The sequence below is a fragment of the Pyrus communis genome, chromosome 6 (genome assembly GCF_041283825.1).
Source record: "Pyrus communis isolate YQ-2024b chromosome 6, ASM4128382v1, whole genome shotgun sequence".
Lineage (NCBI taxonomy): Eukaryota > Viridiplantae > Streptophyta > Magnoliopsida > Rosales > Rosaceae > Pyrus > Pyrus communis.
This window is the reverse complement of record NC_142570.1, coordinates 7,344,482-7,400,701: the sequence shown is the minus strand read 5'-3', so window position 1 is coordinate 7,400,701 and position 56,220 is coordinate 7,344,482. Positions and strand designations below refer to the sequence as shown.

Sequence of the window (56,220 nt, the reverse complement as noted above, 5' to 3'; positions counted from 1 at the left end):
CTCAACAAAATGGCGTCGCCGAACGCAAACATCGCCATATTGCAGACATGATTCGCACCCTTCTTCATACTGCTCATTTACCACCTTCCTATTGGACTGAAGCGGCTCTCACCGCGGTTCATCTCATTAATCTTCTTCCTACACCCCTCCTAAATTGGGAATCCCCATATGCCAAACTCTTCCATCGATCTCCCTCTTATTCTCATCTCCGTGTCTTCGGTTGTTCATGTTTTCCTAACCTCAGTCCTTATACATCCCACAAACTTTCTCCTCGCTCTTTAGAATGTGTCTTCATCGGTTACAGTCCGAGTCATAAAGGTTATAGGTGTCTCCACCTTTCCACCGGTCGTGTCTATATCTCCCGTCATGTAATTTTTCAAGAAGATTATTTTCCTTTTACTAAATTGCAGATCACTCATAACTCTCCCACCGTTTTGTTGGACATTCAACCTATCGCACCTCCGCAGCCCCCGCTGCCAAGCCCTCATATACCATTGTCTCCTCCTCCTCCGCAGATTACTTCTCCCTCCAGTGATCTGCCGAGCTTACCCCCCACCTCGCGGGCCCCAGCTGCTATCTCTATTGCAGCTCCACAGCCTTCACCGACAACACATCTTCCACCGCAAGCATCATGTGATGATGCCACAACTGCACCGACTGCACCGTCTGCACAGACAGCACCGCCTGCACCGACTGCACCGCCACCGACTGCACAGCCCATTGTCTCATCGCATGCAACTCATGCAGATCCCATGGTGCCTTCCAATGCTAGTCCTATGGACCACAAACCACCTGTCACAACTGCTCCACCTATGCATCCCATGGTCACACGTCTCCGACTTGGCATCACCAAGCCCAAGCATTCCACCGATGGCACCGTCCGCTATCCCCTGCCCAAAGCCCTTCTCACAACACTCTCTAATCTTGAGCCCACCTGTTTTTCTCAAGCCTCCAAGAGTCATGCTTGGCGCTCTGCAATGTCCGAAGAGATCAATGCTCTCCTTAAAAATAATACATGGTCTCTCGTTCCTCCTTTACCTCATCATAACACGGTTGGTTCTAAGTGGGTGTTCCGGATAAAACGAAAGCCTGATGGATCTATTGAGCATTATAAAGCTCGTTTAGTCGCCAAGGGTTTTCATCAACAGCCCGGAGTTGATTATGGGGAGACCTTTAGGCCTGTCGTAAAACCTACCACCATTCGAACGGTTCTCAGTGTTGCCATTTCTCGTGGTTGGTCACTACGCCAACTCGATGTCAAAAACGCATTCCTTCACGGGCACCTCCAAGAAGATGTTTACATGACTCAACCTCCCGGTTTCGTTGACCCTAATCGTCCCCATTATGTATGCAAGTTATACAGATCTCTCTACGGTCTCAAACAAACGCCCCGAGCATGGTTCCATCACATTAGCTCCTTCCTTCTCACTGCCGGTTTCACACAAAGTGTTGCTGATCCATCCCTCTTCATTTATCGGTTTGGTCCTCACACCGTATTTTTGCTCTTATATGTTGATGACATTGTTCTCACTGGTAGTGATACTGTTTTGCTACAAAGTTTTATTGATGCATTGGGCAGTGGTTTCGACATCAAAGATCTTGGTCCACTTCAATATTTTTTGGGATTGCAGGTTCTTACTCATGGTGATTCCCTACACATCAGTCAATTAAAATATGCTCATGATTTGTTACAAAAGCACAATCTTGAACATTGCAAGCCCGTCAATACACCCATCACTACAAAGGTTGTTTTGTCCAATACTGATGGTCCTCTCCTCTCTTCTCCCACGGAGTTTCGCGAACTCGTTGGCTGCCTTCAATATCTTACCTTGACACGTCCCAACATTACTTATGCGGTGAATACAGTTTCTCAGTTTATGAGTGCCCCTCGTGCTCCTCATCTTGTTGCCGCCAAGCGTATTCTTCGATACGTCAAAGGGACCCTCGATCATGGTCTTATCTTTACACCTCAATTACGAACTGCCGGCCTTTGTGCTTATTCCGATGCCGACTGGGCGGGGTGCCCTGATACACGCCGCTCAACAAGTGGTTACTTAATTTACTTGGGTTCGAATCTTGTCTCATGGTGCTCAAAGAAACAGCCCACTATTGCTAGATCCAGTGCCGAGTCCGAATACAGGTCCCTCTCTCACTCTTGTGCAGAAACAACTTGGTTATCCTATCTTCTCTATGAGCTAGGTGTCTCTATACAGTTTCCTGTTCACCTTTACTGCGACAATCTGAGCGCCACCTACATGGCTGCCAACCCTGTCTTCCATGCTCGCACTCGTCACATTGAACTTGACTACCACTTCGTCCGTGAAAAAGTTACTGTTGGGAGTCATCGTGTATTTTTTGTGCCATCCGTCGATCAGCCAGCTGATGTTCTTACTAAAGCACTGCACAAGTCGCGTCACACCTTTCTTTGCTCCAAACTTGTCCAACCGAGGCCGTCCAGTTTGCGGGGGGGTGTTAGCAAGATTCCATCATCTCCACATATCTCTCCTCAATCCTCTTGATTGAGTTATATTTAGAATGATTGTATAGGGTTGACTTGGTGATTTCAATTGTAATTAATTATTGTATCAAATAGGTTCTATATATCTTGTAATTCAGTGAATGAATAAACAAGGGAAATCATTTTCTACAGGTACCTTAGTGGTCTATCACACGAGCCCCACTATCTGAAACCCTGTCGGTGACGTGCTGCCAGTCGCACCTGATGCAAAAAAATTTGAGACGTGGTTGATGTCATGCTGATGTCAATCTGACGTCACATCCATCCATGCTTTCGGGCCTTGTATTATCGCCTAACTAGTTGCTTGAGCTTTCCTTATTCCAATTGCCCGAGGTAGGCTGGAAGGGTTTTGGGAGAGGGGGTGATTGGATTTAAATTGAAGCCTATCCACAGGGCTATTGCCCACAGAAGAAGTGCTCTTAGACTCAAATCCACCCACCAAAAACTATTATTATAAGGGAACTTTAACGAAAAGCTCCCGGTACTATTCACTTTAACAAAAAACGTAAAAACTCAAAGTTTTCAAACCCTTTTCATTAGTTTTCCTTTATTATAAACCTCTGTGGTCGTCTAGAACTTCATAAAATAGGGACAAGCCAAAGAGTTCTCAACCTACTTGTCTGCATTGAATCTACAAATAACCCCCTCATTGTGATAACATATGCAATCTTGATATATAAACGTAAATGTCACTTGGTCAGGACAATGTGTTCGTTCTCTTGCATTGAATTTAAATCCGTATGTCTACAAGTTAGAATAGTTTAGAGTATCGGTTATGATCTGGGATTCTCTTATAATTTGACAAAATATAGGAACTAATAAATAGGAATGGGTATAATCACATAAAATCTCTTTCAAAAAACGAAAAAGAGAAAAGGGCATGTGTGCCCATAATATTCTGTCACGAAAACAATGCAAAACTCAACCAGAAATGATCTATTCGGGTAAATTGTGTGAACCAAAATCCAGTCCCATTAAAAGTCTGAGTCATGCATTTTCCATAGTTTTCCTGAGCTTTTTAAATCCCATTTCTTTTCTTTGCACCAACAAAACTAAACTGGATAATTTCATGGTGGTTCTAAGCCTTCAACCTGTCCAATTTACAACGCCTAAACACTTATCATCATGTAAACCGAGTGTCTGTGGTTGTTCCGTCCGAAATCGGATTTCGGAGCCATCAGGAGAGCCAGCTCCAATGGGGCAAAAAACAATGTACAATGATGGGTTTTTCGAGAGGGGATTCATGACTCTTTTTGCTCGAAAAATGATGAAGTCTGCAGCTCCGGTGAATGCCAAAACTGAGACAAAGGAGAAGCCGTGGTGGGATATGACTACGAGAGCTTTGTGGATGTTTCACCAAAATGATGAAGTCTGCAGCTCCGGTGAATGCCAAAACTGATACAAAGGAGAAGCCGTGGTGGGATATGACTACGAGAGATTTGTGGATGTGGATGTTTCCAAGAGAGTGATGCAGGGAAGGTCTCGTAGTCAGCAGCAGAAAGTGGTTCGAGAAGTGCTCTTGTCTATGCTGCCTCCGGGTGCGCCAGCGCACGTGGATTAATGCAAAGTTTTCAGTCCTCTAATGTTGGCTTATATCTTATTAATTTGAATATTTAGTGATTAATGTACTGTTGGATGATCATATCCATTCATTAATTTGATCATTTACCTTCAAAAACTTGATAGTTGGGTATAAATTTGTAGTGTAATGGTTGCATGGCTACATGATGTTACAAATTCACTCATATTATAACACGTGTATCTATTTATTAACATTATACTCTAAGTCCATAACATATCAACCATGTTGTTCAGTCATAGTATATAGACGTGCCGAGCTCCATGTGAAGGGAATCGGGTTTGGTTTGTTTAGTTCAATTTGTTGTCTACATTATTGAACAAGCATATATGATTAACCACTTTAGGCAGTGTGATTAAGTGCTCAAAGTTCATGTGTGAATGCAGTTTAATCTAATCACAATTGTTATAAGATCGTTTTCAGTAGGTAATCAACTATTAACCTATTGTTCTTGCGGTTTAAGAAACTATTTCCACCAACAAAGTGGGCAGCTGAGTACAATGCTGCATTGACAGTGCCTTTCTTCCACTGGTTGGTTGGGCCTTCTGAGGTAATTATACTGTTTAAGCCAGACTCTATGTGCATAGCATGAGTGTAGTTTTGTCACAAAACTAGAAGTTGCACAATTATTCTATCATTTGACAGATTAATTTGGTTTTGGTCAATGTCAAATTTAAATCTTTGATTTGCTGTTTCTTTTTGGAGTTGTTTCTGATATACTAATCTATAGGCAACTACTAGGTTGAAGAACTTGAGATAAATGGGGTGAAGCAAAGCAGTAGAGTTCATATAAAGAAATGCAGGTGGAATTGTTTTATATTTCATTATGTATAAATTGAATTAAATTCATCTAGGTTAACATTTACACATACCAATTTCAAACCTAGGCATATCCAAGTTGGCTAGAGCAGTGTATTATCACTTTGCATCCGAATCTCCCCTCTGTAGTTAGATTAGATTGGAATCTCGATTGAAACACACACATAAAAACCGGTTTTTTATCATTTTGGAGAACTGCAACTATACAGATTAAAGTGATGGGGTGAAGCAAAAACTAATTTTCTAACTTTGACATTCTTGCTCATCAAGATACCTGGAGAACAATGGGTGTGTAGGAATGTGTGTGAATATGTGCAAGTTTCCTGCACAAGATTTCTTCACCAATGAATTTGAACTTTCCTTAACCATGATTCCAAATATGTCTGATTTTTTGGTTTTATTGTGCCCAAAAACTGGGATTTAAGGCTGAAATTTTTGTATAATTTGATGAAATACATTCCAAGTGGATAGCAGTGTCTGAATTGGCTACAGATTTTGAAGATAGGAGTTGTGAAATGGTGTATGGCGAAGTTCCACCGCCGTTTGAAGAGGATCCAGTCTCTAAAAAGCCATGTTTACTGATACATGTAAGTTTGTACAACTTCTATATTTATTTGATCAATGGAGATATATAATCCTGATTTCCACCATGCGTTTATCTGCAGGTTCCATTGCAAATCCCAGCTCCAGTGTTTGTCCGAAACTACAAAATTGAAAGATACATGCTCTTACTTTATTCATTACCATACTGAAGTAGTTCGACAACACGCTTCAAGCCATATGTCACGGCCATCTTTATACAGTTTAACAGCAGTTCATATCCTTTGCGCACGTTGAACATGGCGACGCATGGAAGTTACAATTTGTTTATTCCGATGAAAACTGTCTCATTACAGAAGGGAATGTTTGTAAATTTGAGAGGATGAAATATCACTCGTTATATAATCCCCTAGGTCACATCTCATTTTGAAGAATGTTGTGAACCAACAATATATCTAATAAACCCAACATGCACATTTGATTTTCCGTTTCGTTTTTAACGGCGTATTGAGGAGAAATTATCTTCGATCCTCCATGAGGTTTTATCAAGTAGCAATTTGCATCGACATAGTAGTTTTTTTTACTATTCGGTAGTCTATTCTAAACTATTAGGAGGGGGACTGGAAATTAGGTTCAAGGGGGCGGGTTCACTACCTTAGTCAATGGATGTAACATTTGCATGAGAAATGTATAGTTAATTTTGCAGAATTAATTGCAGGAACTATGTAAGTAGTTGATGGTGCCGAAATTTAGCCTGCCTTTCGGGCTTTACATGAAAAAGGGGATGATTTTTCAGCTCTTGCAATTGGGAAAATCTGCTCAAGTTACTTTCACACCTTTGAAAATGTTGTGGAAAGATTTCCAAGAATACAAGCAAACATCAAGAACCCCTTAATTTGTGCTAATTCCTTATATTGACAAACCGAAACTCCAATCACCCAAACAATGCTAAATTATAAAATAAAATAAAAAATGTGCTTCACTTGATTGGGGTTTTAATCCCACTATTAAATTCTTCACCGATTTGTTTCTTCAAACACTCAATTCACGTTATTTCATTCTTTTTTCAATCCCAAAAGTATTATTCTAATCTTTGACTAGAGGTGTGAGACTTTAAGTCAATATTTCGTACTGCGAGTTGAATAAATTTCATGCAAAATATGTCATTGTGACGATATTTAAAATCAACCATACATCATTGTACATATTAAAAACTTAAATATATAAAATATGATTAGCTAAATATACTGTTACGGCCGTTGCATGTAAATTTTCTCATATAGTAAGTCCCAATCACATGATATGCGATTATACGTGAAACGTATGGGTTGGACCACCCTTTTAACTAATAAAACCGCTCATGCAAAATTCAAACCGTGACTTTCAAACTTTTTCTGAAGCTTTGGCGGCCCATGTGATTTGCTTTGTCCATCTCCGCAAGTATCCGTGACTTTTTTTGCCACAACAGACAAATCAAATTTCCACAACGTCCCAACACGACACGCGCCTTAAATTATGGCATCAAAGTCCATAAGCAAATTATATAACTAAAAATGTTACTTTTATCACATATTTGTATTATTATTTGTATCGCTCTATAATAGAAATGGACTCACATTTATTAAAACTCTTATTTATTGGTGGGTTCTATCTCTATTAGAGAGATGATCATACAAATATTTTGTAGTATAACATTACTCTGTGAGTCCATATCTATTATAGAGTGATACAAATATTTTGTAAGTATAACATTACTCATCTGTAAATTTTGATTTTTCTCGTCTTTTTTTTTCTTCTAAGACTTTTGGCATGTAGTGAAGTTCTGAAAGTGATGACTCATCCTCGTGAACAAAGATTTTTTGTTATCCTCACTTGTAATGAAAAAAAAAAAAGGGATAAGCAAATTGCAAAAGAATAGTGATTTTCACACTTTTTTTTTTTTTTTTTTTGCCTATGGTGTTTGATTTTTCTTTGATTCAGTCAAATCGAAGACTAAAAAAACACATAGTAGCGCAAGAATTAAACAGAGAAGTGCGGAAATTATTACCAATAAAAAGGTTGAAGAATGGAACCTTCTGTTTATTGAGAAGTGCTAAGGAGATTTTCTCAAAGTGTGACTCTCTATAGACTATCTGTCACCTCATGTTTTTGTCACAATCTTTTATAATTTTGACACAAATATTGACATTAAATTATAAGGTGTCAAAGAGTTTATGCAAAGTCTCACTTTTGGAAGAGTCTTCTTAACATTTCTCTTGTTTTTTAACCATGTGAGAATTATGAACTCTACTGCGTCCTTTTTATCTCACTTTTGTGACTTCTAAGTTTCAAAACATCGAATTCTAGAGGATAAAAGTTTGTAACTTTGCACCAACAGTATGTTTGTCCTCACTCCTCACAGAAAAATGTCCCATTTTTGGCGCAGTTGATCCCGTGACCAACCGAACAACCAACTTCCCTCTTCTCCCAACCTTCCCTTTTTGCCTATAAATTTGAGTCTCCACCTCAACACATTTGAAACCCACCACCCTATCTTTTACTAGGCCTCTGCTGATATTGCTGCAGTCACTAGCAATCATATAATGGCTTCTGCTGTCACATTTTCTTTAGGGGCAAAAATTCTATGCTTAACTCTTTGTCTGCTGAGCTTATGCTGCTCTGCTTTCACTCCTCTAGACTACTCAAATGCTCTCGAAAAGTCGATTCTCTTCTTCGAGGGTCAGAGGTCCGGGAAACTGCCCGACAACCAGCGGCTCAGTTGGAGGGGGAATTCCGGCTTGTCCGATGGCTCTTCCTACCATGTACTAATTAAATCGTGTTCTTTTGTCTAAACTTTATGTTTAGTACATTTACAATATAATGTAACATTTTGGAGGTGAACTGTGTTTCAGGTGGACTTAGTAGGAGGCTACTATGATGCTGGAGACAATGTCAAGTTTGGCCTGCCAATGGCCTTCACCACTACATTGCTGGCATGGAGTGTGATTGAATTTGGTGACTCTATGCATAGCCAGATTGACAATGCGAAAGCCGCCGTACGTTGGAGCACTGATTATCTTCTAAAAGCAGCCACTGCAACCCCCGGAACGTTATATGTCCAAGTAAGATAAACAAGCAAATATGCACAAATAAAAACGAGTTATAAACTTTTAATAAAAAATAGAACTGGGATACTAAATAGACGATAAAATGGCACTAAATCATGGTACTGAAGGCTAAAAGAATTGACTCATTGTTAACGACGTTGGTTTGGAGCTGAAGAGAGGTCCTAAATATAGTCACATGTTTTGGTGGTTGCAGGTGGCAGATCCCAACATGGACCACCGGTGCTGGGAGAGGCCAGAAGACATGGATACGCCACGCAATGTGTACAAGGTGTCAACCCAAAATCCAGGATCAGATGTTGCAGCTGAGACTGCTGCTGCATTGGCTGCCGCTTCCATAGTATTCAAAGACTCCGACTCTTCTTACTCTGCAAAATTGCTTCACACAGCAATGAAAGTAAACATCTATAACAAAAATTTTACTTCATTTTAACAATTTTTCCGCTATTACCATGTGTTAACAAGAACGTTAATTTTAAATTTTGATCGCCATGCAGGTGTTTGATTTTGCAGACAAGTACAGAGGTTCTTACAGTGACTCACTTGGTTCAGTGGTCTGCCCTTTTTACTGCTCATACTCAGGATACCATGTAAGCCAAATGCATATAATTTTGCTTCTAATTGCTTTCTTTTACGAAAAATATGCACAAATGGAACAGTCACAATCTTTTAATAAAAAGATAGAACTGGAGGGACTTCGAACATACAATATTTTATATAGTCTCTCACTTTTATTTTTTATTTAAAATTTGTAACCAGTTATATCTGTGTATATTACGTGCATTTTAATCCCGTTAAAGTTCCTCTCATGACCCCAATTGTGCTGTTAAATAGGATGAGCTTCTGTGGGGTGCATCATGGATCCATAGAGCCTCTCAGAACAGTTCATATCTTGCCTACATCAAGTCCAATGGCCACACATTGGGTGCAGAAGACGATGACTATTCCTTCAGTTGGGATGACAAGAGACCTGGAACTAAAGTTCTCCTTTCCAAGGTTTTATTCTTATTGAAACTCCTACTTTTTCGGTTTGTACTCTAAAATGAATATTTTTTAATTTCTCTACAGTCAAAAGTGAAGTACAAAAGAGCAAACGAGACGTGTGAAAATCACTAACTAGAAACTCTTAGAGGTGATATAACTTATAACAATTGAATTTTGTGTAGAGCTTTCTAGAGAAAAATGATGAGGAATTCCAGTTATACAAATTACATTCAGACAACTACATATGCTCTCTAATTCCAGGGACATCTACTTTTCAGGGCCAAAATACCCCTGGTAAGCCCTCATTTCTTTATAGAAATATGATCATTAGTCTGGCTATGGAATGTGCGTCCTCTTTCATAAAAAACTTCTAACAGTATCGCTATCTTTTACGTGTTGATATTGTGCTTATATCCAAAACGACGTCGTTTTCAGGAGGATTGATCTACAAGGCAAGTGAGAGCAATCTCCAATATGTCACATCAGCATCTTTACTCCTCCTAACATATGCAAAGTATCTACGTTTAAATGGAGGAGTGGCAACATGTGGATCATCAAAAGTCACAGCAGAAACCCTAATCTCAGAGGCAAAGAAGCAGGTGGACTACATTCTCGGTGACAATCCAGCAAAGATGTCATACATGGTAGGGTTTGGGGACAAGTTCCCGCAGCATGTGCACCACAGGGGTTCTTCTCTCCCATCAGTCCATCAACATCCCAATCGCCTTGGCTGCAACGATGGATTTCAGTACCTGAATTCTGGTTCACCTAATCCAAATGTTCTTGTTGGAGCTGTTGTTGGTGGACCTGACAGTAAGGATAATTTTGCCGACGATCGGAACAATTATCAGCAGTCTGAGCCGGCTACTTACATCAATGCACCATTTGTTGGGGCTCTTGCTTTCCTCTCAGCTCAAAAGGGTTAGAAGAAGTGGATTTGGAGAGAAGAATGTTGTTACCACAAAAAGGAAGAGTTGTATGAATAATATGGAAACTTTAGTATTTCTCTAGTTGTTTAGAGGACCATGCACTAGCAATCACACTCTAAAGAGTGTGCCCTTAGCATGTCCATGAGCTGTGTCACATAGTATAAAGTGTAGGTTGGAAATGTTGGGAAATTGTTCTTGGTGGCAAATGATGGGAACTTTATTTTATCTAAAGCCATATATCTAGAAAATGACTAGTTCACGAAGGACCTAGGAAGTTCTCGTGTTGCATTCCTTAAAAAATAGACTTGGCCGTTGTCAAGTTTGATAGTATACTCTTTGTGCAAAGTAGTTTAAATTTCTAGTGGTATTCCTCTTCACTTGTAAGTGAAAGGTCTTAGGTTTAATTCTTACCAAAGGCGAATATGAACCACATTATTACTATCTCATTGTGAGGCTTAGCACACTTCTCCACTTATCACGACACGAAATGAGTACCAAATACTGTGACTTTAAAATTTTGGATGCAGACTTCCATGTCACGTGATAAAATGACTGACACATTATTAAATCAAAACATAACAAGGTGTTATAAATTTAATTATAATAAAAAAAATTTGTGACACTATGTTTTAACTGACAATGCATGTTGTTTATCTTACCATACCACCGCAGCAAAAAATCTAAACCAATCGTAATTGAAATAAAATCTCAACAATCACAAATATGGTAAACCAAACAATAATACATCCCCAACTCAAAGTTAATCTCCAACTTAAAACAAATAAATCAGACCAACCATGGCAACAAAGTAAATTGCAATTAAACAAAAAAACCCCAACAAAAAAAGAAAGAAAAAAAGAAAAATAGAATCTCATCCAAAAAACAAAAAAGGAAAAAGAAAAAGAAAAGGAAAAAGAAGCAACCTTCATATTTTATAGCGCGAGTCGGGTAGTCGGTAGTTACAACGAAACACCCCCAGAACCTCCTATCTTCTTCTCCACACGAAGATTAAATCTCAGCACTTCACACTGAGAGTTGCAATCCCAGATCCGACCCTAAACGATGTCGTCCACCCCTCGCCAATTCCCCCTCCTCCTTTCTCTCCTCGCTTTCTTCTCTTTCTGCTCCGCCGAGATCCGATTCTCCTCGATCCGATCCGACTGGCGCCAAATCATCCCCTTCGACGAGTTCGGGTTCACCCACAAGGGCCGCCTGGAGCTCAACGTCTCCAAAATCGCCCTCGCGGATCTTCCCAGCGGGGATCCGGACCTCTCCAAAGTCGGGTTCTTTCTCTGCACCCGCGACTCCTGGATCCACGTCTTCCAGCAGCTCGAGGAGGGCGAAATCCGCTGCGCCCTCGATTCCACCCTCGTCAAGCCCGTCTGCACCTTCAAATCCCTCAACGGCGGCGATCAATTCTCCACCGTCTTCTCCGAGACCGACGCCGATCAGTACACCCTCCTCTTCGCCAACTGCCTCCAGCCGCTCAAGGTCTCCATGGACGTCAAATCGGCGGCGTACAACCTCGAGGGGAAGAACAACGACCGCCGCGATTACCTCTCGGCCGGTAAAACGATTCTCCCTAGGGTTTACTTCCTGTTATCTTTAGTCTACGCATCTCTGGCCGGACTTTGGGTTTTCGTTCTGTACAAAAAACGACTCACCGTTTTTAGAATCCATTTCTTTATGCTCGCTGTTGTAATTCTCAAGGCGTTTAACTTGCTGTGTGAGGCGGAGGACAAGTCATATATTAAGCGCACCGGTAGTGCTCACGGCTGGGATGTGTTGTTCTATATCTTTAGCTTCTTAAAGGGTGTCACTTTATTTACTTTGATTGTTTTGATCGGAACCGGGTGGTCGTTTTTGAAACCCTTTTTGCAAGACAAGGAGAAGAAGGTTTTGATGATTGTGATTCCGCTTCAGGTGATAGCCAACATTGCCCAGGTTGTGATTGATGAGACCGGGCCCTTCGGGCAGGATTGGGTTACTTGGAAGCAGGTTTTTCTGCTTGTCGATGTTATTTGCTGCTGCGCTGTGTTGTTCCCGATTGTGTGGTCTATTAAAAACTTGAGAGAGGCGGCTAGGACCGATGGGAAGGCTGCGGTGAATTTGATGAAGTTGACTCTGTTCAGGCAGTACTACATTGTAGTTATATGCTACATTTACTTCACAAGAGTTGTGGTTTATGCATTGGAGACCATCACATCATACCGGTACCTTTGGACCAGTGTGGTTGCCGCAGAGTTGGCCACGCTTGCTTTCTATGTGTTTACAGGGTACAAGTTCAAGCCGGAGGCACACAATCCGTACTTTGTGATCGATGATGAGGAGGAAGAGGCTGCAGCTGAGCAGCTGAAGCTTGAGGATGAGTTTGAATTGTGATTTTATTGTAGAGAAGACTCCATGATCCAATTGGGAAGGCCGAGGTAGAGTATCGTTCATTACAGTGGAATATAGTTTGTGTTTCATGTTGTTTACCGTCTGTTTTTCCTTATAATTGAAGTTAGTAGTTAGTAGGATAATGTCACACCCTCGTCATTTTTTCTGTGAATCGAAGAATATGTGTAACTACCAAAAGATAATGTCTGGCATGAATTTTTGCATAAAGGGTGCGTGATTCCCTCATATTGTTTATCGAATTCTACTTTTAAGGTGCCCTTTGATTCTGCATAAATTTGGTTCGTGGTGGAGTTACTTCTGCAGAGTGTGGTAGCTTTCTTGTGGTAGAGAAGGGATATGGAAAACAGAAGAAACATGATCAATCTAACTCTTAAGCTTAATGCAAGAGAGTAGAGATAGCAAACTGCAAGTAGCGAGATACAAGTGGTGATTAATTCTAAACTGTGATTTCTTTAAGCGGATTAGAAATACGTAAAACAATCTCTAGCACGTCGCTAAACTTACACAAAGTGATCAAGACGAAAGAAGGCATCCCCTGACTGTCTTTATACAAAGCATGATGAGATTAGGTTATAGTTAGTGAGTAACTTAGCTACGACACTTAAATTTCTGTTTTACAAGTTCATGTATGATACACAAATGTTCTGCTAGTGAACTGCAAAATTGATACGAGTTAGTAGTGAAAAACGTAATTTGCGTTGTGGCCAGTGTTTAAAATGTACTGGTAGCAATGAAAATATCGATGTGCAAATTTGTGGAAATATCGATGGATATATTGAATGTAGATATTGATATCGATTGTTTTCAATGGAAATGATGGAAATTTAAATTGGAATTTTAGGGATTGTCAAACATTGGTTTGGATGAAATATAAGAGGTTCTTTGATATTTAACAGAAATATCAACGATATCTATATATTTTAGCTTAAATTTAAAAGTTTGTCCGATTTGAGGTGATGTTTAAACTTCATCCCCATTTCTGTACCTTTTTCTGTTTCATATCGAAAGAAATTTAACCACGGGTTGTGTCTACGCTACATTGCTAGTAGTGTGATTCTCACCCTTTTCCGAAACCCTATTTTTTTCTCAGTAAGGTTGGGATGACATATTTGCATCAGTCTACTTAGAATTTGAGAAGAAACCTTTTTTTTTTTTTTTTTTTTTTTTTTTTTTTTTGAACAAACGATATTATCTACGTTAAGGGAGAGGAGTCGGCTTTAGTTTCACAATAGGCTAGCAATAATGGGGTTCAAATTTGCCTTTGGCAAGAATTGAACTTGAGACTTCTTACTTACAAGTAAAGAGGAATACTACTAGATCGTAATACTAAATGGCTTTTAAAAACCTGTTAGATGGCATGTTTCATCTAGTTTATTACAAAGCGATATTATTACTCTAAACTTGATCAGTTGAAGTTGAAAGGTTTAAATCCGAAACGCAATAGAATTGAAAAGAAAAGCTCTATCCACCAGACAATCCATCGGCAACTCGTGAACTCGTTCATGTTCGCCCGCGGTGCCTAGTTTGACTTGGATTTACAAAAAAAAAAATGATAATAATAATCAATTCGTAATTGCATTTCCTTGTCGTGCAGTCAATTCGGAGAAGTTGCCGCTTTGTATTATACGCAAAAGTAGACATGTCCAATGCACCGTAGCAGCACACTTATCTTGACCATTTCATCAAGTGCCAATTTAGTTTTATCTTTTCGGAAATTCCAAGTATTTAGATGGAATTAAGGACAAAGACCAAATCAAATGAACAAGAAAGAATCTTGTTGGTTTGGTCATCAATTTTTGATAGGTGAATCGACCTGCTTAGCAGTTAGCAGGTCAATTTTTATGAGTCGGTTGGTGATCGTTTTCGTATTGTGGGTTCAGTCGGATCTAGTGATTGGGCCTCCAGCTCTGTAGGAATTAGTATGCTCCTCAAGCCCAATAAGGGTTAGGGAGAAGCCCAATTTCCCCCTCCCGATTGATTGGTTGTCCAAACATACGTCTTGTTTCGTTACGATGAAAGGGAATCGAGCCTCGATCTAATTTAATCGCAACTCATTTTCCATGTTTCATCACCACCTGGGCTAGCTAATCCCACTGACTTCCCAAATGGAATGCTTGCACAATTAGGGCTTCCATATCTAAATATTTGCACTTCAAAAACATCATCGTCCACCCGTCTATTATTGTTCTACGAATGAGAAATTAGAATAATAAAAGTGCATCATGACTATTTTGGACTAAAATAGAGCATGTGGGTTTCTCCTTAGATTTCATTGCTTTAAGGAAAACAAATAGAACATGGGTATTTTTCTAACCGCCTATAAATAATTGAGAGATGGTTCTCTAAATCCTAACTTTTTCTAGGATATTTTCTAAGTGCATGTGCTCTATGTCTATTCATTGCCATTTCATGGTCATGATATTTAATGGAAGTCTTAGTAGGCAAAGAAACACCTGAAAAATATGCTTTCAACTCTCCATTATCCTTTTCAAATTTGGGTTAAGATGGAAAAATTTACGTATCATGATTTAGTAATTCAGTTACATGAAGAGAGATATGTCCAATTGTAACATACAACAAATAAAACATATGTTGGAGTTGATTGTAGAGTAAATCATGACAAGTAAAACAACAAAATTCAACCCGTGCATATTTGGGCTCCGACCTCTGATTTGGACCGCATACGTTGCTCCAACCTTTATTGTCTTGGTGTCCTTGTTAATATCTCTTGCATATGGGTAAAGTTGAAGTGGGGTTCTAAGGGGGACCGATATAACCAAGTTTCGAAGGTGCATTGTACAATTTTTTATGGGTGGTACTATCTACACATTTAATTTAATTTGTAAGTGTCAAATCGAATGAAGTGAATATAATTAATGGACATAAATTAACAGAGAATGTATGGAAGATAAAAAAAAGTGTCGCTAGCATCACTTTTTTTATGAGTAGTCTATCTTGTCATCTAAGTGTTACGTCGGGAGTAATCAAATAATATAGTTAGTTTTTTATGAACCAGTGGAGGGGGCCATGGATCGAGAAAACAAACAACACAAAGGAGACCAACCATGTGGAGCTTGTAGAATGAATAGAGATGAGATTTTCCATTAACTTTCTCTACTCGTCGAATATACAACTCTGTTTTTTATTAATTTTACTATTATTATGGGGAGGTAAGGGGGAGAGTTCGAAAGTATTACAATAATTTAAGAATTATGAGAGTTTCGAACCTAAAATGTATGGAAAAAAATCCAAACACCCTATTTACTAAGATATTAGATCAAATACATATCGAATATACAACTCTATTAAGAATTTGAGTGATGAGATGAGTGTTCGTGTCATGACCATCGATTCGTCCTGTGGAATTCCCAACTAAGTAACTTTGTGTATGATTGAAACAGAGACTCAGTTAATTTGGTGATGCCAAATTGCTATGAGACTTCATTCAATTGTGTTGACCATTTGGACAGCCTATGGCTGGCATGTTGGTGGCCTCATTAATTACATTCCACCACTAATTTAAGTCACTCTAAGTCCAAAAGAGAGGTGATCCATCAATAAGGAGAGAGAGACCAATTCAAGGACAAATTTTATCCCGTGCGGTTATGATATTATCACGTAATAACTATTTATGTCGTAATATACGAGTCTGTTTACTTGTTTTTGGATGAATCTAGGGTATTCCCTAAGCGAGGACTAATCCCTCGAGCCGGGTCGGACCTCATTCGGAGGGCAAGCTCTCCCAATGATGGTTGTTCCATTCACAAGGTTCGAACTCAAGACCTTGCTTAAGAGGAACAAGCTCCTTACCACTTAAACCACCAAGCATTAGTCGAATCTGTTTATTTTCATTACATCATAAATTTATGAAATATCAATTATATCGTTCACTTGTATTATCATATATAAACTAGCAACACTATGTGGCAGTACGGACATGGTAGTTAAATTTTTTTTTCCAATTTAAGGTCACCTCAAGCATGGTATTGATGAGTGGGAGGTGCATGTGATCTGGTATAATTTTTTTCTTTGATACAACACAATCCATCCAGATCTCCAAAGCAACTTCCCTCCAAAGATCAAATGGGCCTACCCCAATTGCTTTCCTGGCTGAGATAGTCCCCATTAGAAGAAAAATAAAGAGAAAGGTAAAAAGAAAGAAGCAGCAAAGAAAGGGATTTGAGAAGGAAAAAGACTACACACAAAAGAAGAAGATATGGAGAAGATGTTCATGATGATGAGCACCAATAGTACTCCTCCTCCTAGCCCAGGAAATACCAGAAATATTGAAATCACCACTTCCGCTTTCCCTACCTGGAAACTGTACGAAAACCCTTTTTATAATTCTCAAAAACCCCATCAAAATCCTCCCCTACAACCACAAAACCAGCAGCGGCAATGCCAAGACTTTAGCAACAAGCAACCGCAACAAGAAGTTCATCATTGCCTGCACCTCCCCATCTCCGCCCGCAAGCTCGCCGCTTCCTTCTGGGATCTCACCTTCTTCAAGCCGGTAATGGAGTCCGAGATGGATTACACGCGAGCCCAGATCATCGAAATGAAAGCCGAGCTCGAGTACCAGCGTAAGGCGCGCAAGAAGTTGGAGAGCTCGAACAAGAGGTTGGCCAAGGAGTTGGGGGAGGAGAGGAGGGCGAGAGAAGCGATCGAGAGGGTTTGCGAGGAGCTTGCTAGAGAGATTTCTTTCGGGAAGTCGGAGATCACGAAGATGAGGAAAGAGATCGAGGAGGAGAGGAAAATGCTTCGAATGGCGGAGGTGCTGAGGGAGGAGAGAGTTCAGATGAAGCTCGCCGAGGCGAGACTTCTGTTCGAAGAGAAGGTGTTAGAGTTGGAGGGGTGTAAAAAAATGCTGTGTGCCGCCGAGAACTCACATTTCAAGATCAAACATAAAAATGAGGTTGTTAACGTTGCTAGTTTGGATAGTTCCAGTGAAATGTCTGGGGCTTTTTGTGGTGATCGGAACAATGATTCTGTTTCCAGTTTTTCTACTGCAACTTCAAGGGAAGTGCTTTTGGGTGAAAAAGCAGCTTTCAGTGAAAACAGCGGTGGATTTTCATCCATGGCGGTTCAGAAAAGAGCCTCACCAGAACCAGAAAATCCTCACATAAAGAGAGGGATCAAGGGGTTTGTTGAATTCCCAAGAGTTGTCAGAGCAATTGGATCAAAAAGTAGGCATTGGGGCACAAAGCTTGAGTGCCAAAAAGCTCAGCTCAGAATTCTTATGAAGCAAAAGAGCCCCATTAGATCCAATAGTTTCATTATTAGTTGAAAGATCGTAATGTGAATTGGAAAATCCGTCAAAATGATCATTTTTCAAATTTTAATTGTTTGAATGATCAATTTTTTGCTCTCTATGTCGTTGATCAATTCAGCAATTAAAATTTGATTTCTAATTATTTTACGTCATTTTTCATGTTAGTTTATTTTTTTATTTTTTTTTTTTTATGTGGATTGTTGAAAGAGTGGTATGATTTTTATGGTTATTGCACATTTTTGTGTATGATGAAATTAATCAGAAAAAGTCTTGCTTTGGATCTGATCAAGGCTTTAAATTAAAAAATTTGACTTTATTCTAAATCTGTGATGCTTTTGACTTGTCAGAATACATGCACATGCTTCATTTTTCAGTCCACTCAAGTGAGTGTATTTTTTAGTTTTGAATACACCTACACATGCACATGCTTCTTCTTCTTCTTCTTTCACTTGAGATTCTGGAGTTTTAGTACATAAATAATTAGATGGTTTGTAAAACAGATTATGTGGAAATGTTTTAGTTCTCTATTTGGAGGTGGATTTAGGAGATGATCAATTAGGAGACTGGAAAATGCCGGAGGGTTGCATGAACAGTTGGTTTCCTTTCCCAAAAAGGACCGCACATGCCTTTATCTACAAGGAAAGGACCACACATGGTATATGACATGCCCAAAAATTTCAGATCATATCTACTTGGTCCATAGTGAGGTTGGACCATGATATAGAAATGTCAACAACCCACATTTGCTATAAAAACCCGACAATAGTTAGTAACATTAGTTGCATAAAATAAGGATATATAAAAGACTTAATAGTGATAATCAGGTGAGTAAAGACATATTAGTGGCTAATGAGATGGGTAAAAAAGATATCAATGATTAATGAGAGTATTCGGCATGGCTAGGCCTTTTTATTTTTAAATAGAGAAAGATTAGGTGAGATTAATTCTTCGGCAATGGTCACGTGTGATGCGAGGCACCTACCCTCCCTTGAAGGGGTGAGGACCATTACACCCGGAAACCCACCGCCCATCCTTCCTCTACCTTGTATACAACTAGTATCAGTGATTATTGTCAATTTTACATATAGAAGTAACAACTAGATATATTAATGTTCATGCTTATAGTGCAGCACATGAGGGTTGATCTGTGTTAGATTATCATTTTGGGAAGGGAAGATTCTTTGATGTTTAGAGAAGATTACCATCCAATTAAACAACTTTGTGGGAAACAGAAAAGGTATAACATATATGATTTAAAACCATTCACTTTGCCACTTGAGAAGAATGCAATCATTAACCGATTTGTGATGGTATTACACCCTGGAAGCTCTGCACAAAATTGTTTCTATTTAGAGGGTCCATAACTGTTAGGAAGACTAAACCAGGTTAATACTAAGATAGAGAAATGCTAAGGAGATTTTTTTTAAAGTGCAACTCTTTATAGACTTTATGTCACCTCAAAGTTTAACATCAATTTTTGTGTCAGCATTTAAAATTTTCATCTAGTACATGTATGATTAAGATGAACCGCTAAAGAATGCTACATACCTTCTCCTTTGTAATTTTCCATTTTACCTTCCTTTTTTTTTTCTTTTTTTTTTAATCAAACAATAACATTTGTTAGATTAGATGTTAGGATAGGAAGCCAACGGGATTCGAACCTACAACGTGATGTAAGAGTGATACTTCTCTCTACTACTGTAGTAGAAGGCCACTTGCTGTTTTACCTTCTCATTTCTAATCTGCAAAGCTGTTCATTTTTTTGGGATTATCCTTAAAGGATCATTGCTATGTAATCAAAACACTAAGCTCGTCTGTTTAATAGATAACAGGTAAAAAGATAAACTATTTTCTATCCGGTTTAAGTTTCACAAAGATGGTTTTTTTGAGATAAGACGGTTTCTATCAGTAAACGACGTAGTATAATGAGAACGCCAAAAAGAAGATATAATAGAAGGTAACTATCATTCCCGAATTAGCAAACAATTTATAAAGCATTAAACAAATGAAAAGATTTTTAGTCTAATTGTAAGACGGACGTAAGATATTATCACACATGTTAATTATTATTTTTATGTAAATTTATTATCAACATTATATCATAAATTTATGAGATATCAATTATATCGTTTAACACGGGAATTAGTAATAATATCTAAACAAGACAGACGAGTATTTTTCGATCACATTGTACAACAAAGCAATTCACCGTCTAAAATCATGAGATAAAAAATTTAGGATCTCTAGGTCTTAAAGCAAGAAATACAAAAACAAGTACTGGTTCTACACTGCATGAATCTTATCCTTTGAAATTATCAGAAATGGTACTGCGTACGACTCCTTGTCCATATTACTCTCTTCTCATCTCTTCAGTCTTCAAGGTTGTACCGTGGACATGAAAATGTACTTTGAAATCAGCTTCAAGATTTTTACCCTACCATGATATTTGACAAGGCTGCCAAAGTAATTGTAATCTTTAATTCAGCTCTTCATGTTACACCAAGGAACTCTATATATGTACCCATATAATATTTCTCTTGGCCACAATGTTTCACTCTGATTCTCCCTTACTTGGCAAAAAATTTCTATATATATTAGGAGAAATTTTTAGGTAGGGTCAACTGTGTTAAGTCACCAATCCGCTCAAGACACATAATGGCAAATCCTTGCATTCAAGCTCCCCAAAATGGGCTTGTGTAAGATATGATTTCTTCTTATCTGTCTTTAGCGGATAAGTGACGTAGCATGAGTAGATGTATTCAAGAATCTCTTCTAAATTTGGTCCCATTTGGTCGAACCACTTGGATAGCATTGGATTGTGATTTGATCATTCGATAAGACTAATTGGAATCTAACTAGACTTATCATGTGTCTTTGACACTCAAGTCTCAGTTAGGGAACAAATTGGCCATTTTTTCGAACATTAGTCCAATATACGAGTTCTGTCCACAATCTTTGTGACACAAGTGGCCTACTCAAGAATCTCTTCTAAATTAGATCACATTGGAGGTCCTTGAATAATAATGAATCGAGCTTTAAGTATTGGATATGACTAATTGAAATCCGACTATACTCATTATGTATCGTCAACACTCAATTCTTAAGTAGAGACAATTGGACCTCATTTTCTCAAACCTTAATCCGAAATCCAAGTCCAGTCCACAATCCTTACTCGTGCAACTAAACATCGACCATGACACTAGTAAACTCACTAATCACAAATCCGAGAGACAAAGACATGAATGATTTGGGCTCCACCCAGATATATAAACAACATATCAGACATAACCAAACTAACCAAAACTTATTAATTATTCACACCATCACATTAAACTTTTATGCATCATTTTTGGGTAGAGAGAACGAAAGGTTTCAAATCAATGTGTTGCATAAGTTATAAAACATTCCCTAAACCAATTTGCTATATTAAATGTCTCAACATTTGTGGGGTCTAAATTAATAGGGCGAGTGAGATGGGCGAACGTCAATTAACCATGGCGAAGTTGGTTACTGCATCAACATCTCACCAGCCTTTTTCCTTTCAAAACTTCCAATAATTCTTGAAGCAAAAGATTTTTCAGTGTGTTTAGAATACGGCACGAAACACTACATGCACATGACTTGATGCTTCCCAATGCTTGACATTTGTTAACGGCGGGATGTGATGCCGTCAAGCTTACGTCAGAGTCTCAACGTGTCAGTTGTACAAAATGACAGACAACCAATGAGAGCCTTGCTTCTGCACTGAAAATATTTTGACTCATTTCTCTGGAAGTAGTCAATGCTTACGGTCTGCTATCGAACAAATTGAAATAAATAAAAAGAAAAATGCTAGGAGAATTTTCAATGAATTTTCTATCAACCCGCATCTTTACATTAATTTTTGTGATAATATTATAAAATATTATGCAAAAAAATATAAAATGTCATAGAGTTCATGAGATATTTCATTTTTTAAGAGAGTCTCGTTAATATTTCTCAAATTAAAATTTTTAATCTAATTGAGAGTTTTACAGAAAGGTAATTTTAGGCATACTAAATTTGTAGATAAAATTTGCAAACTAGATGATGTGCAACTAATAGGAATGAGCACATTTATCAATACTAAAGTAATAATCCAATCATCAACTTCCATGTCATTTAGTTTATAAAATTTTATTTACAAGTTTATTCTTCCTAACATTATAAAAAAATACAATTGTCTTCCAATTTAGCTCTTTCAAAATATCAACATTCATATATTTTTTTGAACTACAAAATTCCAATAATTTTTAGTGAAGTCGAACAATATCCAAGGAATTGTAGCACAATTTCGTCAGACGCTGTCATCATAGTTGGTGGAACAACAGCGGAGGTGGATGGGGTGTAGTCAAACTTAGATTTGAGAGGATTTTAAAAGACTTTAAAATCCTATTGTAGTCAATTAAAAGATTTTAAAGGATTTTAGAATCCATTCAAATCTAGGTGTGGTCAATTAAAGGATTTTAGAATCCTTTAAAATCTAGGTGAAGTCAATTAAAAGATTTTAAAGGATTTTAAAATCCATCCAAATCTAAGCGTATTCAAAAAATTAAGATTTTGGAAGATTTCAATAAGTTGTGGATTTTGTGGGATTTGAGAGCCAAAAGTATATATAACCAATGCTAAAAAGAATCCAACCTCACCCCTTAGGATTTCAAATCCTTCCACCACAATCCACCACAGTCCATTCAAATTCTTAAAACTCCATATGAATTTTATAGGAATCTTTAATCCTCTTAAATCATATCAAATATATCACTTTTAAAATCCTTTAAAATCCTTTAAAATCTTAGTTTGACTACACTCCTTGACACACCCCGACCGAGATCAGGGCATGCTGGCCGTCACATGGAAGTAACGTAACCATGTGCACAGTGCGGAGCTAATAAAATAATAATAAAAGTACGAATAAATAAAAACCAGCTATACACAACGTAAGAACATACATGTGCAAGCGTAAGTGTGAAAACAAAGTTCAAAGCACGAAGACCTAATGCAGTCCGGGAGAAACAACACTACATAAACACACCCAAAGGTGGTCCTACACTGGTGATACTCTGTCAGATATGCCGGAAAAATCCTCTGGGGAGCCACCAAAAGTGCTAGCCAACTAGAACCTGGAGGGGCGCAAAACAGAAAGCGTGAGTGGGCAAAAACAAAGCTTTTCAAAAACCATTTTTATAAACAAAGTTCTAACCCCTCGCCGTAAAACCTGTATACTTCCCAGAAAATATAATATACATATATATAAATCATGCTCAGAAATATACCATGTCAAATGCTTCTAAATAGAATGCAAGTGCTCAGGAAATGTCAAAACTATGTAATGTAATCTGTCAGCCGGAGTCACTTAACGTGACCTGTACGGCTGAATATAGAACTCAAATCTCCATCTCACTAACTATACCTGCACACGAGTCGGAACCACTTAAAGTGGTATGTACGACAGGACTAGGTGTATAATAAGTACGCTCAAGTGCTACGATCACGTAAGGCTGGGCGAATAATCGCGGGTCACCTACGAGTCGGAACCACCTAAAGTGGTATGTACGACAGGACTGTGCACCTAACTTGTATCCAAGATGAGCGTGTGGTGTGGGAGGTGAACATCACGTGAAGGACTGTGCCCAACTCTGGGCGGGAGCACTAACACCGGGGGTGCAGGTTATGAGCTCTCTATGCATCTCAAATCACTACTGAACATGAATATAACCATAACTTACCTGGCACTTACCTGTGTGTCCGCAGCACCAACATACAAATATATATATGCTACTAATAATGCATAAACAAACGGCAACATAATGCATGGCATATAAACGTATAAACGTTTCAATTCATTTTCTGGGAAAAACATAAGTATATAGGTATATACGGAAAACCAAAAGCCCACTCACTGGTAAGTAGAAGGGCCTTGCCTCGAGTGACCACGCTCGTCCTCGGGATTGGTCTCACCTATATGCGAAACAACTATAAAAACGTTAATTTTAAAGCACATAACCAACCTTACGAAATAACTTCTCATACAAAGCTCAAATGGGGTGTATGAATACACCAACGTGATCTACTCAACCTCAGGAACATCCCCATATTTTTAGAAAAATTTTCCGCTGCCGCACGCGCCCCCACGCGCCGACCAAGGCACGGCCACGTGTGCCGCCCACGCGCAGGCACGTGCCTGGCACACTGACGGCGTCAGTTAACGCGGTCAGGAATATTCCGTTAAATCTAACTGATGCCGTTAACGCCGTTAGGAATATTCCGTCCAAACTGACCGAATATTCCGTCATCTTCTCCGGCCAAACTCCGGCGCCGGAAAACCGGAAAACCGGGAAAACTTTAAAACCTTGTATCTCACTCGTTTTTCAACCAAATTTCACAAAATTGGTACCAAAATGAAGCTTACAACAAGAGGAACAAATCCATACCACTTTCAAGCACTAAAACCCACGGAATCTCACCGGGAAAACACTACCAACTCCGGCCAACCTTGTAACTCACGATCCCGACGTCCAAAACCTTCAAACGAACCACCTCGAGCCTTCTAAGGACCTCACCAAGCTTCCTACAAGCTTGAAATTCCCAAAAACACAAGAATTAACGTGTGCATGAACAGTGACCAAATCGGGGTATCCCGAGTTCAACGTGAAAACAAAGGTATCCTTACCTGAAATGGGTATGGTTGATCTCCTAAGGACCTCACAAGCACGAATATATAATTTGTTTCCTCGATCTGTGAAGGTTTCAAGGGTTTTGGTTGTCGTCCGTACAAAAAGAATAGAAATGGGAGAGAGAGAGAGCTCGGGATAGGGCAGAGAGAAAGGGTGAGTGAGTGTGGTGTGTGTGTGGTCCAAAACCACCCAAGCAACACCCAAAACAACCACACAACAAAACAACCATGTTAGGGGCAAAATCGTCATTTCACCCCTACGATACGAAAAAATCCGGGACAGGCTGTCACACTCCTAGATTTACCGAATGTATGTAATCTTATCTTAATAGCCGCTTGTTGCAATTTAAATTCGTGTGCATGTAGTCTAATAACTTGCTGGACAAAATATTGGATTTCTACCTATGTGTTCTGCATTCGAAATTCTCTGCTCTTCTAAATTAATGTAAAATTTTCGAGTTTTCTCTCGTTCTCTTAATAATAATAATTTTTCCATATATAATTTTTTTTTTAAACAAGCACCTATACTGAATTATTCTAAATTACAAGGAGAAAGATGTGAAACATTCTTTTTAATATAAATCTCCTACCACACATTAATAGCATATTAATGCACCTCCTTATGGAGTTTCAGTATCACATAAGGCAGTAACATACTTTTAATATTAAAGTAAAGTCGGCCCAAAGAATGCATCCGGTGAAGTTCTTATTTGGTTTGGAGGTTTCAAACCTTTGTTCGCTTTTCACTAAACTATTCATTTCGAATTAAAAATATATTTATACTAAGAGTCAGGATGTAGGTTAAGCTACACGTGTCATATATAATAAATTGATATCGAACTCGTCATCAATAAAATTGAATATAAAACCTCATACTTACAAATAAACGAAAAAGAAACAACTATTTAAAATAAATGAAAACCAATGAAAAAGGTTTGAAAACTTTGAGTTTTAATCAAAATGACAAAAAAGTTTTGTAAGTGAATAGTATCAAAAGTGAGTTTTTAGAGTAAAAATGTTATTTTCGTTAAAAGTTTCTTAAAATAATTAATGTTGAGAGAACACACTATTGTAGCTAATTATTTTTTTTTCAAGTGGTGCCCTCTATTTATGGGAGTAGGATTCTCTTTTTCTTGTTTTCCCTCTCCTCCTATTTGAATGGTCACGGTTAAATTACGTCAACATCTTATATTAATTTTTTATAGAATGAAAAAAACAAAATAGAGAATGTGAGAAGAGGGGATGGGAAGAGAAAAAAAGAATCCTTTTCCTTTTTATGGCCAAATATTGGGACCTATAAGGCTATAATCCCCTACTTTTAGAAACTTAACACTGTTAGATTAGGCGTGAAGTAAACGTTATGTGCCACGGTGAGAGAGAGAGAGAGAGAGAGATGTTATTCTGGGTTTGTTGCCAGCTGCTTGTACTAGTTTTGTCCTTATTCATAAGAGGAAGTAATGTTGGAAACTTGGGTAGCAAAGCCCAACACATGGCTAAAAATGGCGGCACCGCCACACCCTAGCAAAACCCCACCCCCACCACCCCCCCCCCCCACCCCCAACAACACCACCACACTCGCACCCACAGAAGAGAGAGAGAGAGAGAGAGGTAAAGCTAGCGTGGGTTGTAATTAAGGCCATTTTCCTTTTTGGAGTTTTGTGGGGTTGAACATTGAAGGGGAAGGCGGTGAGAAAAACTCAGAAAAGGTGCCCTTTTTTATTTCAATTTTTTGAGTTTTTTTTAATACCAAATCATGGGAAAAAGAAATGGGTTTGCTGAGAAGGGAGCAGCAGCAGAAACAGAGTGGCTGGGTTTGATGATGCAAAACACCCAGCAAACCCAACAAACCCAGCAATCATTTCCTCGGAAGAAGACGATGACGGTGATGCATCATCATCCTCATCATCATGATCCTCTGCTTGCCAGTGCAGGAAGAGAAGCTTGTGGGGTTTGGGATAACAGTCCTGGTGCTGGTGGTGGACCTTTGTTTTGCAACACAAGCAATCCAGTCCCGAGTTGTCCGACTGATTTATACAATCCTGTCGGTTCTGATTTTGTCCTCCCAAAGTCTCTGCAGCACCATCTGCCTGGCTCTGATCACACCTTGGCTTTCAGTTCCTCAGGTAAAGTTCCCACCTTTATTTCTTAAAAAAAATAACAAAGATTCCATACTTGATGAACAGTTTAGTTATTTTCTGGTCCTTTTTCTGTTGGGTTTTTTTAATTTTAAATTTTTTATATGAAATTTTTGAATTTGAATAGGTGGAATGGTGAATGTGAGACTCCCTTTTACAGCAGCTCAAAGGGAAGAGCTTGAGAGACAGACAATGATTTACAAGTACATGATGGACTCTTCCCCTGTCCCTCCCCAATTACTTTTACCAACTTCCAAGAACACATCAAATGTCCCTCGTTTGTTCCCAAATTGTAAATCTTTCTCCTTGTTTTTTTCATCTTTTGGAATTTGTCTACAATACACTGGAGTATTACATATTTCGGCACTTAGAGCCCTTACATTCAACCCGTAGATTGGATCCAACGGCTCTAAGTGCCCGTGAATTCCGATGTATTTGTAGGCAGACTCCATCGTTAGGTCTATTTTAACAACGTTTGTGTTCCTTTGTCTTCAAAATACAAAAAAAACCATTCCTTTGTTTTACTTTGTTACTGGGTTTTTTGTTTAGTGGTGAAGGGTTCACTGGAGTTGGGGATTTCTGGGAGCTCGGATCCGGAGCCATGGAGGTGCAAAAGAACAGATGGAAAAAAATGGAGGTGTTCCAGAGATGTAGCTCCGGATCTGAAGTACTGTGAGAGACACGCTCACAAGACCAGGAACCGTTCAAGAAAGCCTGTGGAATCCCAAACCCTAAACCCCAACTTCCTCACCAACAACAACAACATGAGAAGTCCTACGGCTAATTTTTTCAGACAAAGCAACATCACCAACCGGCAAAGTCCATATTCTGGCAACATGGTTCCTAGTGCTGCCGCTGCTGCTGGATCACATGTCCAACCCAGGTGGGTTTGGTTTTGGGTTAGGTTAGGTTTGGATTCAATTTTTTAATGCTATGAAACTTAGGACCAAAACTCATTAATTCGGTTGTATTTTATTGCTTTGTTCTTATCCGTTCCCTATTAATGTGCACAGGATGTCACTGTAGCATAGCAGTATTTCAAGCAATTAGTCACTACAATGTGTTTTAACATTTTCACTTGGCATTGCTTAATTGGCTTGTAATACCGTCATTGTACCATCCCGTGACAGAAAGTTGTTTCTAGAGAAACATACCTACAACAAGATGCCGCTGCAGCGGTATTTGAATTCTATCAATCACTGCGATGTGTTTTAACTTTTCTACTTGGCATCACATAAATGAATTGTGATACTACTACAGTGGCATCTCGTTGCAGAGAAGTTCTTCTCATGTGATGTGGTTCTTGCTTGGATGTTTCCTTTGTTTTGTGTAATAAATGAGGTTTTTGTCCTTGACCATGGAAGGTCCTTGGCTTGGTTCATGAATGGGGAAGCCCCAGCTGTGGGTGGCTCAAACCAAGAGTGGGGGCAAATGATGCAATTCAAGCTGGGCCTAAAGAGCAGCAGTCACAACTACACAAAGCCTACTAACACAGATGTGGATGTTCCAAGGCAACAAACTGAAAGCTCACTGAATTTGCACACAGATTACAGCGGTGAAATCCAAGGCCTGCAAATTCAACAGACAAGGCATTTCATTGATGCATGGTCAACATCAACATCAGCAGAAAGAGAAGAAGATAGAGTTTTTGTTTCTCCAAACCAGAAGCTGCCCTTTTCATCTCTCACTCTATCAATGTCTGGAGGGGAAGGAAGCAATGAAGAGAGGGAAAATACCCAAATGGGGCTTGGAGTTTTGGGGGAAGAGAGGGAAAGTGTTGGGGGTTTGAAGTCCCAGTGGATGAACCCTATGTCATGGATGATGGGGTCACCACCTGGTGGACCATTGGCTGAAGCTTTGTGCCTTGGCATTGCTGGTGGTTCTAATGGCTGCAACAGTGGCTCCACCATCTGTAAGAGCTCTAGTGGAGATGCTAGGCAAGAATTTGATTTGACTAACTGAGGAGGGTAGTGATGGTTTGTTTTCACCTAAATGTTTGAAGTTCTAACGTTTGTGTCTGACTCTTGAGGTTGATCATGAATGGGAAAATAGTTACTGTTTTAGTTGATTTTGTTGCCTGCATACTATGCCATTATGTTCTAGATTTTAGAACATCCTAAAATGAAAATTTTGAACTCTTAAACTAAACTACTCACTAGTGTACGAATCAATAACAGTACAGAGATAAGAACGAGATCGTACCCACGAAGATTGAGTTTCACTCAACGTCGCGGCAATTTGTCCAACTTGCTTATCTCATACCTTGTTCAGACGTGAAAGAGATAATGGCAAGACTCACAATGCAGATTGCAGACGTTCTAAACCTCGTATTCTACCAAACTTATATTCAGCCTTGAGAAACATTTGGTGCTGAAGAATTTCAGAGGCTAAACAACCTTACTCAGAATCAGCATCGACAAATGATGACGATGGTCCGCTAACAATTACAACTATCAGCTTCTTCCTCACCCTACTCTCAATTGAACTCAACTTGCAAATTCTCAGAATCTACCAAAACTTGTGACACTTAAAAACTAGGAAGAAAAAGAGATGGGTGAGAGGCCAGCATCTCTGCCTACGTGCATCCGTATGATGTGTGGGGCTGGGCCAGCATCACAACATGATTGAATACTCCTTTTCTAGTTCAAACATTATTTGAGTTGTAAATTCCAAATATATTTTGTAATAGTCTACTTTAGAAAAAAAAAATGATATAATAAGCAACTTTAATTTATAAGGAGTATATGAGCTTGGATGCATGAACGGGCAAACTACTTTAACCAACCAGTCGAACCAATTTTGCTTGTAATAATATTTCACTTTAGGCTTGTACCATGATGTATCATTTTGAGTTTCCCAAAAAATTAACCTTATGGGACGTCTCAAAATCACCATTTTCATCCTTTTTTATTCATTAAATTCCCTTGCAACCTCCTATTGTAATTAGCCCACAAAATGAATCAAAAATTCAGTTAGGATTTCAAATCTCCTACATTTTCTCCTTTTTGAACCCAAATTCCAAAATCCATTTGAGTATTCTTCACTTTGTTCATTGGTCTCTTTGGTAATCTTTGTTCCTTGGTTTCTATCCCGTTGAAGAGTAAGGGATTGCATCCTACATCGATTGTCAAAGCAATGATACCGATGTGGGATAAAGGAAATTTTCTATGGTGCTTCAAAGTACTCCATACTTCGGATTTTTCATGTTATAATTTTTGAAAATTTCGGAAGTCAAGATTTAATAGTTAAAACAATCTGAAATATCCTATACTCCGAAGTATCATAAATTTTTCTGATAAAAACCTCCTCTCATTGCTAGAACATTACAGAACAGAGAAAAAAGCATCTCATCCAACCAAACCAATAATAAAATTTCCATTCCAGTTCCAAACCAGACAACAAATTAAAAACTAGGTTCACTTTCATAATCACTTGCCTCACTTTAACCACCACAGATCAGTGGTTGAACATGGAGAAATCTCTCCCCCTAGGGTATCGGCGTACGACGACAAGTTCTCCCTCCCATAGTAGTCATTATTTTGTACACTCTTGAAGCTAGGACTTCTCAAGTTCTGGCTAAAGCTACTACAATCAATGCCAACACAATCATGCTGTTGTGGCTCAGCCGAGACAGGGTACAAAAGGCGCTTCTTGGCTGAACCGCTGCCTCTTTCTCTCTCGGGTGTAGAAGGCCTTGTTTTTGGTGTGCTAAGCGATCGAGCCTTGGCCTTTGCAGATTCAGTAGAAGCCATGTAATTTGGTGTTCCAGAACGGCACATTGCACCCCTGAAGCTGCAATAAGCATTGGTGCCTGATAAGCTTGGTGTGTGTGCAGCTGATGAACAATAGTATTTTTCCTCTTTCGGGCATCTTGGACTCGCCGTCCTCACTTTCAGAGCTTTTGGTTTTGAAGGAGAGGGTGTTGCAGGCGAGAGATGATTCATGTACTGTGATTTGTGCAGGGGTGAAGCTGAAGCAATGGCGTAGGAGGCCGGCTGCTTTTGATGTTGCGAAAATGACGATGAAATTGGGACATTTGAAGATGTGCATGAGGAAGGCCTTGAATTCGTATCGATCTCAACTGTTTTTATGGAGTCCCTTTTGTCAATTGAAGCTCGGTTTCTGCTCTCAAATTGCTTCGTGGCCATCCATCTTTCTAGCCATCTTGTTCTCTCTTCTAGCTCTGCATCATTCCCTGCAGACGGGTTCCTCCCAGGCCTCCATATCTTCAATTAGTCATCAAAGTACTAAAGACATTAGCTTGTTAGACAGAAACTTACATGCATGCATGTGACGGTGTCCTAAACCAATCACCAACTTTCTGACGTGGCATTGTATGATTAGCTTGGGATAACGCCTGCCATGTCATTTCGAGAAAAATTTTCTTCTAAAACAAACACACAGGTACTAAAAGAACCATATATTTGAGTGATGAAAAATTGATCAACCTGATGAGAGAAAGCATAAGCCAGAGCCTTTTCACGTTTTAAAGCAGCTTCCTTTCTACTATGCAATACGGGTTCAAGCCCTTCGTCCCAATAGTCCTCACCAAGACTTTTCTCCCTAGACTGCTTGACGTAGCGGAATATAAGAACGAGGAATTAGACAAGCACCGGAAACTAGTAACTGAGAAAACCCTCGAGTTTTATCGAAATCAAGCAAAAACACGAAAATAAAATTCATATTATTATGCTAAAAAGGTGAAGAGGTAGCAGCTGCTGCATACTATTGACTTCCTGTCACGAATGTCCCGAAGATATCTGGATTCCCACAAGTGAAGGTCTGTTTCAGCAAACGTGGAGTTTCGACCGGCGTCATGCGAAAGCCTTGATCTTTCGTTGCGAACCTGATCTTGTACTCGAACCAGAGCTTGCATGCATTTCAGTGTCAGCTTTGCTTGCTTCCTAACGTTATGACCTCTCACTAAAGCTTGAAGCTTTACCAGCCCCTTGAGTGCATGTAGAGCTCTCCTTGCCTTCAGTCAAAAACCACATTTGCAATATGTAAAAAAAATTCAAATAACGACCATAACCTCTATAAGTAATCACATCTCCATATTGTGCTCTATTGTTTTGTTTTAGGACTGGTTTGGGACTGCTTTGATAAGAATCACTTTTGTTCATAGCGGTTTTGCTAAAAGTACTACGTTGAAATTTTTATCGAAAATCCAAGTGCGTCTTAAAAAGGACTTGGGAGTTCATTCTGAACAAACACTTTCAAACATTTTCTTCTAAACGCCGTCAAAAGCGTATTTGTTGTTAAAAAGTAATTTTGGCCTTTCCCTAAGCAATCTTGAACATGCTCTTAGTAAGTTACTTACCAAGTAACCTCTGAATGCTGTTTGAATGAGTGTAGCAGCATAGTGTTCTCTAGCAAAGTTATTCGGTCCAGTGAGCCGAACAATTTCTACTGCCGCTTGGGCAGTAGCCACTGCTGCTTCAGCCACAGCTGCAGTTGCTGCGACCACAGCAATTGCATGCCGTTGCTCAGCATCCAAAACAGGATTCACAGGCGCACTTGCATCTACAATCACTGTCCTTGCTTCACATTGTTGAACATGAAGAGTAGGCTTCCGGAAAAGCCACCTTCTCTTTTCTCTCTTCTGTACACAAACCAAACATTGAGTACTCAAAAGGTAAAAAAAAAAAAAAAAAAAAACATAGATTTGAATAGTTTATAATATCGTCTTATGAAAAAATCGTATGCAATATTGTTACCTTTTCTTCCTCTTCTGGTTCATGTTCATCTCTTCTTCTGCTACTTTTTGGCTGATCGTAATCTTTAGTGGGAGACCTGAACGCCCTTTTCACTATAGTCAGCCATGAAGTACCACTCTTCTTTCCCATTTGAGTGTTTGAGCAAAATTTTCCAGCATCACATGAATTTAAGCTGAGGAAGGCAAAAGAAGAAGGTGAAGTTGGTAGAGAGAGAGAGAGAGAGAGAGGGGTTTGTTTGGTTACATGCAATGCAGGAATCAAAGTACGAGCTCTGAGGTCTCCAATATATTGTAAAAAACGACGGTTCTTTTTTTTTTTTTTTTTTTTTTTTTTTGGTGGCATGCGAAACATTATAAAACAAAAATGCAGGGGAGGTGTCAGATATTGTAAAAAACAATGCAATAAGTAATAAGGTTTGAGAAAGAGTGGACACAACGGCGAGAGGGAGAGGTTTCAATGTAGGAAGAAGAATCCAAAGCATCCTAGCTAGGGCTTCTTTGATTGATCAATGGCTTTAAATTTCACTGACGAAAATCTAATGGTTTCACGTGACATGGACAACTAAGGGACGAGAGAGAGAGATTTACAGTGAGAGAATGTGGCCAAATGTGAGTTTTGTTGTTATATTGCATCTTACATTTGCATGCATTCGAAGTCCTCGAAGACCACCAACTCTGCTCGTATTCATGGGTAAAAGCAAACAGAGTGGGGCTTCATTTTCCCAGTAAGCTCAGTCAAACTAGTTTGGTAGGGTTTCTCCTTTCGTCAATTTTTTGTTTAGGTTAATTTTACTTGCTCAAGTAAAACACATATTCAATCAGACAGTGGACCAGAACTCTCCCTTTCTTTGCATGAAAATAACTACGAAGCATGTGAATTTCTACTAGTTTTTCTGAGATTAAATGGGAAAAATTACCAGTAACTAGTTCCATACAAATCTTCAAAATCTGTGCCGACCCAATATGTGTAGTAGTGTCAGTGTCACGTCATATTTACACCTTGATAATGGCTAGGCCAGACTCAAATTAAAAGCTGCTTGTACATGTTGAAGAGAGGTTGAACTCAAAACATCTCGATTGGTATTTTAAGTCAAATCATGCAATATCTTGCATTTTAATTTTTCTCGTATGATATTTTATAATTAATTTGAAATACTTTCATAGTAATTTTTCCCTTGCATGAAAATTCTTCTCTAACTGTGGTTTTACTACCAAGATTTTTTTGAAATGAGAATAAAACTTAACTATTATAAATAAATAAATAACATTTCATTATTTGACGTCCGTTTATCTTGCTCTACTGCTCTATTTTGATTTGAAGGATACTCTTTAATAAGCTTCCAACAGAGGATCAACTGAACGATGGGGTATTTTTTAGCACTTAACTGCCGATTATGTTGCCGCAACTCTAAATCCGTTGATCACATATTTTTTAGCTATGGGTTTGCACAACGTCCTTGGTTTTGATTTGATGCTCAATTTGGCATTGTTCTTCCGCTTATTGGCTTGTTTTCGGATTTTTAGCTCTCTTTTATGTCGAAATGGTTTCCTCCACATCTTCGAAATGTTTGGTTGGCTGCAGGGTTTTTCTTGCTAATGCCTATTTGGAAGATGTGAAATAAAATGAAGTTTGAGAGCAAGTTCCCTTCATTTTTATGTATATGTTGTTCTACTTTTGCTTGGATTAGGGAGTTGGGGACTTTCTCTCGTCATCATGTACGCAAAGTTTTAGACAAGCAATCTCTCTTGGATTTCGACTAAGTTATGTAATGCTCTTCCCATTCTTTGACATCCTCCTCCGTATAATGAAATGTAAGGTTTATGGCCCTTTACTAATGTAACTTCTTTTAATATCCTCCTAACTAATGTAACTTCTTTTTTTCGTTATCAATAAAATCTCTCTTTTAAATTCAAAATTTTCTTATAAAAAATAAAGAATAGAAAAATGATAAACAAAAAAGAGAATAAGGGACTCATCATAATCAACCCCTTATTAATCTTGTGTGGAGCTTTTTCTTCATCAACTTCCTTACTGGTTTTCTCTAGGCAGACAGAAGAATCATCTATAGGAACTGGAAATATTAACCACCCCCAATTTCAGAAATGTTTTCTTCGTGTTTCGGATTTGATTGTGGAAACTATTGAAGGATTTTCTAATATTATGACCTTTGGTGGATTATGTAGGCTTATACAAAAAGAAATCACATGAGCAATACCCTTTTGTCCTCCTATGCTCTTTTTTTCTTTTTAATTTGTTTTAGCCTCTAGACTAAATAAATAAAAGAGAATTAGTGGACAAAAACACGAGGAGGGATGCAGAGGGAGAAAATCTGAGCGTGAAGATTTACTACCATTAACGATAAAGTGGGTTACAAGACAGACCAAACTTTGCCAAACCTTGCAACTGAAACCAAACAGTCGCATGTGAAAATTTTGAGCCTACTCCCGATTCAACACGCAAATTTTACCCCTTCACAATCATTGTGATTCACCCTAGATAACGCAAATATCCTTTCCTGGTATCCACTTCAATCCTCGGTGAAACTTCAAACAATAAAGAAAGTGAAAAAGCTTCAGAAAAGTACATATTCGCCAACTCACGTCACCCCTTTTCAGGACCAAAGTTCCACAGAAAAAGTAGAGGCCTCTAAAACACTTTATACTTAGGAATGATATGTTCATTATTCCTCAAGCAAATGTAAACATTCATGATGCAATCGGAGTTCCACCTACTCACCGTAAACTGATATATATATTTTTTTTTTTCTGGAGAACAAAGCAGTCTAAGCAAAATTTAAGCTTGATACCACTGGTTTATGTCAATCTAATTTAGAAGGTTTCCGCCACTTATGTCGTTCCTTGCTAATCTTAGAGCACTTCCACCCCATGAATGTACCCTAGGTTATTGGGCAATCAAATTGTACTTTTAGTTAATGACACGTGACGTGATGAAATTGGTTAAAAAACATATCTGAAATTAAAAATAAAATTATCTTTTGTCATTTTATAATAAAAAATATTTTAAACCAATAGTCTGTTCTATTCAATTTAGGGATGGAGATGCACTTAAACAGTTATAGTAAAGGTAGTAATTGTCCTGCTCAATAGCCTAATTGCTTGGGCAATTTGGTAGGGGTGGAAGTGCTATTAAAGATTGATCCCTCTCTTCCACTAACATGCTAGATTGCCAGTTAAATCACTTTGCATAATTTGGATGGGAAGATATGGACAAGCTTTTGGACAATTATTTTCTTGAGAAGAATACAAAAGAAGAGAAGGGAAATGACAAGTCGGCATTGACTAAGTTTGTGTTTAAAGGTGTTTTAAAGATTCTGTACGTTCTCTCACGGTCGGTACTTCCCTGGACTGAAGAACTGTTTTAGTTTCTCCACTGATAAACCAGCGGACTCTTCGCCACAAACTTGTGGCAGCCAAGAAGCATCAGCATTCTCCATATATTCTTCAAATCCACGTTGAACTCTATCATGGTACAACAGTTCTCAAACAATTGAAGGGTAACTACTAGTTTAACCCTGTACTATCATAGTAAATCTTTCATTCATCGCACTGGATTTTCTGAAAATCGTTACGACTAGTCATCTGAAAGATAAGCGAAACTAAGACATCACTAACTATGCAACTGGTGTGCCTATGTTCTCCACATTCAACGAAAGGCGACTAATTCCGGAGATTAAAGTGAGTTCCAAAGAATCTGTAATTTATTGTACCAACTGAAGACTGGTTTTTTGGATTTTTTTTTTTTCTTTTATCAGAAGACTCTTAAGTGTTCGTTTGGTGCCTAAGATTGGATAACTCGCTCTATTTAAAATATGTTGTAAGAAGAAATAAAGAAACATTGTCTAAGTTACAGGCATAAGATGGATTACTTGTTAAGGAATTTTGTCCCTCACAAAACGGCAGGATTAGAAAGAATAAGTTTCCCTCATGTCTAATCTCTTCTAATCCCTCAAATGAAAACCACTCACCAATCAGTCCAGAAGATTAGTATAACTTCACAGAAAACAACTACACCAGCAAATCAATACATCTTCACAAATCAAAAGCAGATATATATAAGTTATATAACTATCAACATAAAAACAATAGAGTAGAGTACAGAATTAGAAGCCTTTGGTTTCCATCAGAAACTCAAAAGAAGCCCCAACTTTAAGATAGAAGAAAATGCTTAAACACAATTTCGACACGAAAACAGAGATCTTTGCATCTCGTGTTCTTCACCATTCAGCTACAAATTGGGCAAAGCACCAGCCCATTCTCATTACACTCAGGACACCTCGTCACCACCGTCGTCCCCTTCCGCTGCCCCGCCACATCATCATTCACTATCAGCACCATCTTTGAACTCCCATTGCACTGGAAGCAGGGCAAGAACCTTGCCTCCCCACACCCTTCACACACAGACCCAGCTTTTTTCTTTGGACACCCAGCAAGAATCTCACCCAGCAAACCCTCCTCCAAAATCTTCAGCACCTCCTCAGAGCCGCCTATATATCTCCCCTTCACAAACACCCGCGGCGGCACCGCCGCCTCCTTCCCTTTCCCCTTCATCAAGTCGCTCAACTCTTCTCTGAACCCGCGATCCATTGACACGTCACGCTCGACAATCATCACCCCGAGGCCTTCTATCTCTGCCCGGACAGCGTTGCACTCCTCAAAAGTCCGCCGCACTCCTCGCAGCGTCGTCGTGTAGACAACGACTTTGTTTTCCCCGCCCGGCGGGCATATTTTCTCGAACCGGTCAAGTGGGTCCTTGTTGTTCACCCGGAAGACGCTTTCGTACGGAGATTTGAGAATTGCGCGATTCGGGTTGGAGTTTTCTTTATCGAGGGTTTTTGGGTCAAAGGAAACGAAGGGTTTGGGCGGCGGAAGCGGCGAGAATCTGAAGCTGTCGGCGTCAAGCCCGTCCATAAGCTCCCATGAGTTAATGACTTCCGGGTCGGAAGGCAGCGGTCTCGGGTCGGACAAGAGTGACTTGGGTTCGGACTCGAGCGACTTGGGCTGGGACAAGGGGCTCGGGAAAATGGACCCGAGAGTGAATCGAGGAGGGGGTGTCGACGGAGTGGTGGGCGCAGGCGGCGGCGGGTCGAGAGTAAGGAGGCCGTAGGTGGAGGAAGTCAGCGAGACGATGTGGTGGCTCAGCGCGGAGCTGCCGAGTTGGGAGAACTCGTCGTTGTGGTTGAAGAGATTAGAAGAAGCACAACCCATGTTCTCGTTTCTGGAATTGCGAGCTTCGATTGCTAACTGTGAAGTGGCGGAGGAGTGAGACCTTTTTTTGGAGTCGAATTTAATGTTTTTTTCTAAATTTGGAAGGAATTAAAGAACTTTTTTATATAATTTTGAAATGGGGATTCTGTGGCACATGAGATTTGAGCGCTAAAATTTGATTCAAATTTATTGTGCATGGGTGTTACGAAGACGGAGAGCGGTGCCAATCATTGCGTTACAGCGTTAGGAGGACTGCGTTCCTTTCCTTTGCTTTCCTTTCCTTTCCAGTCAAAAGGTTTTCGGCTTCCACAACTTTAGAGTTTTAGACAATGGGCCTTCTGGTTTCTAATAATCTAATTTCTACAGTCCATCACAATTTCTGTTTACATGAATCGGCCCAAAGGTTCATTGTCTCTTCATACGCCTTGTTCATCTAACGGGTCATTTGCTCACGTACGAGTCACTGTCATCAGTTGATGGATATGGCGTTGTTGACACTATAGTGTACGTGAATGACATTGTTAGTATTCTAACATGTTATGTCATGTTATGCTGTTATGCTGTTCAATATCGAATTTAGACGAAAACCAGAACCTAAATGATTTAGAATCTCAATGATAATAGTGCTCCGATTATCAAATTATTGTTTTAACACCCTCAACAAAATTGTTGAAGAGAGAAAAACCATCTCTTTGATGGTTTTGCAGATTTTGATCGTTCTCTCTGTTTCTGGATTTTATTTATTTCAAGTGTCCCCTCTTAACTGTGAGAATCTTATAAACCGATGACTTTTCTAAGTCGAGCTTGGTCTTGTTCTATAGTTAGTTAACTTCTCAACATGATTAACTTTATAATTAAGTTTGTAATTGAATAACTAATCAATCCTCCGAATCATGCAAGAAGGGTTGTTGTCTAAATAATTAAGCTTGACTTAAAATTCAATACAGCCAACAAATTCCATTTAATTTTCTACTAAGTAAAGTAGCATATAATTATTAGGGAAGGAAATTAGTTTACGTGAACAGCAGTAGTCGGCAGTACCCATTCAGCCGACGTAACTAGCTTCTTTTTCTCTTAAACAGTCATTTGTTGAATTCTTTGAAGTTAAGAAAATTAATTTGGATTATATTATTTGGATTCAGCGTCAAATCTACAATCTACGATACTGTTTTGAGATTTCAACGATAAAATTATCGTCCCAAATTGCAAACTTGGTATTTTCTGTAGAAACCTAATGAACCTAATGATTACATATGTGGATTGATGATATAAGTCTTTAGTAATATAATTTTAACATACACTTGCAGAAAAATATCAATTACGTAATCTGAGATTTTTATTTTTTATTTTTTTTTTTTTTTTTTATGGACAAAGGTGAATAATATTACCAAGCTCACAAACAAGAAGATCTGAAACAAAGAAAACCAAGCAGACTGCTACCAGCGGACACTGGGGAGCAAACCCGCGAACCTGCACCGCCTGCAGACGCCGGAGATCAAACCAGATAAAGCCCCATAATCGAAAAGAGAGAAGACTCCATGTTCCTTCAACAAGCACCACAACAATCGGATCTGCAACCATGAACGAATAGAAGCCAATGGGAATATGCAGCCAAGATTCTAAAAAACGCTAAGCGCTAGTTGGGCGGCAGACAGGCACCTAGTGCCTAGGCGGCTAGTTGGGGAGCAAACCCACGAACCTGCACCGTCTACAGATGTCGGAGATCAAACCAGATAAAGCCCCATAATCGAAAAGAGAGAAGACTCCATGTTCCTTCAACAAGCACCACAATGATCGGATCTGCAGCCATGAACGAAAAGAAGCCAATGGGAATATGCAGCCAAGGTTCTAAAAAAAGTTAGGCGCTAGTCGTGCAACAGGTAGGTGCCTAGCGCCTAGGCGGCTAGGCGGGGCCTAAACGGATTTATGTAAATTTATTATATATCTTGTAAATAAGTGCTTATTTACACTTAAAAAAATATGGATAATAGAAGAATGATAAAATGAAAAAATAGAAGTAGAAGAATACACAAAGTACATCCATCCAACAAGTTCAATATCAAAAAAACAGTAAGCATGTAATCATAATGAGGAGTATTCTTGGATAATAGACTAAATTCTTCTTGTTCATGATCCTTGCATTGGATTAGACATAGATTAAATTATTTAACGTTGTTGTATCTAGTTTATTTCTTCTTCTTTTTTTGTATGTATCCCCTCAAAAGTTCTCCAATTCATTTCACAATTGGATGAAATTTTAGTCAATCCATCCCTTGCAAATTAGGTACACCATTTTCATATGTATACCACTATGAAACTAAAAAAAATAAAAAAGCACACAATTAATTAAAAATTATATATATACATAAGTGTGATTCTATAAAGTAAAAAAATAATAAAACATTATCCCAATAATTTATATAAATATATAACATATATATATGTATATATAATGTATGTATATATTCCAAGCTGTTTGAAATGATAAAAACCCCACGTAGTGGGTGGTTTATTAAAGATTAAAAACCAAATAATATCCCTGTGTTTCTAACCCCTCCACCCCACCTCTAACACGCCACCCAATATTTCCAAAGCCCATATCATTATCACACTTTGACCCGTTGGAAAACGAAATAGTCTTCCCATATGAGTTTTTCCATTTCTTCTTCTTCCTTCAGTCATCAGAACGTCGAACTGGATCTTAAATTCAGATCGCGCTGTCATGGATTGATACCTTAAAAGTTAAGAGTTTCTCTCTTTTTGCATTCTTTCTTTCCTCTTCTACTCACAAACGGTGAGCTGCAGAATTTCAATCGAGGCTCTACTTTGAGATTGGGAGTTGCAGATTATTAGTTGCAAAGCCGCTTAGAACCGCCCAGACCGCCTATAACGCCTAGCTAGCACCTAGGCGGCTGCCTAAATCTTCCCTGCCTTACATGATCGTTGTCACATCCCAGTCTCAACTCCGTCGTAGCACGATATTATCTGCTTTGGGCTTACCATTCCCTCAAGGTTTTGTTTCTGGGAACTCACACGAGAACTTCCCAGTGGGTCACCCATCCTTGGATTGCTCTCACCCGAACTCGCTTAACTTCGGAGTTCCGATGGAACCCGAAGCCAGTGAGTTCCCAAAGGTATCGTTTGGTATGCAGACGGGACGGGATAGAACGGAATGGGACGAGACAGGACGGAATGGAATGGAGCGAGAGCAAAGATGCCCTCGGATGGAAATAAGGAGGAAGAAGAAGGAGACAGAGAGGTTATAATTTTGTGTTCCACGGATGTGGAACGAGTCGTTCCAGGGGGGTGACGTGGAACGAAAATTCACCCAAAACTCGTCCTGTGGAACAGCTCGTTCCACCTGTTTTAGGCGCACCAAACGTGGGACAGAACGCCTTGTCCCACTTTGTTCTGTCCCGTCCCACGTACCAAACGGTACCAAAAGGCCTCGTGCTATAGGGAAGGGAGCATGTACATATAAGGCACATCATCCCCTCTTCATTGGTCGATGTGGGATGTAACAACCGTTTTGGCCTAAATCGGGTCGGGGACCCTTCGCCGAGAGCCTAGGCGGCTGCCTAGACCGTTTTTTAGAACCTTGTATGCAGCCCACTAGCAACAATGTTGCAACAACAAAGATAGGGAAGATTGTGGTGTGAACACCCAATTCGAAACTCTACACGCCTTTTGATATGTCCGCAACAAACTCATATATTGTTGTGTTTATTGTGTTTTCCGTGTTATTGGTGAAGAAAGTTGAGGTTTTACCATAAAATCAATTGGTGATATGACAAGTACTTAAATGCTTATAAACACATGCAAGGTTTTTTCTCTTATCAATGTGGGATTCATTCTTAACACGCTTCCTCACATGTGGGGAATTTTCAAGCCTAATACGTGGACAACAGAATTCGGGTGGCGTGAAGCACGTGTGGCCATTGGGCTTCACATGTGAGACCTTGAAGAAAGTTGAGGTTCCACCATAAAACCAATTGGCCATACGATGAGAAACCCAACTACTTATAAGCACACGCAAGGTCCCTCTTCTCATCGATGTGTGATTCATTATCAACACGTCCCTCATGTGTGGTGAATTTTCAAGCCTAACACGTGGACAACACAATTTGGGCACGTGGGACAACTTGCTCTGAGACCATGAATAAAGTTGAGGTTCCACCATAAAACCAATTAGCAATATGGGGAGTAACTCAACTACTTATAAGCACATGCAAAGTCCATTTTCTCATTAATATGGGATTCTTTCTCAACACACTCCCTCATGTGTAATAAATTTTCAAGCTTAACACATGGACAACACAATTCGGGTGAAGCACATGTGGCCCTTGGGCTTCACACGTGGGACAACGTGCTCTGATACCATGAAAAAAGTTGATTCCATCATAAAACCAATTGGCAATATGAGGAGTAACTCAACTACTTATAAACACATGCAAAATTTTTTTTCTCATCAATGTGAAATTCATTCTTAACATTTAGTTGTATCTGAATATTGTACAAAGTACTGCTGTATTGCTTTGCTGGACGTCTTGCGTTAGTAATTTAAAAAGACAATACTTCATCCATTCTCATGAAGTCAACCACTTTATTCATCATTTTTTTTTAGTATATGTTCATGGAATAAAATTTATAACATACTCATAATGAACCGCCACCATTTATTTGATACATGTGCAGATACGATCTCCTATTTAATTATATACATATATATTAGTTATATATATAGATATAATCTTTAAACAATGATGATTAAGTAAATGAATTGTTATGATTATGAAATTGTATAGTAAAAATACGCTAATCACAAATGGTGGTGGACAAGATTGTCAGAAAAAAGTTAGGTATCTTGTGAATTATGGTTATGATGAGGAATGAAAGATTGCTTAAACCACAGATTAACTACGCTATTTTTTTTTTTTTTTGGTACTTTATTTGACCCATAATATGTGCCTACATGAAGATGTATTTAAGCATGACCTTACACCTTTTGTATGTCAAAGTTTTGCATACTCCTAGGGTAAACTCCGAATACACGAGAAAGCAAGGATGCTCAAGATTGCTTAGCAACTAGACTCTAGAAAATAGTCTCTAAATTTTGGTTAATGATGGAGGAACGAAAATTATAATCTTAGGTTATTTATTTCTTGTAGAAATCTTCCACATATAGTGACTTTATGAATTGGTTAGGCAACCAATCAAATGAGATGCATACCTTATTTCAAACCTCCCAATCAAGAGGATACCTTTTCATTTAAATCACAACACTAAACAAAAGATGGTTAACCACCTCGTTTTAGTTAACAAATCTTCAAATTTTTAACTTAATAACACACGGAATCCGTCTCTAGTTGTTGAGAGTGAATCCCACATCGAAGAAAAAAAATCAGAGACTTTGCATGTGCTTATAAGGGTTGAGTTACTCTCCATATAGCCAATTGGTTTTTTTAGTGAAACCTCAACTTTTTTCATGGTATCAGAGCAAAGTTGTTCCATGTGTAAAGCCCAACGGCCACACGCACTTCAGGTCATCCCGTTTATGTTGTCTACGTGTTATAGGCTTAAAAATTTGTCACACGTGAGGGAGCGTGTTGAGAGTGAATCTGATCGTTGAAAAGAAGGACCTTGCATGTGCTTATAAGAAGTTGGACCATTCCTTACATTGCCAAATAATTTTATGACAGAACCTCAACTTTCTTCAGCCAATCGGCTATCAGCCTGAAACTCGTTTAGCTTTGAGAGTTTGATCGACATCCTTGCATTTGTTTGCTTCTAGAATCTAGGGTTAAGAAAGGTTACCACAAGTCAGTGACTTACCTACAAAGAGTCATGTGCATGTCCAATCACCATCGCCCATCCAAAGATGCATGAAACAAATCATCCTAAGTAGCTATCATGTTTGCTCTGATAGGAATGCATGAAGCCTTGGATCTGTAGATCAATCTGATGGAAAGCCTATTGTGATCTTTTCCTTTTTTGCAAAGTTGGTGTGCAGAATTAAGTCCTTTGACTATCGCGCCCGCTTCAATTATCTGATGTAGAACGCTCCTTTCATGTCCGCAAGGCTACATTAATTATACGATCAATTGAAGAGATTTTTTAATGTGTCGAAAATACAGTTTCGTACACTAAATGTAATAATACAATTAGTTGAAAACTTAAAAATTATAATACAATTAGTTGAAATTTTTAAAATTTCGAACCAATTATATTATTACACTTATTGCACCAAACTATGTTCCCGCTGACAAATTCTCCCATCAATTGATCATTTCTGCATGCACATACTTTTTTGATAGTTTATAAACATACTTATCAAATGAGAGTACTAAGATAATTTTTTAATTTCAAAAATAGGTGTAGGGTTTTTAATTCAACAAAATGTGAGTGGTTAATAAACCTATTCTAATTAGAATTTATTATAATAGTTATAAAGTTTACACTCCCCGTGTCGTGGTCTAGACGATGAAATATTTAATTAAAATCAGTGTCATGGTATGGTTTACAAAAGGAGGTTTTTGTATACACACTCCTCTTGGTTTTTCGGATGTTGGATTGAACTATCAAAAGAGAATAAGGTTAGAATTAAAAAGAAGTATGTAGGAGGTGAAATAGAGTAAGTCGAAATCACTTCTATAATTTTATCACAAGTAATGCTAAAAAGACTAAATTTATAAATAAATTTACAAATTAAATGATGTGTCATAAATAAAAAATGATCACATTTATCAACGTTTAAATAATAATTCAATCATTAAATTCTATATCGTTACCCTTTCATCAGACAGGTTTTCAGACAGGTTTTAGTACTCTGTCAAAAGACATTCTTTAACTAAAAAAAGGCACTGCACAAAAGTTGTACTCTTATCCCCATAATTAGCGTTTGTAATATGGGCCATATTTCCCTAAATTTACGTGTTATCATGAATGGGGCGGGGCCTAAGGGATGAACTGGTAATCAGAAGGAGGGATATGCAAAAAGAAAATTAATGAAAATAGCTGGAAAACTTTGAGTTTTAATGATAAAGATAAAATAAAAGGTAAAGTAAATAATATCATGATTGACTTTTTAGTGTAAAAATATGATTTTTTTTATTAAAGTAAACAATACCGTGAACTTTTCGTTAAAATTCTCATATACAAATGCTAGGGTTTATATGAAGAGTTGTATTATTTTTCATTTTTCTTCTAATTAGTTCGTAGGTTAGGTCCAGAGTAATTCCTGCAATTGCATCTACTCTAGGGTTTCGGTTTCATACATCGGTAGTGGAAGTGTGTGGATAAATGAAGATGTACAAACATCGGCCGGCGGTACGTTTTGGTTGTATCTACTGATAAATTAGGCCTCTCAGTCAATTGCTTTCATTGTCCATCAACTTTATTAATTATACTATACTAATCAAACTAATTGCCCGACCATTTATCACGCAAAACAACATTATCTGATGAAAAGTTTCCATTTTTTGGACGGAATAAAACCAACATTTTGTAATGTAACTCTCAATGCTGTAGCAGATAGCAGCAGGTATATAAATGATCACTAAACACCAAACGTTAATCTTCACCACAAAACAAGGATGGGCATGCAACACTGCTACCCAGCCACTCAATGTTAGTGCATATATGAAAGACCTAGATCTGTAGAGAAACTCATTGATTCTTAATTTGTTATTCTTCTGTAATTGTATTTAGGGAGACTTTGGATGCAGTCCTTATGTTCTTTAGCTAAAACTTTATTGATTTTCAGTTCTTGATCAAAGTCCTTTGAATTGGCACAAGAAAACCTACGGGAAACCGAAGTAGAATGTCTTTACTCCCTGAGTATCGGAGCGGTGAAATCAGATGTGATGCAGATAGATGGGCAAGGGGCGAGACTTGATAACCCGTTGCTAGAGCAGGATCAAGCTGAAGATGATGACTGTTGGATGATGCCAATCGTAAACTACCTAACAAAAGGGATCCAGCCAAAAGATCATGTGAAAGAGAGAAAACTCTGAATGAAAGCAGTAAGATATGCAATCCTCAACGATACGCTCTATAGGAGGTCATTCTCAGGACCTTACCTCAGGTGCTTAAATCCAAGGCAATCTGAATGGGTCCTTAGAAAATTACGTGAAGAAATGTGTGGGAATCACTCTGGAGGAAGAAGTTTAGCACATAGAGCATTAACTCAAGGCTACTTCTGGCCGTACATGGCTCGAGACACATAGCAGTATTTAAGAAGGTGCGACAAATGCCAGAAATATGCCTCGGTTTAGACAACCCGCCGAAGAACTCAATCTAATCGTAGGACCTTGGCCATTCTCAAAATAGTAAGGTTCTAAAAAACGTTAGGCACTAGTCAAACAGCAGGCTAATGCCTAGCACCTAGGCAGCTAGGCGGGGTCTAGGCGGGCACCTAGGTAGATTTAGGTAAATTTCTTGTACATCTTGTAAATAAATGCATATTGACACTTAAAAAAAATTATACTTATATGAAATCCATGGATAAGATAATAAAAGAATGATAAAATGCAAAAAGAGTATCCAACAAGTCCAAAATTTAAAAACACATTAAGCTTATATGCCATATAATCATAGTGAGGAGTATTGTAGGATGACACATGTACAATAAGTTCAAAATTTTAAACCACTTAGACGTAGATAGGATTTTTTATTTTATTTTTTTAATTTCATTAAAAAAAATAAAAATAAAAAGAACCGCCTAGCACCGCCTAGAGCCCATCCGATTTTTCCAACTAATTTGCAAGAAAATGTCTTGACTCACCGCCGCCTAGGCCCTTTTTTAGAACATTGCAAAATGGGGCATAGACATCGTAGGCCTATTGCCGAAGGCGCCCGGGAATAACTGGTTCGTCTTTCTCGCCACAGACTACTTCACTAAGTGGGTAGAAGCAGAAGCGTACGTTTCCGTTACGCAAGATGACGTTGTAAGATTCGTATGGCGAAACATTATATGTCGGTTTGGCATACTAAGGGCGATTGTGATAGATAATGGGACGCAGTTTGACAATCGAAGATTTAGAAGTTATTGCACAGAGAAATGGATCACATTACAATTCTCTTCCAAAAGTTATCCCCAGGGCAATGGCCAAGCGGATAAGACAAATCGAACGATTTTTTATTGCTTAAAGAAAAAGTTGGAACAACGCAAAGGAAAGTGGCATGAGGAACCCCTCACTGTACTGTGGGCTTATCGTGCCACAAAGTGGAAGCCAACAGGAGAAAGCCCACTCTCTCTCGCTTATGGCACTGAAGCGATTATCCCCACAGAAGTCGGTCTACCTATGATCAAAACATCAGTTGTGGAAAATAGCAAGAACGATCAACAACTAACCCATAACCTCGACTTAGTCGAGGAAGAAAGGGAAATCGCCGCATTACGACTTACGAACTACTAGAACCAAGTTGCCACTTACTTCAACAAACGGGTCAAGTCGAAAAGGTTCAAAGTAGGTGATTGGGTATTGAGAAAGGTCATGGAAAACACAAAAGATTTGAATGCTGGGAAGCTTGGACGCATACGGAAATGACCATATGAGGTGACCAAGGCCTTCGGAAACGAAGATTATAAACTCAGGCATGTTGAAATAGCAATGTTGAAGGGTAAATCCTTTCTTATCTTCCTTGCATGTCAAAGGGTGTATCCCTGGATGTCTGTTGACATCTCCTTATTGTATGATAAATAAAGTTGCACTTCATTCGAATCTTCGACTAAATTCTAAAGCTGAAGAGCATAAACCATGGATTGAGGATCGAATCAAGATCGAAAACATAAAATCGAGTGGGAAAAGAAAACCCAAGATCGGATAGACGGAGACCCAATCAAGATCAAGAATCTAGGATTGAATGGGAAAAGAAAAACCAAGATCGAATGGGCAAAGACCCAATCAAGATAAAAAAAAATCTAAGATCGAATGGGCAAAGGCCCAATCAAGATCGAAAATCTAAGATCGAGTGGGAAAAGAAAGTTCATGGATAAAGACCCAATCAAGATCGAAAATCTAAGATCGAGTGGGAAAAGAAAGCCCATGGTTAAAGACCCAATCAAGATAAAAAAATCTAAGATCGAGATGGAAAAGAAAACCGAGATCGAATGAGCAAAGGTCGACCAAGATCGAATAGGTAAAAAACTGATTACGAGTAGAATTCAAGGTTGAACGGTTTTTGAGATCGATATTGAAAAGGGGAATTAAATAAATCTGATTTTCCTCCTCGAACATGTCATGTGTTTGCAAAACATTACGTGTGCAAAAGTAAAAGCTCAAGCAGTGGGACATTGTTTTTCTCACCCATAAAAAGGAATATCTTTTATTTAAAAGATGAAAACCTCTTGGATGTTGGATACATAGTGCGATAAAAGATAAGAGTGAAAGAAGAAATAAACCTACTAGTAGAATGTGAAAACAAGGACAACATCATTACTAAATATCCTAATAGTGGTTGGACCTAAAGGCCCAACTTATTACAAGCAAAATGACATCTACTCTAATGGGATAAGGAGATTATCCCATTTTATGGAGGGAAATGTCACTTTAGCCTTAGAGCAGAAATAGTGAATGCCTTGTTTAAAGCCATCATGTATGTCATCTGAGTGAGCAACGGACACGGCACGATCAGCAGCCATTAATTCCTCCCTAAGATGATCCACCTGGTGTTCAGCGTGTTTTAAGTATCCCTTCATAGTTTCACACTCGTCCAATAACATGGAGTAGTCAAAGCACTAGGGGCAACGTGGGTGGCAAAGGGAAATTGGACGGGAAGGACCCGCTTCATCTCTTGCGTAAGGGTCAGAAGAATGAGCGATAGAGTCAGGAGCCCGAGTCGCGTAACTCCTTCCTAGATAATTTAGCCTTGGAGAGATCCTTTCATCGACAACAGAATCTGGAGCATGTTTTCCACCCGACCTTGTTCGAGACCGGTATGTGGATTCGTGAAAAATGTTAGGAACTTCAGAAGAGTGAGAAGCCCTCTTTGGCGAACGAGAAGAGAAACTAGAACATAACTCGATAACATTCCTAGAGCCCCTAACATCCTTCCGAGAGCTTTTCTTTTTGGGGACATCAGCACAGAGCTAGAAGTTGAGTTTCACTATTTGATTATTAGCCATAAGATCCAACTACTACCTATTTGCTCTCAAACACCTTTTCATGTAGAGATATTTTGAGGTTACTAGAAACAAGAATTCAAAATCTAAGATGATCATATCTTATTGGGATAAGTTAATCTCTCATTTCAAAACTCAAATTTAAAGATAAAGGATATTGATCTCATTTAGTTGAAAATGAAAATCGAAAGGAACAGCTAGGAAGGGTTGGGCAATGGAAGGGCGAAGGCCCAACTTGCTAACAAAAATTACGCTAAGATACAAGTAAATATAATAAGTAAAATGCAATGATGTAAATACAAACACAAATGGGGTTTTAGCCCATGAGAACAAATGACAAATGCAAATAAAGTTTTAGCCCATGAAAACATATCACATGATTGCATGAGCTACTGAGCGCCAAAACGAGGGCTCGATTGAAAGCCTTCAAAGTCTAAACCCGAAATGAGTCTAGAGTTAGTAACAAACCCGCTGCCTAGGACAGGGTTAAAAGAAGCAGGTTGGTCTAAGGATCTCCGATCCTTAGGATCCATCCCCTCGCACCACTCATATCCACTAGGCTCAATCCCCATATGATGATCATACACGTCAGGATTGTTGATGAATAATTCCTTCCTAATGCTAGAATATATTTAGTATAATGGCACAAGCAAGGGTGTCGAATCCGCAGGGACTAATTGGACCTATGTAACTACTTGTTTTGCAAGAACTCTAAGAAATGAATCAAACTAAACAAACTAGGCAGATTTGGAAATGAATCAAACTAGTCTAAATAGACAGATTTGTTGTTGTAACTTGAAAGCATGAGAAAATGAAGTAAACACAAATAAATGAATCAACAACTAATGTAATAGGATAGTATCAATGGAAATGAAGCTAGGGATTCGGTTTCACCATTGCTCAACTAAGTCCATGTTTGTCAAGTTAGTTTGTACTCATTCATCTACCTATTTCTTGAGTTTGTTTCACTTGGATATGATCAACCATATGATGTGTGGATTTGATCAAATGTCTCTAATCATGAACCTAATTGTGATGTGCAACTTTGGTTCATAATCAAGATTATGTAATGTACAAGAAACTTTCATAAAACCAAAGGGAATAACTCGGCAGGATGTGTGCTAAACACTCCCTTCATTCATTCACATATCTACCAAGATTATGCATGATGTGTGTTCTAATCTTGGCTACACAACTTTGTGATTAATTCAAATGATGATCAAACATTAAAATCAACACACTAAGTCACCATTAAAACAGAAAATGAAACAAGAAATAGATGGACAAACTGAGCATTCTAACTTAATTACATGGCAAACTTTGCAAGGTTACATCGAATCCCTAGAGGAAGATTAGTTACACTTCATGTTTACAAAGGTTTACCATAAAAATAAATAACATGAGTGAACATAAGATTAAGAAGGAGAAACCCTTGAAGCAAAAAATGATGTTGAAGTCCTTGAAGAGTTCCTTGGTGTTGCTTCTCCAAATGTGGTGCGGATGAAGGTAGAATGGCTTGGTTGAATGGTTTCTGCCCTTGGGACAGAAATGGAGTGAAATGGAGTGGTTATGGGTGTGTGGAAGAGAATGGATAGTTTCTGTGAGATGGAGAGAGGTTCGAATGCAATGGGATGGAGAGGGAGAATGAGAGTGAAATGATGGACAGAAAATGGAGCCAATAGAGTGTGTGTAATGGAATGGTTGAAGAAGAAAACTTGCGGACCTTTCTTATGTCCAATGAGACTTGTTTTATCAAAAAGAATCTGTCCCCAAAAATCAGATTGGATCTTGGCTTTTTTTTAACTCAGATGGCAGAGCTTAAGTGATGGAAATGATTGTGTTTCTGAGATGGTAGACTCACGGCCTGGACATGATCTGCAAGGAAATGTTAATGTATTCAAAGAAGCACATGCTCTTGCTGCCACAAGTGAGTGGAACCTGCAAAGGTGACTTGGACCACCAGAAAATGCTTTGTAAAAATCTGGAAAGGAGAAGGGATCACACGGCATGGACTAAGAATGATTGATTTTCTGGAATAATGGGTGAATAACAAAAGGGAAAGATGCAAGCATGGGTTTTATTTAATTGAAGTGCATGTGTATTTCTGCAAAGATGAAGTGCAGAAATGTAATGGAATGCACGGAATGGATGTGGATCATGCATGTGAAGATGTGGCTGAATGGATTAAGTAATGGAAATGGATGTTTTTGGCTCAAAAGGGAGTTGGAATGGCATGGGACGCACGGACTGGATGTTAGCATGCATGTGACCGTATGTTTGGTGTTTAGAAGTGCATAAAATGATGGGATTGCATGAGAACACACGGTCAAGGTTGTGACATGCATATGAATGCATGTTTTGGTGTTGGAACCACATAGTTGACTTCAATGACTTTGCCTTGTTTAGAATCACCCAATATGGCCGAATTGCATTTCTTAACACTTCACATCTTTTCTGGAATGTTTTTACTTCATTTGCCTTCCCATTGATCCAATTTCTCCCTTGCTGCACACTAACACCAAATAAGGTAAAATGCAACTAGTTTAATCCAAAACAATCACAAAGACGCCAAATAATGAAGATATAACGTATACAAAATGTGACTTATCAAGGATCAGCTACAAACCGATGTTCCTGACATTGCTGGCTTTGCACCCAACCAAATCTGAAGCTGAAGGCCATCTCCTTGCGTATCTGTTGCATGTTCATTTCGCGTTCAGTGGTCCTTGCTTGCTTGACCTCGGCCAACTCTTCCTTTGTGCGGCGTACTTTAGACGTCGCAGTATCGCAAGCTCCCTTTAAATCTATGATCTCTTCCTCATATCTGTGAAGTTTAGCCCGACACTTTCTAACCTGCTCTTGATTAAGGCTGAGGGATTCCAACCTAGTAGCCAGTCTATCTGATTTTTCCTTTTCGAGTAGAGCTATCTGAAAACAAAGGAAGGGTTAAAGTTTACAAAACTGATGAGACATGCAGAGAATGAGAGAATACCTTCATAAATAAGATTCATATGAGTCGAGATCTTCATTGAGCATTGCCTCAAAGCGACTGACGTCATTAGGAAGAGTCAATCCTCTTCCAATAGCAGTAGTAGCGTTTGCATTGCCCCATAAATCATCGCCAATGGTGATGAAACTTTTATCTCTTTTTGTGAATTCAGGTCTCCAAGCTTGAGATGATATTGGAACAATCACCACTAACCGAGCCGAATGTGGGAGGAGCCGATTGCCATTGCATGGGTTTAGGGGTTGTACCGAATATAGTCAGCGAACCATGTCTGAGCTTTTTGGGCCTATCCACCAGAAAACGTTTATCCGACCTGCCTACAATTCTAGACACTGGAAGATCACAATGAGGCGATGCAACGTAGCGGGGCAAGGGAAGGTCAGGAGGTGGTAAAGTCATTGGAGGAGAATAATTCGAGTCGGAGTCCGTGTCTGTTTGCCCTGTCTCCTCGTCTTCTTCTCTTTCGTCTCCTTCTTCTAAGCCCTCCGTTCGGGAGTCGGTCATAAATACTGAAAAGTTTGCATTAAACTGAAGCTCAATATCAAGAGCAAAGATAGACTTAAGTAGGGGGTCTAGGGCCAACGACCGGTCGACCAAATAGTATGGGAAGAAATGATAGTGTTGCAAAGAGAGGTGATTTGAGTAAGATTGTTAGCAACTTTTCTAGAGCTCCATATCTTCCTCATCACAAACCTCTTTAGCTAACACTTTCGGCCTTTGGAAAGCAGAAGTAAATTTATATATACCAGGTTTAGCACCAAAAGTAGAAGAGATATATAGCAGAAGAAACTCGTGGTAAGTTATGTTTACATATTTATCAAAAAATTGATAGCAGAAGTAAATTTATATATACCAGGTTTAGCGCCAAAAGTAGAATGGATATATAGTTAAGACAGCTCGGAGACCTTCCAATTCCCCGAAATCAGAAAATGGTGGTTCTTCCAATCTCTGGCTCTTGAGGGATCTAATGACAAGAATTTCTTGCAATACCTGCGTTTAAAATTAAAGAAACTAGTTTCACCCTAAATGGTAGTCAAGTCAAATAGATAAAGGAAATCTCTAAAACCTAAGGATACGCCTAGCTTCAGACCCAATGCTAAGAAGGTTGACATAACCAAGTAAGAGTTCGGGTTCAGTTGCATAAGGTGAGTATTTGTGAAGAATAAGATGAGGTGAATTATAGGGTGGAGCGGGAAACTAATGGCCCCTAAGTGGTCTGGAGACAAAACGGTACACTCGGCTGGGATGCAGAGCCTGAATACATGTCAGCTTCGACGGGAAGTGGGCTAAGGTGCACATCATCTAAAATGTGACATTGGTCATGAGCCTTAACGATTTCAAAGTGTGGTGGAGTACCACCATATTTAGACCAATGTGTACGTCTCGACATGGGGAACGGGATGGGAGACTTGTCGGCCGAAATTGGTTCGAGAAGATAAGAAGAGGAATTAGTACCCGTAAGTGGAATGTTTGAAATATTCCCACATGAGGAGTTTGAAATGGAAAAATTACCTGTAAGCCAAGAGGCCACTCTGAAATGAGAAGTCACAGACTTGGTGGTGAACTGAACAAAGGAAGTGAAGAAAAGCGGGGATAGGAGAAACTCAATTTATAAAAAGAGAAATGAGTGCATATGAAGTTTGGACATAAATTTTCAACCTTACAGAGGATGGATGAAACTCCAATTGTGAGGACAAACGCTATAGACAACCCAATGGATAGGATAAGACATGTGAGGAAGGTGTCATCTTCTCATATATATTTCAGTGTGTAGTCATAATCTAGGTGACGAGAGATGTAGATTTGACAACGAGAGCAAAAGAAGAAAGCTTGTTCCGAAGCACAGGTTTTAAAGTTGGAGAAACACACATGATGATAGAACTTAATTGAGTAGGAAATTATGAAACATGTTGAGCCCCAGGTAATGACGCATAAATATGTATATATGTCTGTGCATAGATATATATATATATATATGTATATGTATTTATGTATGTATGTATGTATGAAAATATATATATATATGTATATGTATTTATGTATGTATGTATGTATGTATGTATGAAAAATGTGTGTAGAGATAAGCATGTTGGTGCGCAAAGATATGCACATGGGTACGTGTGTATAAGTGTCGGTGTGCCTATATATATAAAGGGATTGGACATCCTGGGAGTCTAGCTCGCGACCTAGAGGCAACAGAAGAAACTAAGCTTTGGAGCCACACACACACACACACACACATATATATATATATATATATATATATCTGTATAAATAAAGAGAGAGAGGCAACAGAAGAAACTAAGCTTTGGAGCCACACACACACATATATATATATATATATATATATATATATATATATCTGTATAAATAAAGAGAGATGCAGGTGTACAAACTAGGCATGCATATTAGACGTTCGGCCTAGACGTGCCTAGACGTGCAGACTAGGTATGTAGCCTAGTATTATGGATTGTATGTGTGAGGAGGAAACATACATGGTAAAGATAGATATAGATATATATATATATATATATGCAGATGTATAAGTCATGTAAAAGTGTATGTAGATGTGCACGTCATCTAAGGGATAGTGATTTATAATATTTATATATCATGAGAAAAGCAGAACATCTAGTCTGAACGGGTGCGAAGAAGGAAACAAACTAGGGGTGCATTTGTTGCACCGGACTGTCTCAGATTGGATTAGTTTTAGGGATTAAGCTGGACTGATTTAGACTAAACTAAACTAGACTAGCTTAGTGAAACGTTTGATGCAGTGTCGGACTAAAAATCAAAATAATAACAAACTTTAATATTACATTATTTAATACATATCTATTAATATTTTAGTACATACTTATTAATATTTTATTATTATGCAATGTTTTTCATTTTCTTAAGAACTCTCCCTCACCCTAGAAACTTCTCTGCTTTTCTCCCTCTTTGACCCCGTCATATTCTTTTCGTTTCTCCATCTTTTTTCTGCATTTCAAATCCTTCAAAACTACTTTTTGCAAAATTTCACATTCCCTAGAAACAAGCTGATGGGTTATTTCTCCCTCTGATCAAGTTATTACTGCATGGCTTTGTTCCTTCAATTGTTGCTGTTGAAATGTTAAGATGTTTCTTTTATTCAATCATTTACTTTAGTAACATTTTATCTCCATTTTCAACATATATGAGCTTTAGGAAAGCCTATATCTACCCTTGATTTGATTTGCTTCGTCAATTTCTCTTTTCATTTTTTCGTGTTTGTAAATTCTTCGAAAGGTTAAGAAGTTTGGTCTACAGTCAGAGCATGTGGTTGAGACTGCTGTCCTGATTTTGTAGTGCGACATCGCCGTCTTGCATTTGCAGTACGAGATCAATGTTGTTGTTGATGTGCAAAGGAAGAGATCTATGGGTCTGAAAGTAGGAAGGGTGAGATCGACGAAGCTCGCAGAGGATTAAAGGAGTGAACGAAGCTGGTCTTAGTAGTCTGACTGTTTTTGGAGGGTCTCGCTAAGACCCTTTAGTGAAGGCTTTAGTGAACATGAGTCCCTCCTAGTCCCACTAATGCTAATCCCTGATACTAACAAACACAGAATTAGACTAAATGTTTGTCTAGTCCAATCCAACGAGGGCTAAAGAGGGCAAACAAACACGCCTTAGGTGTGAAGACAAGATGGGAGAGAGATCTATATAATAAATATATATATATATATATATATATATGTATAAATGTCAGTCAACTTTTGTAAATCCACTTTGTAGATCATACGAAGGTGTCAGTCCACTTTTAAATCACGGAAGGTGTCAGCCCTCGTTCATAAATCATACGAAGGTATCAATCTAGTTTTGTGGGAAGGTGTTTAGGTGTCAGCCTTCGTTTGTAAATCATACGAAGGTGTCAGTCCACTTTCATGGGAAGGTGTTTAGGTGTCAGCCGTCATTTGTAAATCCACTTTCGTAGATCATACAAAGGTGTCAATCCACTTTTAAACCACGGAAGGTGTCAACCCTCGTTCGTAAATCATATGAAGGTCTCAGTCCACTTTTGTGGAAAGGTGTTTAGGTGTCAACTCTCGTTCATAAATCCACTTTTGTAGATCATATGAAGGTGTCAGTCCACTTTCGTAAACCATGCGTCAGCTCTCGTTCATAAATTATACGAAGATGTCAATTGACGATTCGTAAGG

At 38.7% G+C, this 56,220-nt stretch overlaps 7 protein-coding genes across 7 annotated transcripts; 5 read left to right on the top strand and 2 right to left on the bottom strand.

The window, feature by feature from the left end:
- The first annotated feature begins 3,516 nt into the window (after nucleotides 1–3,516).
- On the top strand, nucleotides 3,517–5,631 carry LOC137711065 (beta-carotene isomerase D27, chloroplastic-like). The gene is made up of 7 exons (XM_088695666.1): nucleotides 3,517–3,844; nucleotides 3,941–4,069; nucleotides 4,554–4,647; nucleotides 4,839–4,900; nucleotides 5,187–5,293; nucleotides 5,409–5,492; nucleotides 5,552–5,631. Exons 1-7 carry the CDS (start codon nucleotides 3,588–3,590, stop codon nucleotides 5,629–5,631), a joined length of 813 nt encoding a protein of 270 aa, XP_088551792.1. The 5' UTR covers nucleotides 3,517–3,587.
- A 2,324-nt stretch (nucleotides 5,632–7,955) lies between these two features.
- LOC137711064 (endoglucanase CX) lies at nucleotides 7,956–10,803 on the top strand. The gene is made up of 7 exons (XM_068450267.2): nucleotides 7,956–8,257; nucleotides 8,348–8,557; nucleotides 8,757–8,957; nucleotides 9,058–9,150; nucleotides 9,395–9,556; nucleotides 9,727–9,838; nucleotides 9,980–10,803. Exons 1-7 carry the CDS (start codon nucleotides 8,039–8,041, stop codon nucleotides 10,468–10,470), a joined length of 1,488 nt encoding a protein of 495 aa, XP_068306368.1. The 5' UTR covers nucleotides 7,956–8,038; the 3' UTR covers nucleotides 10,471–10,803.
- A 587-nt stretch (nucleotides 10,804–11,390) lies between these two features.
- On the top strand, nucleotides 11,391–13,128 carry LOC137710396 (protein CANDIDATE G PROTEIN-COUPLED RECEPTOR 7). Its single transcript, XM_068449399.2, has one exon. The coding sequence runs from the start codon at nucleotides 11,536–11,538 to the stop codon at nucleotides 12,853–12,855; it is 1,320 nt and encodes a 439-aa protein (XP_068305500.1). The 5' UTR covers nucleotides 11,391–11,535; the 3' UTR covers nucleotides 12,856–13,128.
- A 3,728-nt stretch (nucleotides 13,129–16,856) lies between these two features.
- Nucleotides 16,857–18,309, top strand: BLT (branchless trichome). The gene has a single exon (XM_068450933.2). The coding sequence runs from the start codon at nucleotides 17,090–17,092 to the stop codon at nucleotides 18,158–18,160; it is 1,071 nt and encodes a 356-aa protein (XP_068307034.1). The 5' UTR covers nucleotides 16,857–17,089; the 3' UTR covers nucleotides 18,161–18,309.
- Nucleotides 18,310–26,292: 7,983 nt separating this feature from the next.
- Nucleotides 26,293–29,039, top strand: LOC137711701 (growth-regulating factor 8). Its single transcript, XM_068450963.2, has 4 exons — nucleotides 26,293–26,959; nucleotides 27,099–27,263; nucleotides 27,521–27,854; nucleotides 28,336–29,039. Exons 1-4 carry the CDS (start codon nucleotides 26,590–26,592, stop codon nucleotides 28,931–28,933), a joined length of 1,467 nt encoding a protein of 488 aa, XP_068307064.1. The 5' UTR covers nucleotides 26,293–26,589; the 3' UTR covers nucleotides 28,934–29,039.
- A 1,219-nt stretch (nucleotides 29,040–30,258) lies between these two features.
- Nucleotides 30,259–33,059, bottom strand: LOC137711015 (protein IQ-DOMAIN 17). Its single transcript, XM_068450206.2, has 5 exons — nucleotides 32,689–33,059; nucleotides 32,292–32,573; nucleotides 31,698–31,946; nucleotides 31,420–31,539; nucleotides 30,259–31,197 (listed from the first exon to the last, which is right to left on the bottom strand). Exons 1-5 carry the CDS (start codon nucleotides 33,037–33,039, stop codon nucleotides 30,409–30,411), a joined length of 1,791 nt encoding a protein of 596 aa, XP_068306307.2. The 5' UTR covers nucleotides 33,040–33,059; the 3' UTR covers nucleotides 30,259–30,408.
- Nucleotides 33,060–36,736: 3,677 nt separating this feature from the next.
- On the bottom strand, nucleotides 36,737–38,522 carry LOC137711497 (uncharacterized protein At3g28850-like). Its single transcript, XM_068450738.2, has one exon. The coding sequence runs from the start codon at nucleotides 37,911–37,913 to the stop codon at nucleotides 36,930–36,932; it is 984 nt and encodes a 327-aa protein (XP_068306839.1). The 5' UTR covers nucleotides 37,914–38,522; the 3' UTR covers nucleotides 36,737–36,929.
- Between the last annotated feature and the right edge of the window lie 17,698 nt (nucleotides 38,523–56,220).

Excerpts from the sequence above, each read along its gene's own strand:
- LOC137710396 (XM_068449399.2), top strand. The coding sequence starts at position 11,536 with ATGTCGTCCACCCCTCGCCAATTCCCCCTCCTCCTTTCTCTCCTCGCT.
- LOC137711064 (XM_068450267.2), top strand. The coding sequence starts at position 8,039 with ATGGCTTCTGCTGTCACATTTTCTTTAGGGGCAAAAATTCTATGCTTA. Across the intron at positions 8,558-8,756 it reads CCGGAACGTTATATGTCCAA|GTGGCAGATCCCAACATGGA; the intron begins GTAAGATAAACA and ends TGGTGGTTGCAG. Across the intron at positions 8,958-9,057 it reads TGCTTCACACAGCAATGAAA|GTGTTTGATTTTGCAGACAA; the intron begins GTAAACATCTAT and ends ATCGCCATGCAG.
- LOC137711065 (XM_088695666.1), top strand. The coding sequence starts at position 3,588 with ATGGTGGTTCTAAGCCTTCAACCTGTCCAATTTACAACGCCTAAACAC. Across the intron at positions 4,070-4,553 it reads CCTCCGGGTGCGCCAGCGCA|GTTTAAGAAACTATTTCCAC; the intron begins CGTGGATTAATG and ends ATTGTTCTTGCG. Across the intron at positions 4,648-4,838 it reads GGTTGGTTGGGCCTTCTGAG|GTTGAAGAACTTGAGATAAA; the intron begins GTAATTATACTG and ends GGCAACTACTAG.
- LOC137711701 (XM_068450963.2), top strand. The coding sequence starts at position 26,590 with ATGGGAAAAAGAAATGGGTTTGCTGAGAAGGGAGCAGCAGCAGAAACA. Across the intron at positions 27,264-27,520 it reads CCCTCGTTTGTTCCCAAATT|TGGTGAAGGGTTCACTGGAG; the intron begins GTAAATCTTTCT and ends TTTTTTGTTTAG. Across the intron at positions 27,855-28,335 it reads GGATCACATGTCCAACCCAG|GTCCTTGGCTTGGTTCATGA; the intron begins GTGGGTTTGGTT and ends TGACCATGGAAG.
- LOC137711497 (XM_068450738.2), bottom strand. The coding sequence starts at position 37,913 with ATGGGTTGTGCTTCTTCTAATCTCTTCAACCACAACGACGAGTTCTCC.
- BLT (XM_068450933.2), top strand. The coding sequence starts at position 17,090 with ATGGAGAAGATGTTCATGATGATGAGCACCAATAGTACTCCTCCTCCT.
- LOC137711015 (XM_068450206.2), bottom strand. The coding sequence starts at position 33,039 with ATGTTTCGCATGCCACCAAAAAAAAAAAAAAAAAAAAAAAAAAAGAAC. Across the intron at positions 31,947-32,291 it reads CAGCATTCAGAGGTTACTTG|GCAAGGAGAGCTCTACATGC; the intron begins GTAAGTAACTTA and ends TTTTGACTGAAG. Across the intron at positions 31,540-31,697 it reads TTCGTGACAGGAAGTCAATA|TCTAGGGAGAAAAGTCTTGG; the intron begins GTATGCAGCAGC and ends TACGTCAAGCAG.